The sequence below is a fragment of the Phodopus roborovskii genome, unplaced genomic scaffold (assembly GCF_943737965.1).
Source record: "Phodopus roborovskii unplaced genomic scaffold, PHOROB, whole genome shotgun sequence".
Taxonomy (NCBI): domain Eukaryota; kingdom Metazoa; phylum Chordata; class Mammalia; order Rodentia; family Cricetidae; genus Phodopus; species Phodopus roborovskii.
The window spans coordinates 1,793,616-1,857,060 of NW_026126439.1; the positions used below are offsets into that span (position 1 = coordinate 1,793,616).

Genomic DNA, 63,445 nt, shown 5'->3' on the forward strand with positions numbered 1-63,445 from the left:
AAACTCTTCAGGTTGGACTTCCACTTCTAGCACCTTCTGTAGAGCTGTATTTGTAAATAGATTCCACTTAAATTTGGTTTTATCGTGTAATATCTTTTTTCTCTCAATCTATTGTGATTGGAAGTTTTGCAGGGTACAGTAGTCTAAGCTGTCACCTGTGGTATCTTAGAATTTATAGAACATCAGTCCAAGCCCAACTGGCTTTTAGAGTCTTCACTGAGAAGTCAGGTGTTATTCTAATGAATCTGCCTTAAGTTATTTAGTCATTTTTCCCTTACAGATTTTAATATTCATTATTTGTTCTGTACATTAGTGTTTTGATTATTATGTGTGGAGAATTTCTTTTCTAGACAGTCTATTTGGTATTCTATATTATTCTTCTACCTTGATAGGCACATCCTTATTTAGGTTAGGGATATTTTCTTCTATGATTTTGCTGAAAATATTTTCTGTGCCTTTGACCTGAGTTTCTTCTCCTTCTTCTATTCCTATTATTCTTAGATTTGGTCTTTTCATAGTGTCCCAGATTTCCTGGATGTTTTGTGACTGTATTTTTTTTTTTTTTAGGTTTAACATTTTTCTTTGATGGAAGTAACTCAGTTCTGCTATCTTGTCTTCAATGCCTGAGTTTCTCTCTTCTTTCTCTTGTATTCTGTTGGTGAAGTCGCTCTGTGTTTCCTATTTGAGTTCCTAAATTTTTTCACTTCCAGTTTCCTTCAGTTTGAGTTTTCTTTAGTTAGTCTATTTCCACTTTTATATCTTGAACTTTTTTCTTCATTTTATTCCACTATTAGTTAATGTTTTCATAGATTTCATTAATGGAGTTATTTATATCCTCTTTAAAAACTGCTAACATATTCACAATAACTATTTTTAAGTCCTCATATTTTGCTTCTGCTATATTGCATTTCTCAGGGAATAGTGTAGCAGGGTTGCAGGGCACTACTGGAAATGTCTTGTCCAGGCACTTATTGTGTTTTTATGCTGGTGGTTAGGCATCTGGGTTTGGGATGACTATAATTCTAGGTGCTGATAGTTGGTCTTGTCTTTTCTGGGTGTGTGTTCTGTTCCTTGGTTTCTGTTGCCCTCTTTGGTTCTTAGAAGAATGTGGTGTCTGTCAGTTGCCTGGTAGGGAATTCTTCTGACATCCTGCCAGGGGTGGTCACTTGGGGAGGTAGGGGGGTCTTAGGTAGAATGTCTTTCTAGGTATTAGGATCTGACACTAAAGAATAGGGATGAGCTAGAATGGGGAGGGGCTGAGAGAGTCCACAGAAAAGAGAAAATCTGGGTGTGCCACCAAGATTTTGTACACCCTTGGGGATGGGAATAGGGGACTGGAACTGGAGAACAGGAGGGAGAGAAAAGGTTGCCTACCTGGTTCCCTGTCTAACATGGTCGGCAGGTTTCCAGTAAGTGCCTCCTGGAGTTGGAAGCTGAGACAAAGGGATGGGGTGGTAGAGGAAGGCTGTAGGAACTATGAAAATTCTTAATGATGACTGGTGAAATGGCTAAGCATTTGCTGCTCTTGCAGAGCACCCAGGTTTGATTCTTGGGACCCACACGATGCCTCACAATCATTCCTACTCCAGTTCCAAGGAATCAGACACCCTCTTCTGATCTCCTTGGGCACCATATGCAGTCAGAACACTCGTGCACATAAAATAAAATTAATCTAGAAAACAACAGGGTCTCTACCCAGGCTAGCCTTTGACTTGCTATTTATGTGGTGTTGTACATGCTAAGCAAGCATTCTACTGACTGAGCCTACAATGAGAAAATTTGAGAAAAGAATTATTTTAAATAGTGACTTCTTTAGTCGAAGTTTTTTAGTTTTATCTGAGGCCAAATCACCACCAAAAAGAATCTTCTCTTATGCCAGCTCATGGCTATGTAGTTACTTAGGATGGAAAAGCCAAGAACCGGGATGCGGAATTGAATAAAGTCTCTTTGAAAAGAACTTGTTGGCTAATAACCACTGGGAGAAAGACAGTTTGCCTCTCTCAGGGGTGAGTCCCTTTTTGGTTGTCCAAAACAAAGTGGTCAGTCTTGAAACTGTGCACACAGAAACAACAAAAACAGACTCAGCAAGGGGTGTGTGTGTGTGTGTGTGGGTGGGTGTGTGTGTGTGCGCATTCGTGCGCGAATAAATGTATATATATGTAACAATAATAAGAGAAAAAGAAGTTATTGAGAGTGGGGAGACATGGGAAGGGTTCAAGGGAAAGTAGCTATGAGGGGCTGGAGGGAGGAAACAGAGAAGGGACGATGATAAAATTCTATTTCAATTTTTTTCTGTTTATTGAATATAGACTCTTTTTCTCACACAATATATGCTGATCATAGTTTCCCCTCCCTCTACTTCTCCCAGTTCCTGTGGAACCACCCCTGATGGGAGATGTCATTCTGTAAATATGTTTCTCGTATTGGTTAATGAATAAAGCCCTGTTGTCCAATAGGAAAATGAGATAGGCGGGACTAGGAGACAAGGAGGATTTGGGGAGAGGTAGGAGACGATTCAAGATGTAAGATAGCACCACATGGAAACACTAGATTAATAGAAATGGGTTAATATTTAAGACAGAGTTAGCCAATAAGAAACACTAGTAACAGGCCAACAGCTTCATATCTAATACAGTGTCTATGTGTGTTATTTGGGGCTGACACAGCTCTGGGACCAGGCTGGCGGGAAAACTGCTCGTACTACACCCCCTTTCTGTCTTTTATTATTATTATTATTAATATTATTATTATTATTATTATTTTAAAGATTTATTTATTGATTATGTATTCAGTGTTCTGCTTGCAGGCCAGAAGAGGGCACCAGAACTCATTATAGATGGATGTGAGCCACCATGTGGTTCCTGAGAATTGCACTTAGAACCCCTGGAAGAGCAGCTGGTGCTGTTAACCTCTGAGCCATCTCTCCAGTCCCGTCCCACCCCCCGTTCTGTCTTTCATTAGAAAAGAGCAGGCTTCTAAGAGATAACAACCAGACATGACAAAATAAAATACAATAAGATGAAGCAACAACTATCATATTGTACTGGGACACGACAACCAAACAGGAGGGAAAAAGTCCTAAGAGCCAGCACACGAGTCAGAGATCCACTGGTTCACACTAAGCCAAAAGCTGGAACATGTATTGCAGGGGGCCTGCTGCAGACCCTGTGCTTGCTGCTTCAGTCTCTGTGAGTTCATATGCACCTTGCTTGGCTGAGTCAGGGGGCCTTTGTTCTCCTGGTGTCCTCCATTCCCTCTGACTTGTCCAATCTTTCTGCATCTTCTTCCATGGTATTCCTTGAGCTCTGAGGGGAGGGATTTGATAAGAGACCTCCCATTTAGACTTTCTAAGTACTATCTGGCCATGGGTCTCTGCATCTGTTCCCATCTGTTGCCGGAGGAAGCCTCTCCAATAATGACTGAATAGAGCACTGATCTATGAATATAGTGGGATATCATTAGGAGTCATCTTACTGATACTAGGTTTTATCCTAGGTCTCTGAGCTGTTTAGTCTTTGTTTTTGTTTGTTTAAAAAAGGAAGAAAATAAAAAGAATACCTCATTGCCACAAATGTCTTTATTTGATGACCACATACTGACTGCTTTGCCCTCTTCCTATTATTTTATGTTCACAGTAATCCTACCAGTAAATGGAATTTCCAAGACTTCTGTGGGTGAGAAATCCAAGGATCAAGGCATTATACAGCTTGCCCAGAGTCGTGGCTGTTCCTACGTGGTAGATCTGGGATTCGAACCCAGTGACTCTTCAGCGTCTAATGTTGTCTAGTTCATGGGTGGTTTTCATTAGCATGAAACTAATGAAAGTCAACATTGGTTAATAAAACAAAAACACTGCTGATGTTTCACCACAAGGCAGCAAAACACACACTAGTCAGCTGCCCACTCTGGAGCTGCTGTGAGGCCCTTGTTAGTAGCCAAGCACACAGCTGAAGGGTGAGCAAGCTGAAGGGCAGGCCACTAGCACAGACAGAACCTCGTGGAGCGCCTGCGCCACCTGCTGCATGCAGCCAGCAAGTTGCTCCGGTCCTACTCAAGCAATAACCAACAGGGAGTTATCATGCCTTTCTCCTGATGCAGCCAGGCCCAGGTCCCTGCACGAGGTCAAGGGGCATAGGAGTTTCTTGCTGACATCTAGGACAGGGCCTGGGGCTTAGTGGGCTCCACCTCCAATCATCTGAGAGCAGGATTCCCAGTCCCCCTTCAACAGAGCAGAGAACCCAGGTGGCCTCTGGCCCCATAGTTTCTTCCACATGCTCAAGAGGCCCAGCCCAGTGGACAGCAAAGGGAGGCTGATGGAGCCAGAGCTCCAGACACACAGGATCTACTCCTCCTGGGCTAGGGCCTTTCTGTTCCTTCTGACCCACAAGCAAGCCTCTGCTCCTTGCCCTGGAATAAGAGAGGACATCAAAATTCCCAGGGCCAGGCCTCTCGTGTGAGGAACATTTGGAGGTTTTAACCCTGAGGTTCAGAAGAGCCCGCTGGAGCAGGAATGATATCCCGAGCACCGTGGCCGGACTCCTCTCCTATGCCTCCTGCTCAGGGATAGCAGAGATCTTGACGGAGTGAGTCAGGCTTTACCTACCCTTTGTCCTTTGTTAATATTGCTAAAGGGAACGGCTGTCTTCTGTGAAGATGCCTCTGGGTAGCACAGGCTGCTTTGAAGGGGACTATGGGGAGATGCCATGCCCCCATGCCCAGCCATCATGACTCATTCATTGCTTTCAGCTCAGCATGCGGTTGCCCTCAACTTGCCTTCTAACGTGTTCCCAGGGACATTTGAGGCTCAGTCACCGCATTTAAGGAAATGCTCTGTGGGGCTACAGGAGGCCCCTTGGCAGGTGAGGCTTCATTCATGTTGGGCAAGTATTCTACCACTGAGCTACAGCCCCAGACCAGCATTCTGCTGTCTGGTTGCCATTTCCTCTGCCTCCTACCCTAACTTGTGAGCTCCAGCAGAGGGGGACCAATAGGCCTTACTGCCAGAATTGATGACCAGCACAAAGGGAGCGCCAGGACTGTGGATTTGGAACCTCTAAAGTTCAAACTCCTGCCAAGCCCAGTAGAGCCTCGTCCCAAAGAGACTGGTTTCTATTGCTCTAATATGGTGTCTTAGAAATTTGTCTGCAATAGTACTGTAATCGGGCATCCAGAAAGGAAATCCAGCCACCGGGTGACCAGCACAGACTGACTGGCCTGACTGGTGATGATCCCCTGAAGATTCCCTGGTTTTGAGTGCTTGTAGTAAGGATGTCCTTGTAATGTATAGAATTTCCCTTCTCTCCCTTGTCACAAGTTTTTAAAACCTCACAGCTTGTATAGTGTAATCACTTGGGATCTACTTTTAACTTGTACTGTAACTCCTTCATACCATAAACTGAAAAGAGCATAAATAAATAACCATCACACATGGGATTAATTTTTGTCCCCGTCTCCCCATCCTCCCACCCCATTCCCAGGGCTCATCAGAATGCATGGACAGTCTCCTTCAGTGGAGGCCATCTCCCTTTCTGGATTGGATTCCCGTCTCTTTCTATAAATGCAGATACTGCTCTGGAATTCCTCCTACCATCAACTGAAAAGCAAACTGCCTACATACTGAACAGTTTAGCAGGTCACCCTGGTTTCTGCAAACTGGAGGTTCATAACAATGAGAAGTTTGCTGGAGGATTTTTGGTTGCTCATGGTGACAACTTTCCAAACTACGAGAATTCAGTCTTCTACCGTCTTCATGCTCAGCATCGATGGTAGTTGTTCTTGTTTATGTTCACCCACATCTTGGAGTGGACTTGGGGTTAATATACATGGTGAATGCACATCTCTTTGAATAATGCTCCCTCCACTGGCAGACAGGCAGGCAGGCAGGCAGGGTGAGTGCTCTGCTGAGAGTTACTATGTTACTCAGCTTTGAGCTACCATAGGAAATACTGAGAGATGGAGTTTGTTTTAGCTATTTCAGAGGTGGAGGGCATGGCTGTTTGGGAGGTCCTGTTGTCTGGGAGGCAGTAGCATTTAGTACACTTAACAGGAAGGAACCAAAGTCCCAGTGTTTCCTTCCAGCTCGTACCCAGCCCCTGCCAATGACCAGACTTCCCTCCACAAGGCCCCACTGGCCAATAATGCCAGTAGGGACAAACCTTTGATACATGTGTTGGGATTGGTATCCAAATCAAAGCAATTATCTTAGAGTTTAAAATCATTTGGTAAAGCTAGCCCAGAGACAACAGGGCTCCTGTAACCCCAAACCACTAACAGCTGTCAGAAGGGAGAAAAACAGCTTAGAAGGGTGGCAGTCTCACATTTTAGTCTCCCTAATGTGCACCCCTGTCTACTAGCAACGATGTTCTTTTCCCTTGAAAGTCTTGTCTTTAATGGTAGGTTTTTTTTTTTTTCTAATGTATCAATCCCAGTTCCCTCTCCCTCCTGCCCTCCCTCTTTCCTTCTCTCCCACCCTCCCATGCCCACCAGCCCTCCCATCCCATCCCCCCTCCTCCACATGTAGGGTGATACCTTCCAGGAGGGGTCATTCAAATCTGTAAAGTCATTTGGAGTAGGGACTAGACCCTCCCTCCTGCCTCTAGGTTAAGGGAGTATCCCTCCATGGGGGATGTGCCCCCCAAAGTCCTTTTGTGCACCAGGGATACATCCTGATTCCACTGTCAGAGGTCCCTTAGACTGCTCAGGCCTTCTGAGACCCATGTTCAGGGGATCTGAGTCAGTCCTAATGGTAGGTTCTTATTATGAGGAGTGGGATCATTGGGAAAGGAGGAGACATTTTATATAACAACTTCCCCCTGAGAAAAACTGGTAGAATGCTTACCTAATGGAGACGAAGCCCGAGGTTGGAATTCCAGCCCCACATAGACTTAGCATAGTGGCCCACTCAGGAGGTGGATCAAAAGTTAGAGGTCAGCCTGGGCTATATAGGGTATTCAGGGTCAGCCTGGGTTATATGAGACCCTATCTCAAAAAGCAAAATCTTTTAACTGTGGTCTACAACACCAAGGTCCCCTCAATGCATCCATCCCAAAGGGACTTAATGTGCATGAATTTTAAAGAACCTTCCTCCACTGGATTCCTGTTAGCACAGAAACTTCCCCACAGATTTATGGGGGTTCCTCCACTTTGGGAATATGGGGAAAGGGGGAAACATGAATGCTCCATTGAAGAGACAGCATCCAACACTGAGTCATAAACAAGTGGGTGTCTGATTCTTATGCCTTCTCAAATGTGTGAACCAGTGGGTCTTTGATTCTCATGCCTTCTCTTGGGCTCTTTTCCTTCTGTTGGTTTGCTTTGTCCAACTTTATTTTTTTTTTTTTAAGATTTATTTTGTATACGGTGTTCTATCTGCATGCTTGCCCTTATGCCAGAAGAGGCTACCAGATCTCATTACAGATGGTTGTGAGCCACCATGTAGTTGCTAGGAATTAAACTCATGACCTCTGGAAGAGCAACCAAGCTCTTAACCCCTGAGCCATCTCTCCAGCCCCACCTTGTCCAACTTTGATGTGATCATTTTTAACTTATATTTTATTATGTTATCTCTTAAAGCCTGTTCTTTTCTAATGAAAGATGGAAAGGAGTTGTGGACCCAGATGGGAAGGGAGGTGGTGAGGAACTAGGTAGAGGGACAGGAAAGTGTTAACTAGGATATAGTGTATGAGAAAAGAATCTATTGTCAAAGGGGAGAGACCTGACTTCCATCACACACCACCTGAGGCACCAGCTCCAAGATGAGACTCACCTGTCTTATGTAAACATTCCCAAGGATGAGTGACTGCTCTAACTAGCCTTCAATTCTGAAGATTTGTGTTTTAGCTTTTATTTCACATGTATGATCTATTAGTGGGAAGCGCATGTACCACAGTGCACAAAGAGATCAGAGACAACTTGTCGGAGTCTGTTCTCTCCTTCCACTGTACTGGCGCCAGACATCCAACTCAGGTTGTCAGGCTCACAAATGTGAGGATTAGACCCTGTGGCTGAAGATAACAGTCTTTGGACATGGGAACTGGGAGAATCAAACTGGTACTCCCCAAGGACCAGTTTTCCTGGTATCAGAAGGTGCCATGCAGGCTTCCAAGGGAGAAACGCAATCAGTAGTCCTACCCAGCTGTGAAAGACAAACCAGAATGATACCACCAATGATGCAATAATGGCATTATTATCTTGAGGGGTAACCAAGAGATGTCTAATTTAGACTTAAGGCCAACTCAGTAAGGGGGAATTCATAGCTGGTACTGTAAATTACGCCAAACTACCAGTGGCTATGGACCAACCTACCACTGCCACTTTCCTAAACCAATATAGTTTCTTAACTGCATTTTAAATACTTATCCCACAGGTAAGTTAGATCTCACCCACTCATCAAAGAAGTTTCTTTTTACAGTAGACAGAGGCTACTATAGAGAACCACAGCTGGTCAAAATACAGAGAATAAGTGGCTGGAGGGTGGCAAGCCCAACTAGTTCATCTACAATGCAACTCCTACACTGAAGACTCAGGAAACACCTCAGGACAGAGGAAGATTGTAAGAGTCAGAGGTCCAGGATGCCCATTCTGAGACAGTGTCATCTAAACACTGACAGGAATACAGCAGCCATGAAATCTCAATAAAATGCTTACCTACACAAGGCCTACAAAATGACAGCACTAGTCAATATGCCAACCAGAATAGGGGAAATTTCACAAGGCCCCACCCCTAGATGAACAACTATAGGGTAGCAATGGCTACTGACAAAGGGGATTCAGTCTTCTCCAGATGGTCCCTTGATAAGTTATCCATGACAATGTGGTCAGCCCTGAACATATGTACAAAACACTAAATGGGCTCAGTGGGGGGGGGCAATAATAATTATCAAAGAGATAATAAACTTGAGAGGAAGTGGGAAGACACATGAGGAGTTGAGTGAGGAAAGAGAGGTGTGGGAATAAGCAACTATAGTACCTTTGTAAGAAATTCTTTAAAAACAAATTGAAAAAGATGAAACCTTAAATATAGATTTATTGTATATGCTGACTATTAACACATTTCAAATAAAACAAGACCTTCTTTTTTTTTTTAATTAACTGTTTTCAAACAGAAGCAAAAACAAAACAGGTTCCTGGGGGTGGGCTATAGAAAATGCAGCTCCAGTCCTTTACTGTCCCTGTGGAGCACATCTTGCTTTAAAAGAACCCCCGCCCGGCCCCGGCAGCACCATGGCGGCGGCAAGAACAAGCGCCGCGAGGGGGAAAAGAAGGGAACAAAGAAGAAAGGGACCCCAAGAGGAGAGTGAAACCCGGCCAGCAAAAGAAACAAGGAAACACAGCACGAGGACCCAGGGAACCAAAACACGATGGCCCAAGGGCGAGTGGAAGTGACCCGACTACAGAAGACGAAGCATAGGAAATTCAAGCTAATTACAGAGGAGCAGGGCAAAAACGCGACAATCCAGGCAGGACTACCCGGGACAAAACAGGTTCCATGGCAAAACCCCCCCCAACCCCCCCCCCGGAATGACCCGGAAGGCAGACAAAGACGAAGGAGGTGGCAAAAATTGATTCCAGACAGCATGGAAAGACAAGAAAAGGCTGCCAGTCCATATCCCTTCATGATGTCTCGTTAGAAAATAAAAAGCTGAAGAAACCCAAGTTTGAATTGGGAAAACCAGGAGCCCAGGTGAAGGGGTAGCTGGAAAACACGGTGATGAGACAGGGCTAAAGTTGAACGGGCTGATGGTATGACCACCAGTCCAAGATCTGTTTAAAATCCAGATTTTTAATAGTGACAAATAAAAAGTTATTTGTGATGAAAGAACTTCCTCCAATGTACCCACCCATCAGCAGTTAAGTCTCCACAAAAAATAATCCCTGGAGAAACATTTGTTCACTGCTGCAAGAAGGAGTCACTAACTTATAGGAGCTGGTTAAGAACATTGCCACTCTTTCAGAGTTCCAGAGGTTAGTTTCCAGCTTGTGTGTCAGGAGATCCACATCTCTCTGTGGCTCCAGATCCAGGGCGTGACACCCTCTTCTGGTCCCTGTGGGCACCTACACAAAGTGAATATACACATCAATATAAATAAACCTGAAATGAGATCAAACGCATCAACATCTAGCTAGGAATAAGGAGTTCAAGAGCCCCACCTCCAACTGAAGAACTATAGATAGCTGACGGCTTCTGGGGGAAGGAGAGTCAGTTTATGGCTCCTGGGAGGTGGCTCACTCTCCAGTGGATAGCTTCATACGGATAGCACCAACAGGACTCAATGGGTTATTTAACAAAACAAAAAGTAACAAAAATAAATGGCATGGGGATACAAGGAGGTTAGGATACAAGGAGAGTAGATCAAGGTACATGGTATGGCTGGGTAGTAGTAGCATACACCTTTAATTCCAGCACTCAGGAGGCAGAGGCAGGCAGATCTCTTGAGTTCCAGGCCAGCCTGGTCTACATAGTGATTCCAAGACAGCAAAGGCTACACAGAAACTCTTGTCCAGGTGTGGGGGGATGATGATACACTGTATAATGTTTTCAAAGATTTAATGAAAATATTTTAAAGAAAGTCACTTAATTGGGATCCAAGTAAGACACAAGAGAAAATGAAGCAGCATGTTCTCATGCCCACCCGGCATTTAACATGCCCCAAAAACCCTCATGAGTGCAGAGCCCAGACTCAGCCTGAGTCCAGCCAGCTACCTCGAAGCCAAATGTCCTTTCCTGTTGGCTGTATATGTGTTGAATTCTAATTACCAACACATTTTTCTTTCAAATTCTAATTTTAATTTTGTTATTAGCCTATTTCAAAAGGGGGGGCGACCTATAGTCCCAGCACTTGGGGGGGGGGGTGAGGGCAGCTATAAAGCAGGAGGATCAGGAGTTCAAGATAATCCTCCCTATGTGGTGAGTTCTGGGCCATTCTGAACTACTACTGCCTGAACCACTACAGTCTGAAGACCCTGCTTCAAAAAAAAAAAAAAAAAAAAAAAGAAAAAAAAAGAAAAGAAAAATCCTTATAGGAGGCAACCATGACCAAAGTACATGGTATCCATGTATGAAAGTGTCATAACAAAACCATTACTTTTTGCAATTGAGGTTATGCTGATAAAAAGAATTAAGATACATACACGTTTTACTTTTAAGTGTTGACTTACATAATATCTTCCCAAAATGCCTAGGCCAATGGATGATTAAGAATTCTTTGTTCACATGCTGCCACCTGGTGACCAAAGTGACAAAGCTCTGAAGGCTACCACAGAAAAAGAAAACCCCTGATGATAAGCTGAAACATGAAGTTATAGCCCTGGCATTCCTAGATACGAGACACTTTGCCTGTAAATAATGGCAACAAGAGGCTTATGGGGGAACAAACCAGCTTACCAGACAGAAAACTTGCTGGTTGTATCCCAGTGTGAAAGAGAAAGTCTCTTTACTGTTTGCTTGCAACCCAACAGCTTTGTTCACCCAACAAAATCTTACTGGTGTCCTACTATTTCCAGGTAGTTCAAATCCCGTTGTGAAGATAATAGAGGACCCCGTGGGAAACGGTCCTACCCTGTAAGGTCGTGTGGCTGTGCCTCACATGGCTTCCACATGCAGCAGTCACCTTAATCTCATTCATGTAAAGATGAGTGGACTCTGTCAGCCTGTCGGGGCAAGTTCAGACAGGTTTACATCCTGGGGCCTCTTTCTACATCTCTTCTCACTCCTGGCATGCCAGAATCAGCTGCATTTGAGAATCTGACCTCCTATACATCTGGGTCCTTGAATGCAAAATTAAATTTCCAGCTGCCATGAGCTGGAGTGTCTGTGGTGTGAAAATACTGTCAGCAGTTGATAAGACTCCAGTGGATCCGCTGGCTCTTCAGACAGCCCAGAAGTGCCTCCTCTGCCCTGGGCTCCACCTCTTACCTGGAGGTGTCTCATAGCCTGCAACCAGTATTCTGAGGGTACTTTCTAGTCAGGCATGGTAGCACATGACTATAATCCAGAACTTAGGAGGCTAAGACAGTTGGGTCTTGAAAGTCTGTGCTACATGAGTTCCAGGCCAGCCTTAGCTACATAGTAAGGCCTACGTAAGTGCTGTCTCTACCTTTCTGCCCCATGTGACAAGTAGGCTTTGCACATGCTTCTACCCCCACAATATTCTGCCTCACTACAGAGCCCAGAACTTTGAAACCATCCATATGAGGCAGCTGTCATTTTGAGTCTGTCTGGTTTTGTTTTACAGGATGATCTCCAGGATATCTGTCTTCCTGCAAAGGACAAGATTTCCTTCTTAGTTATGGCTTAAATGATGCTCTATTGTACACCTCCAAAATGTGAATGCCCAGGTACCCAATGAAACCTGAGACAGTCAGGCAACCCTGCAGCACTGTGTGATTGGGAATTATTCAAGAGCTGGAAACTGAGGCCTGGGAATCAAACAACCTGTTATTCAGTGACAGAATCCTAACTGTTGCACACTCAAATGCTTTCCTTGAAGAGCATTCAGCATGTTGACACCAGGAACTAGTGTATATGAGCTGGGTAAAAGCAGAGCTTCCAGCTGACATGAATGTGAGGTTAACTAACCCATTACCAACGTCCAAAAGGAAAAGAACAATCTAGAAGCAGGTGATAGACATGAGCATTTCTGCAAAAGGGAACAGTGTGTGACACTGACAATGTGTGTGTGTGTTTTCACTCAGAAAACACTTAATTTTAATTAAATACAGTCAATGTCTATCTAATCCTTGTACATTTTGGGTTTTTTTTTTTTTTTTTTTTTTTTGGTTTTTTTTTTTGGTGTTGTTGTTTTGTTTTGTTTTTTGTTTTTTTTTTTTTGTTTTGGTTTTTTTTGTTTTGTTTTGTTTTGTTTTTTGGTTTTGGTGGTATACTTTAACCTCACAATACCCTGGAGGCACAGAATGGCAGATCTTTGCAAGTTCAAGGACAGCCTAGTCCACATAGTGAGTTCCAGGATAGCTAGGGCTACATCCAGAGTTCAGAATGTCTTTCTCCCCGTATGATAACAGCCTATTTGGGAGAAGAGTATTAGGAGATAAATATACCTAAATACTTTGTGTTCTTTTTTTGGTTCCTCCAAGTCATTATTTACATTTTTTCCTCTAGGAGATCTAATTTTTTAAGGTATTAATTATGTATGAATGTGCATGTGTGCATCTGGGTTTGTGCACCGGGTGCAGCACCCATGGAAGTCAGAAGAGGGTGTCAGATCCCCTGGAGCTATGGGTGGTTGTGAACTGCCAGATGTGAGTGATGGGAACAAAACTTCAGGTCCTCTAGAAGAGCAGCGCACACTCTTAACCATTAAGTCATTTCTCCAGCCCTAAAAAAAAAATCTATTTTGGGCAGAATGAAGAATGTAGGCATGGTCACCTCATTCTTCAAATGTCCATCATTACAGCTGACATTCTTACTGTCTGGTACAGCCCCTCCTTGCAGTCTCTAATCAAACATTCAACTGTCTTGCAACATCTGTTTTTCCAAGGCACATTGGGGAAAACTTTATCTGAAGTTTGCTGTATGTTCTGTAATTCTCAAGAGCAGTGGCTGAAGCCACAGTAAAACCTCTGTCTGAAGCTGAGAGTACACACTGCCCCAGCTGCCCTCAGCACAGACTGTACTGTTAACACTGTGCCAAAGGTATCACTGTCCTGGCGTGGTCACTCATCTCTCTGTGCAGATGACTGCCACACATTTTGACCTAGACACTCAGCCTAATATAGTAGACTGAAAGCCTCCTCACAGAGGGAAGAAGATTATCGTAGAGCAGATTAAAGGCAGAGAACTAGACCCTCTAGAACCTCAGCTACCCTGATGAAAAGATACTAAATGGTCTGGGGGGAGGAGTAGGGTAGGAACAAAATACATCACTAGCCCTCTGCTTCTACATCTTGCATTTGAGTCTCAAGCTGGCTTTGTTTCCCCATCATTAGTCAGGCCTGACATGGCCCTGGTAAAGTGCTCACGCATGCCCCAGCTTCCATCACCAGAGAATACACCCATATAAACCCAAATTCCCAAGTCCCGAACTAACCAGTCACCCTATGTGTGCCCGCTCAAGAATAAATAAGCGTTGCTTTGAAAAGCTGCATATTTTAGTTCAGGACTGCATGGGGCACGCAGTGCAGACAACACTGGCACTGCACTCAGTCCCGGGGAGAGTGTCACCCGCCTCAGTGCTTCCTGAGGTGCTCTTTCAGCTGCGGGATGGAAGGCAGCAGCTGCTGACACTTGTGGCAACGGAGAGGCAGCTTCAAGAGTTCAGAAGTCCCATCTTTAACAGTCACTCCGCCAACTTCCTGAACCATCTTGATCACAGCTGCAAGCAAGAAGTAAAGTTCAGAACCCAGCTACTCTGCACAGCCAATAAGATGCTAAGAAGAAGGCTAAAACATAACTCTATTAACGTATCTGCTATCCTAAGGCCTTAGACTGAGAAAATGCACTTGACCAGACTCTCCTTCAGGACACACTCCATGTACCAAACATGGGCTTATCATCACGCTTTTCCCAGGTGGCTCTTTGCAAAATGGCAGCTGCCCCATTAACACCACAGTAGTACTGGTTACATAGAAAAACATCTGGGAAATGCTTACATCCCATATATACACAGTACTCATAAGCACCACTAACAGGAGAGAGCCCCAAACTCCTGCACAACTCCTTCCTGCCAGAGATGAAGAACTATTGAGATCCTCTCATCCAAGAACTCTGTTAGCACTTGGACATAAATTTCCCCCCCCCCCCAAAGCCTCATGCATTGCAAGTGTGGTCTCCAGATATTGATACTATTTGGAAAGTTGGTAGAAACTTTAGGAGGTGGGACCTAGCTGGAGAAGAGGTCACCGGAGATACCCTTGAAGCTGTGTTTTGTTCGAAGTCCCTTCCTGGGCCCTCTCTCCTCTTTCTCTCTCAATCTCTGGCTACCAATAAGTAGGCAGCTTTGCTCCCTGCCACCCTCTCTGTCAGTGTTCTCCCTCACCATAGGCCAGCAACAGAGCCACAGATTCACCCTCTTACAGGTATCCTGTCAGTGACAAACAGCAGAGGCTGGCTAGCACAGGCCCCAGCAACTCTCACATTCAGAACCAGCTCCCACACATCTTCCCAGAGAAGAGTCTAACCCAGCTGATGGGAACACATGGCATACTGGGCGGCATTAATGCCTCTGCCATCAAAATGAAACACTTTTGAGCCCAACATAACGGCTGACTGGGTCCTTCCAGGATGCTCACAGCAAAGTAGTAATCCTATTACAGTGAAATATCCTTGTTCATTCTAGGAGTGCCTGTTTTACAGAGATCACTACTGTATATGGGTCATTTGAGGCCAGGTAAAACATCTAAGAAAATAAAATGAGTTTTAAAAAGAAGAATAACACTATTTACCTTGTGATTCCATAAAGTATTCTGTATTGAAAGAATTCCAGTGTTTTTTGTTTTTAAGGCAAGGAGAATCAAAATCCTGGCTGATCACATGAAGGTGTACATGGCTAGTTGAAAGTTGAAAAATTGAGTATTAGAAACTATGGTTTAATCAAAATGACACAAGTTAAAGTATAGGTGCATAAAGTTATGATGCTGCACTCATTAAATGTAATATACCCATTCATTTAGTTGAAAAAAGATAAGTACTTGGGAGACAACATACATAGGGAACAAAGTGCTAGATACGTCTGCTGGCTGGTTTTATGTCAACCTGACACAAGCTGAAGTCATCTGAGAGGATGCAACCTCAATTAAGAAAATGTCTCCAGCCAGATGGTAGTAGCACATGTCTTTAATCCCAGCAGTCAGGAGGCAGAGGCAGGCAGAATCTATGTGAGTTTGAGGCCAGCCTGGTCTACAGAGCGAGTTCCAGGACTACATGGAGAAACCCTGTCTTGAAAAACAAAAGCAAAAACAAGAAAGGAAGGAAAGAAGGGAGGAAGAAGGAAGGAAGGAAGGAAGGAAAAAAATGACTCCTTAAGATCAGGCTGTATGAAAGCCTATGGGGCATTTTTAAATTATTGATTGATAGAAGAGGGCCCAGCCCAGCCCATTGTGTGGGGCCACCCCTGGGCTGGTTGTCCTGAGTTCCATAAAAAGCAAGCCTTGAGGAGCAAGTCAATAAGCAACATCCCTCCATGGCCTCTGCATCAGCTCCTGCCTCCAGGTTCCTGTACTGTTTGAGTTCCTGCCCTGACTTCCTTTGATGAAGAACAACAATATGGAAGTGTAAGCCAAATAAACCCTTTCCTCAGTCATGGTGCTTCCTCACAGCAACAGTAACCCTAATTGAGACACCATGCAAGCACAAAGACCTAAATGTAATCTTCAGCCCTCCGGTGAAAAGGCCAGGCACAGCAACGCACACTCTCCTAACACTGAGGAGACAGCTTGCTGGCCAGCCAAGCTAGCCAAATCAGCAAGCTCCAGGTTCAGTGAGTGCCCATGTCTCAAAAATTAAGGTGAAGGCTAGGTATGGTGGTACATACCTTTAATCTCAGTACTCTGAAGGAAAAGACAGCAGGGTCTCTGTGAGCTCCAGGGAAACTTGGTTTGCATAGCAAATTCCAGGCCAGCCAGAGCTACACAGTGAGACTTTGTTTCAATAAATAAATAAATAAGGGCTTCACACACACACAAATATTTAGTGCTTAGTAAGTACTCAATCAAACCTAGAACTGGGAATTTAGTAGTGAAAAAATTTAGAAAAGGACTCTGAGTCTAGAATAATGGCATTCTAACGAAGAAAGACAAATAGGCAAGAAAAATCCAAATCACTAAAGGTACCAGGCATGCTGGCACATGCCTTAATTTCAAGCTCTTGGGAAGTTGAAGTAGGATTCTAAATTCAAAGCCAGCCTGAGTTACACAGTGAAACCTGTCTCCAAAAAAAAAAAAAAAAAAAAAAAAAAGAATAACTAGTTGGAAAAGGGGATCAGTGGAAGTAGGAAGGGGCAAGAACAACAGTATATACATACATGAAAATGCCATAATGAAACCTATTATATATAATTAACTAATATAACTAATATATAATATAACTAATAAGAGAAAGAAATTAAAGGGAGGAAGGAAGAAAAGGGGAAGAAGACAGAAGTTGAGCTGCAGAAGAGGCTGCAGCTAGTTAATAGCGCCCAGAGAAGGCCTCTGCCAGGTAAAGCGAGAGCAGAGGCAATTGTATCTCAAAGTGTAAAGGCCAAATCCAAACTCCTGGGGCAAGAGGTAGCTTCGTGCAAACATGGATTACAAAGAAGGTGACATGGCCACAGTATATAACCAGAAATACTAGAGCCCAGGAGGAGGAATTCAGCAGGAGCCAGATCATAATGGGCCTAAAGGCCCATTATGTTTTATACTGGCTGCTTTAGGGAGCTACTGAGGAGTTTAAGCAAAAGACAATTTCCCACTTGTACCTTTAAAAGAGCACTCTGGCTGTTGGGAAAAGGGGATGGAGGGCATGTAAGATAGGGCATGGGGAGACCTGCTACAAGGCAACTGCAATAGTCAATGACAAAAACCAACACAGCTTACACTAGAGCTGGGATGTAAGAGAGATGACAAGACACAGCCCAATTTTAGTCAAGTTTTGGAAGAAAGCCAACAAGATTTACTAACTTTCTGGGTGCAATTTTGGGCAGTGCTACTTGCTGAGATGGAGAAAGGTACAGGGAAAGAACGTGCAGTTCAACCAGAGTTGATCAGGCTGAGCCGATGGCTCTGTTGATAATGTGCTTGTACTGCAAGCATGAGAAACTGAGGTTTGAGCCCTAGAACCCACATTTTAAAAAAACATGGTCATGAACACAGGTGAATTCCTAGGGTTGGCTGGCCAGCCTAGACTAATCAGCAAGTCCCAGGCCATTGAGAGTTCCTGTCTCAAAAAAAAAAAAAAAACAAGGTAGATAGATGCACCTGAGCAGGAAAGACACTTGTGGCTGACCTCTGACCTCCACATGCATGTATGCTTACACACACACACACACACACACACCAAAAAAAAAAATTTTTTTTTTTACTTTGGTAAACTAAGTAGAATGATTTTTTGTATAATTTACATTCTTTGAATTAGTAGTATTTCATTTTGAATCATTAATACTTTAAAGCTACCAGTATGTGTGAAGAAACCAAAATGGAATATAAGCAGTAATGAATAAGCAAATGAATAAAAATGGAGGGAACTCCACTGAAGATGGTGAAGAAAAATGAAAACTACTTTGGAAAACCATATTTTGGCTAGATGCCATAACACTACTGGGGGGGGGCGGGCAGGACTCTTCACAAATACTGTACTACAGCAGTAAATGTCTTTGCACAGGGTATGGGTTAGCAATTCTATAGCTATATTATACATATGCTAGGACTGAACACATAAGTGAACTCATAATGAATGACATCCAGTTTCTCACTGGTAGAGAAAGAAGGCACACAAAAGGGGGAAAACGAGATGCATGTTGCTTGTAGAGATGGGCTAGGAGGCATGGTACCAGCATGACCCAGAAGCTAAGCAGGGTCAAGTCTGGGAGGAGAACCAGCACTTACCCTTTCCCATTTGCATATACAAATACAAAGTCAGAGTTGGGGAGAGGGCTTAGGATGTGTGTGTGTTATTTTCTGCTCTACCACTGAGACAATGTAGAAATGAAGACACCCTAAAGTCAACTACTTCCCTCATTATGGAAACCTGGTATCTAGGCCTCATTGGGGATGATGAACCTGAGGTACCTTATAGGAACAGAAAATAAACCTTAAAAACTGTTAGGGCATGGAGAGACAAAGAAGCCAACAGGAGCTTTCAGTGACCAAAGATGAAACAATTTAAGCCTCAAAAAATTAATGATAAAAATTAAAATACTGAAGTAGAATTAACCGAATATCCATGAGATGAGCCTACACTTGAAACAAAGGAGAAAGCACAGCTTCCACACTCAACAGTCCAGTTCATACATTAGGCAGAGAAGCACAAAACCATCCCTGGGAAAAGAGCATAGTAATCAAATTGCCAGCAAGTACCATCAACAGAGCTCAGTCTGGTGCATCAAATTAGTAATCCCAAAACTAGGGAAACTGAGGCAGGATGACAACTCTGAGTTCAAAGTCAGCCTAAGCAAAACAGCAAGTTCCAGGTGGACCTGGATACAGAGTGAAGCCTGTCTCAAACAAAATAAAACTAAGATAAAAATCTACCAACAGATAATAAAATGATTAGTCTAAATTTGAGCAATAAGGTTGTAATAGTCTTAAAATAGTCATCAGTTAAAAAGGAAAAACAGTAACTGAGTGAAAAACCTTGGCAGGCAACCCCTCAACAAAATGACCAAGATAACACCATAGGACACAAGTCACCTCAACACCACACACCTCTGACTGATGAGAACACCACAGACATCACGATACACCCAAATAGAAAGAGATCTCCCTGCCAGGCATGAGCCTCACACCTAAGGCCAGCACTCATGAATTGAAGATAAGCCTGGCCATGTGATGAGTTCAGAGCCAGCCTGAGCCTCAAAGAAACCCAGCCTCAAAAATACAAGAAAAGACAGAGACGTTCTACAGTCAGTACCCATCAACGGTATCAAGGGCAGGACCTCAGACTGGAGGCTAAGGACAAAAAGTAAATGTTACATTAATCCTGAAGCAGGAAAAGAACATTTTAGCAAAAGCAGCTGAAATTCAAACAAGCGTAGCATTTAAGCAGTGGTGGTATTATAGCATGTATTTGCTTTGCTTCACATTTTACATTTTTTAATTTTCTAAATTAAAAATATTGCTTATAGTAGGAAATTTTATTTCCTTTGTTGTTAGGTTTTTTTTTTTTTTTTTTTTTTTAGGAAAGTGTTTCACATTTATTTAAAAATTCCATCATTAGTTGAGACAGTGCTTATCTAGCCTGCATGAAGTACTGGGTTGATCCCCAGCATTACATAAACCAGGCATAGTGGTCCATGCCTATAATCCCAACATATGGGAGATAGAGACAGGAGGATCAGGAATTCATGGTCAACCTTGGCTACAAATAAGTAAATAAAGAAAGATAAAAATAGAGAAACAAAAACATGCTTAATGACAATGAACTATGCTAAGGGCTGCAGAGATGGCTCAGCAGCTAAGAGCATCAGCTACTCCTCCAGTGGGCCCAGGGGCAATGCCCAACACCGACATGGCAGTTACAACATCTATAACTATAGTTCCTAGGGATCCCAGGCTCTCTACCAGCCTCTATGGGCACCAAGCACACACATGGTACACGACTATGTATGTAAGCAAAACAGCCATACACATAAAATAAAAATAAATCTCAAAAAAAATTGTCAGTGGTTAGCCAGGAACAATAGTAAACACCTGTAGCCCCAGCCTCAGGAAGCTGATGTGAAAAGTTCAAGACTGCCAGGCAGTGATAGCACACACCTTTAAGCCCAATGCTCACAAGGCACAAGTAGGTGGATCTCTGGGTCCAAGGCCAGCCTGGTCTACAGAGTGAGTTCCAGGACAGCCAAGCTACACAAAAACCCTGTCTCAAAAAACAAAACAAAACAAACAAAACAACTGTCTCAAAATAGTAAAAAAAATAAAATAAAAAGATTTTCAAATGTAAATTTTGTTATTTTAGTGTAGTTTTTTAAAAGCTGGGACTGAGGGTATATACCTCAGAGGTGCAGTCCACACATTATCTTATTGCTTGGACCAAATAACTTGAATGAATTTGTCCTACATGCACACTGTGAGGGAAAAAATAATCATTCTGCTCCAAATCCTTCTGCAAATTAAGCCAACAAAGAGCAAACCCACACTTTCTCCTCATTTTATTTGAAATTGTGCACATTCTAAGCTTATAGGTGTATGATGTTTTGTTTCCTTTAGAGCAATAGTCCTTAGTCATTTAGGAGTTATAGATAACTCCAAGAATTCTAACAAGCCCCTGACAAGTCCTCATCTACTTCATCTAAGTTTGCATGTTAGAAGCTCACATTTTGAGCTGGGCATTGGTGGCACACGCCTTTAATCCCAGCACTCAGGAGGCAGAAGTAGGTGGATCTCTGTGAGTTTGAGTGCAGCCTGGTCTACAGAGTGAGTTCCAGGACATGCTCCAAAGCTACACAGAGAAACCTTGTCTAGAAGAGGAAAGGGAAAAAAAAGCTTACATTTTGAGAGAAATTAAAAACTTCAAGGGACTGAATTACAGGCAGAAGCAGGAACTTGGGCTCACAGGCAAGTCAGGCAGGTGCAAGATTCAGCCTACCTGCTCGGAAGCAATCCACCTTCCCTGGGCCTAGAGACTACTCTCAAGTTCATGCTGATCACATGGGCCAAAATGAAGAGCACCATCCCACCCCAATGCTTACCTCATGCTGGGAATGGCATGGTAACCCAACCGGAAGCTCAGTTTGCTGGATCCAGCGAAATCTGCAATCACCTTTTCCCCTACAGTGTGCATATGTTTGAGAAGTTCAAGGTGTTCACTGGTCACAGCCTTCAGACTGGAAATGGAGGCCCATGGTAAGACCAGCCAATGGTAACGGGCCTTGGGATATTTATCCTTAATCACCACTACCAGATCATCTTTGTAAACCTAGCAGGGAGCACATAGAAAGGAAAGAGATGTCAGCTGAGGATCTTTGTGCATGTGCTATCATACTCATTCGGTCACTGAAACACAAAACCTTGTGCAAAAAATGTTAAGACTTGAGAGCATCTTACACCAGTCACATTACACGGTGAGGAGTCAAAGCCTGTGTTTTCAAACACCACACTACGTAGGACACAGAGAAGATACACAGTACTAAAAAGTTCTCAAGGCCTCATGTTAAATATCCACAGGTAGAGTTCAGCCACAGCCTCTCTAACACAGACTGGGCTGCATGTGTGTGGATTTCAAGAAGCCCTACCTGAAGCAGACCTCAGAGGCTTCTCCAAGGATGGTGCTTGATTTCTGACATGAAGCCAGTTGTTACAATAGTTACCACACATTATCTGATGATCCCCTCAAAGGGAGCATGCTCAGCTTAGCACTATTTCTTTTTTTAATGTTTACTACTTATTGGAGGAAATCACAGGACAAGTTAAGGAGTTTGTTCTCTCCTTCTACCGTGTTGATTCCAAGGATCGAACTCAAGTCATCAGCCTTGGCAGCAAGCAACCTTACCCACTAAGCCATCCTGCTGGTCCAGTTTCTCTTAACAGAAGACAATATGTTCATCTGAAGACCTCCAGTCACTACTTTTAATTTTTTTTTTTTATAAAACCACTTTATTGTAACAAACTCACAAATAAAAACCACCACACAGCTAGACAAACACTTGCCCATAACCAAATGCTATACATCTCATTAACTTTATATGGCTAGAATGGCTATTCTGTGGAGCTTCACTTGGGGTTTAACACTTTCATTATCAATTACAATTTTATGCATTTACCTGCCACAAAAAAAAAAAAAGAAAAAGAAAAAGAAAAACTAAGACAGAGTTCAAACTAGAGAAACAATTAGTTTATATGTTCTTTCATGATTCATGTGTCCATCAACAGATGAATGGATAATGAAAGTGTGCTATACATACAAGACGGAGTAATATTTAGGAAATCAGAGACTGGGTATGGAGTTTGAGGACAGCCTGGTCTACATAGCAAGTTTTAGGTGACTCTGGTTAAGAGCACTGGCTTCTAGAGGTTCACAGTGATCCTGTAACTCCAGTCCCAGGGGTTTTTCCTTCTTCTGGCCTCCTCAGGCACCAGACAGACATGCAGACAAAACACCCTACACATTAAATAAACCAATAAAAATGTTTTTGAAAAATGCAATCACAAAATCTATAGGAAAATGGATGGACTTAGAAATTATATTAAGGTAACCCAAATTCAGAAAGAAAAAACCCCACTGTGCTTCATCTGTGGCTCCTAGCCTATAGTGTATGCATGGATATGTGGAAACAGCACTAAGTGTGAGTATGACACGAAGGACAGAATGTAGGCAAAAGGAAGAACCTAGAGACTACTTAACACGAATGTGGAAGCCACTTGTCCTCACAGAAAGTCCAGTAAATCAGAGTCCACTAAAAAGAAATTACATCCTTTGGGTTCATTTATAATTACCAATTCTGTAGAATGGCCATGTACAACATAGCAGACATTTAAAAATTACAAAATTTTATTCTGACCTGCATTTTGGGGTCTTTCATAGAAATCTTCAAGCCTTGAATCCAGTGGCCCAGTGATCCCTAAATAAAAAAGAACGTAAATATATATGCCAGTAATTAAGTGTAACTAATACTGCATGACAGCCAAGCCCAAATAAAACATGGAAATAATGTCAGATTTTGAGAATTAAACTTCCTTTACTTCAGTCTATTGCCCTTAGGACCACAAGCCTCTGTGTTGTCTTCCTATATTTATAACTGGGGTAAGGACGGAGGCCTATTGTGGAACAATGCTCTGTGTGCAAGGACTGTGGTCCAAACAAGAGCAGCTACCATTACCTGGACAAGACTGGGCCAAATAACATTCCCTTGTTGGGGGACAGGGAGGGCTCATGAAAGGGCACATGAGGCCCCTCCTCTCCCAAAGGATACACAAGCAGCTAACAGCTGTTGGAGAGGGAGACTCCTCTTTGATGGGGCAGCAACCCATAAACTGCCTCTAAGTAACCACGATTAAACTCGCTAGTTCACCAAGTTAGACATCTACTCACATCTCCCCAGGAAACGTTCCATAAAGCCTAAGCTGCCAAAGTATAAATCAGCCTTCTTTGCCCTCTCACACTCCAGCTGCAGCCTAGCCAAGTTTCTATTTTGACATTAACATGTGAACTACATATCTATGTAGTTTACATAACAGGTAAACAATCAAATGACCCATTTTAGGGTTCAACGTTAACTACACTACATGGGAAGTACAGGAAACCCCTAGTAACTATGTGAGAATGGATGAAGTCTTGAATGCATGTATGTTGTTGACATGACCAGCCATGTCAAGGACCTCAGTGCCTAGACCCACAGAAATGGCAAAGCCTTCCCAGGGTGAGGCCCCAAGGGATGGCAAAGCCTTCCTCTGATCCTAGTACCACTGTTTACAAATGGCTGGACAGTATATGCAGAAACTATCAGCCTCAGCTTCCTCCTTCCAGATGTTTACAGACTGAGACACCTGCCTCCTCGACTCAGATTTAAAATAACCAGGCTGAGCTTCTGGGCTGCTGTTGACGGTCCATCCACTAAAGAGCACAGATCACCTAATCCCAGCTTTTCTGTGTGTCTGTTTGTCCTTTCTTCATTCCCTTGCTGCCGCAGTTAGGTCAATCCCTAAGTTTACTGACTGCCCTGTCTTCCCTCAAGTAGTTTACACCAGAAATTTAATAGAAAAGCATATAAAGAGACATTCACCAAGTGATTTTCAGGCCCCAAACAAGTGACTCTTTCATCATGGTTAACAACCCTCATGATTAATACCACCTCCTGTGTCTGAGCTTTATAGTGTACAAAACAATTAAGCAGTCATTATCTCGCATTTCATCTCCACATCATCTATCAATCACACTATTCTCACCTCTTTGGTGACTCCATCCTTGCCCTTCTTAGGAGGCACAGAGCACTGGCTGGGACTGCTCCCAGGGGCTAGCTCTGCCCCAGACTCAGCCTCCTGAGCAGTATCCTCCTCCTCACCATCACAGTCTGACCTCTTTCTCTTCCTTTGTGTTTCTAGGTCAGGACTCTTTGCTACTTCCTCAAACTCTACAATGTATGGATAAAGTTCATTCACCATGTGGAGAACCTGGCCAGGCTGCAGCTTCATCTCGTGGTCCTTCCCAATGATGACTGAGTCAATGCTGGTGGGATTGACCCCCACCTGTGGATACACAATCACAATGTAAGTACAGCAGCGAAAATGCCATCAGTGATAGAGATATTGCTGTATTAACCACTTACTGCAGTCACCCACCTACAGTTCACTAGCTAGCACAGTCTAAAGCAACAGCATAAGAAAACTATCAAGTAATAAACGGAAATCCCAGTCACAAACACACATACCTGCTTTACTCTGACATAGCCTTTGTTACACTCTGCTTTCAACTGTACTGAAAGACATAAGAAAACATTAAACCCAGATGCAACCAGAACCAAGGTACTCTGTTTTCCCTAAAGGACAACAAAGCCTGACTGCTACAGGCAGCCCACAGATGAGTCTGATCTGCATGTGCCTGGATCTACAAATCCTACCAACTTCTAACAGCTTCAGACCCATCCAGAAAATGTCCATCAGTGAGCTGAGCACGGTGGCACATGCCTGTAACCCCAGACTTAAGAAGTGGAGTCAAGATCAGGAGTTCAAGGCCAGCCTTTACTGCATAGCCAGTGTATGAAGTCAGTCTTGAATATGTAACAACTTAACCCCCATTTCTCACCCCAAAAAACAATTTATATTAATGCATGTACTCCCTTAGCTACTGATGAAAACCTGGACAGAGGGGACTCTGGATAGATGACTCACTGGCTAAGAGTACTTACTGTTGCTTTTTCCAGAGATTTTGAGTTTGGTTCCCTGCACCCCCATTGGACAGCTCATTAGCAACTTTGACCCCAGTTCCAGGGGACTCTGATGCCTCTGGCCTCCAAAGGGAATTGCATTTAAATACACCCACACAGAGACACACATATAATTTTAAAAATAATAAAAATAAATCTTATAAGCAAATAAATGCTCAATGCCTTTCTCTTTTTTGCAACTAACTGTAGTGGTGCACACCTTTAAATCCCAGCATTTAAGAGGCAGAGGCAGGTGGATCTCTGGGAGTTCAAGGCCAGCCTGGTCCATATAGTGAGTTCCAGGACAGCCAAGGTTACATAGTGAGACCCTGTCTCAAACAAATAGAAATAAAAAACTTTGAGGCAGCTTTCATGAATCCCTGCAGCCTCCTGTGACAGAACCCCTAGCCAGCTCAGGATTACCCCTACACTTGCTGCTGTGAGGAGGAGACAGACAGAAGCAGCAGTAGTTTGATACTCCAGCACACTTGAACTAACTCACACAAGAAAGTCCATACTCACTGCTAAGGCCCCAACTCTGAATCCAGAACCTTAGTGTTCTGTGGTCACACTGCAGGCAGGCAGGGGTGAGCATGCCCACAGTTTACAGGAAAATGTGTGTGTGTGTGTGTGTGTGTGTGTGTGTGTGTGTGTGTGTGTGTATGCGTGCGTGCGTGCATGTACACACACCTGTGTACATGTGCATGTTCAGCTTTTCCCTTAAAACTTATGAAGGACAAGATGTCACAGTCTTACAAAGATCTACCCTCTGTGTTAGGCAGTACATAAAGGTTGGCACCATCCCCATTGCATCTCAGACACAGTTTCAGCTTGGAGATTCCACAATTTGTCTTGCTGTTCAATGCATAACCCCTGGGCAAAGCAGGGTCCAAGACTCAATCCTGCCGCTCCAAGGTAACAGGATAACAGCCACCTATTCCCATACCTTACCTAAACCTGCCTTAAGTGTTACTAAGTAGTGAAGGCATAATCCAGTATGAACCAGCCCTGGTGTTAGCTAGAAGAACACAATTTATGAGCCTTATTTGGGAATATAATAGGTTTTCCAGCAAGAACACTAGGAAATGTGTATCACTGGTTATCATTATCCCCCATAACTAAACACAGTCATTCCCATCTTCCTATGACCAGTTAGTTACCTTGTTGTCGGGAACATTTCTTATCTGTGATCTTGGTCTCTGGGCTTCGACCAATCACAACTGCTTCCAAATGGGGAAGTTTGATTCGCTGATGCTGGCAGTCCTGTCTCACCAACCAGCACACCCGCTTCATCGCTCTAAAACAAAAGAGGATCACTGGAGAACAAATCACCCAGGCCACGCCCAGCCTCACCACAACACACCACACACATGACTGTGAGGGTGTTCACAGAGGCAGCTGACTTCACCTTCCTAGTCTCAACTTCCTCACCTATAAAGCTGTGATAATGACAGGGCTCAGGATGATGAGTGAGATAATGCAGGTAAACATTTACCTCTGCCAAACATGCTAAGCATTCAAATATTTGTTACACATCTGTTGATCTCCTGTGCTGGGCATTAGGTTACATGCAGAAGGTCCCTCAGAAGTGAGTAAAAGACTGTTCCTGTAACTTGAGGAGCTTGAAGTAGGATATATGAGCAGTCATTTCATACACTAGTTACTGTAATATGATCTAAGCACTGTAAGAGAGTAACCAAATGTGACATTAGCCCAGTGATAGGACTGACCCTTGAGAGTATTAAAAAGGTTTCATGAAGGATATGTATACAGGGTTTGGGGTTGGGAAGGAGTGTGTCTGTCAGAGAACCAAGAATTAAACAATGAAGATGTAGACCAAGAGAGATGGTTGAGCATTAAAAGCACTCACAGCTCTTCAAGAGGGCTCACACTTGGTTCCCAGCACACACACATCACAGTTCACGACCATGTGTAATTCCAAATCTAGGGGATCTAACATCCTCTTCTGACATCCAGGGGCACTACACACATGGTGCACTTAAATATATACAAGTAAAACACTCATACACACAAATCTCAAAGAAAACAAAGTTCTTCAGATGTCTGGTATCTTTATATTTATCCTCTCTCCTCTCTTCTCTCCCCACCCCCCTTTTGTTGGGAGGGAAAGGATGTTGAAGCCAGGGCTTTGCACATGCTAGACAAGTATTGCTCCACTAAACTACATTCCTAGTCCTTTAATCCTTACTTTATTTGAAAGAGAGCATGTCTATGTATGCATGTGCTTATCAGTATGTGAACCACATGCATGCAATACCTGCAGAAGCCAAAATGACATGAGAAATCCCCTTAACTAGAGCACAAGCCATTGTGAGCCACTATATAGGTATAAATGCACTAGCTGCTAAGTCATCTCTCTAGCACTTTCTTATCTTTTTTCTTTTTCATTTTAGTCAGGGTCTCACTTCAGCACTGGCTAGCCAGGCACTTGCTGTGTATATGATCTGCTGGCCTCTGTCTCCTACTATCAAGTTTCAAGCTAGCCACGACTGCATAGGGAGATCCTGCTCAAAAACAGGAGGAGGAAGACACATCCAGAAGAGACACTTATCTTCTGGTGCCATTTGGAAAATATCAAAGGAGTGAAGAGAGGTATCAAACAAAAGATTTCTAATCTAGCCAGACATGGTACATGACTTTACCCCAGCACTAAGGAAGCAAAGACAGGTAGATCTCTGTGAGGTCTAGGCCAAGCATGTAATGGCTACATGAGACTCTGTCTCAAAAAGTGGGGGAGGGTCCTAATTTGGAAGATGCCACTAGATGAAATGAAGAATTTATAGGAAGATACTATTTAGAAATGGAGGTGAAAAATCTGGAGACACAGTTCAAAGGTTAAAAGCACATGCTGCTCTTGGACAGACACCAAGTTTGATTCTTTGCTCCCAAGTCAAGCAGCTTACAAGTGGCTCCAGGGGATCTGACACTTGTGGCCTCTATGAGCACCTGGATTCACCATCTACCCACCCCCTCCCCTGACACACACATAATTAAAAATAATAAAAATAATTTTTTCTTTTAAAAAAAAAAAAAGACAAAGAAGGAGCAACTTCATATTGGTTCCCTTGGTGTGGGGTGGTGAGTTTCGGCTTTGTATGTTTGCTTGTTTGGGAGGGGTGCTGCCTTTTGTGAGAGAGAGGTGGGGGTGTGTATACTGGGAACCAAACTCAGGGCCCTGCCCTTCCTAAACAGGCAGTCTGCCACTGAGCTCCGTGAATTTTACATCAGAGTACAATTAGCTGACATGGCTTGTGGAAGCTCCACGGACTTCAGTCAGAATGGACTGACTGAATGTACTTAACAGGCATCGGCATGTCACAGAAGCTGAAACAAAGAAAAAGGATGAGGTGACCCAGGAAGGCAGAAGACAGAGTCAGGACAAGACGAGAACTAGGTCTTCAGGGTGTCTCTCTAGCCTCTAGAGCAGTGCTTCTCAACCTAATACTGTGACCCTTTAATACAGTTCCTCATGCTGGATAACCCCCAATCATACAATTATTTTTGTTGCTACTTCATAACTGTAAGTTTGCTGTTATGAATGGTAATGTAAATATCTGATATACAGGATATCTGATATGTGACCCCTGTGAAAGTGTCCTTCAAATCCCAAAGGGGTCGTGATCCACAGGTTGAGAACTGCTGCTCTAGAACCATCAATGCTCAAGCTTCTAACACCTGGAGGAAATCTTGCCTCTTCCCAAATTGTACACATGCCCTTTGCCCAAGTGCTATATTCAGAAACACAGAAAACCATATTCTCAAAAATAAGAATATTACCATCTGCAAAGACAAGACAGGGCAAGGCAGAATGAGCTAGAGGTACACAATCTCAGGAATTGATTATTGGTAGCACCTGCAGGCCAAAGAGGTTCAAAGTTCTCTGTCAGTCAGGAAAGGTTTCCAAAACCACCCAGTCAGAGAAGGCCAGGAGCCCAGGCAACTGAGTAGTCAGGATTTCACAAGGAAGAAGGCAGCCTGGGCCACACCAGGGATGCTGCCTCAAGAGTCACCCAAAAAGAGGACAAAAATTAATGAGAAGCTGGGCTTCAACATAATGGGCAGCAGACAATGGCATCTGTTTGTACTTGCTACAAAGTGAAGGATGGGCAGGCAATAGACAGAGAAGTGAAGCATGTCCTCACTGGGCACTGAGAAACAAGCCATATGATTGACTACTTCCTCTGACAAAGAAGCCATCAAACAGTGCAGCTTCTGAGTAGGAACAGAGAAGGTCCAATAGACAGCTAGAAACATGACAAGACAATGGAAATAGCCCTCCCTTCTACCACAAACATACACACATTTTATTCCCTGGAGTTCTTAAGTGATGATGTTCCAGTGCACTACACCCCCTGGAAAGCTGATGCAGTGACAGCACAATGCTCACACAATAAGCCTTAAAACAGTCGGTTGGCCCATTTGGCCCTAACTCATAGAAAATGACTTCAGAACACAGCCAGACCCTCCAGTAAAATTCCATAAACTGTAAGCATCATGCCCACTTTAGCACTGTATCCCCATGTTTATTACTTGGCATATAGCAAGGCTACAATAAATCAGCAAGCTTACAATAAATGTTTGCAGATAACTGATCAGATGACAATCCTTTATTTCTCAGAGTTCCTCTTGGCTTCCTTGATACAGAGTCTCACTATGCAGCTCTGGCTGGCCTACAACTTGCTATATAGGCTAGAACTGTTTTAAACTCACAGAGATCCACCTGCCTCTGCCTCCCAAGTGCTGAGATTAAAGGTATACACCACCACACCCGTGGATTCCTCTTCTTAAAGTACAATTCCCCAAAAGAGGAGCAGCTCATTCTACCATTCCATCCACTTCTGCAACGGTCTATTTGCTAAGTATACCACCACTATCGTATACCATTCCCTGATTAATTCTGATTCTTAGGGAACCCAAATGACCTGAAGATGACATGAGGCCAGAAATCTATCTGGAAACACTGCTAACACAAGAATTTTCTGGAGTATACCCTGACCATAAATAAATTAGCTACAGCTGACAACTGAGCTTCTGGGATGCCACTAGCACAACTAGGAACTGGACTTTATTGTTGTTGTTGTTTTGTTTTGTTGTTTTGTTTTATTTTTCGAGAGGCAGAGTTTCTCTGTGTAGCCCTGGCTGTCCTGGAACTAGCTCTGTAGACCAGGCTGGCCTTGAACTCACAGAGATTCACCTTCTCTGCCTCCCACTGCCTCCTGAGTGCTGGGATTAAAGGTGTGCACCATCAGTGCCCAACTGGATTTACTTTAGACTTTGTTCTCAAGTTATATAACCACAAGTGGTTGTGGACCACTAACGTCCAACACAGACTTAATTTAAGACTCTGAACTTCTAATTGCTCAAAGGTTACTCATTTCACAGAACTGACCCCACTGACCAACCTCTCTCCTCTCCCTGCTTTACCTCCCAGACACACAGGCATCCTTACCCGAACACACATCCTTCAAGAATAACATGCTGCAGCCTGACTCCTGAGTAAGGTATTCTAAACATGATATTCTGGTATTGACTTATCCTCCTCTCCTAAAAAAAAAAAAAAAAAAAAAAAAAAAAAAAAAAACCTAAATCTTAGTCAGATTTCAGGTCCAGTCTCCTCCCTAAGGCCAATGGAGTTGTCATCTTTCTTGCACATCTTACTGGATATAGTACAATAACTTTCACAGTTCTGATAGCCTTGGGAACAGACTCCCTACTACCTTCCCCTTCAAGAAACATGGAAAAGAGGTCCCTGGAGAACACTGCTGTGGGCAAGTGGTTTTATGTCCCAGGGTCCCAGGTGTTCAGCATAACTTATTAAGAGCACACTACATAGTAGGCCCTGTGCTAAATGTCTCATTTACATGGTTTTCACTTTCAATCTATGGAAAATTAAGGCTTAGACAAACAAGTACCATGTCAAGCAACAAAGACACTGTATGCCAGAGTTAGGATTTGAACTCTTTCCAAAAATTAGGTTCTTAACCACTACATGTTTCGGGGCTCACTCATTCAATCAATCAAGATTATTTCATGCTATTCTAGAACTGGCAACCAATGGTGGATATGTATGTTCTTCATTCAAAAACCTCACAGAAGACCCTGAAAAATTATAATCGGTGTGGTATGTCTTGCTTGTAGAGAGGTATAATGGAAACACAAACCTTTAATATCATGTGACAGAAGGTTTCCTGAAGATGGTATAAGCACAGTCTTGTAGACTTGAATAATTTGGCAGAAACAGGCAATCTAATTGAGAAATAAGAACCAGAAAATGTAATTAGGAAGACAAGTCTTAGGCAATGGGAACAACAAGGGCAAACATACAGAGACACGGCACACTGTGCACAGGGAAGCTAAAGCTCAAGGCAGATAAGGGACTAGAGACCTCAACAAGGTCCACATGATGCAGAGTTCCGGTGACTTGCTGACAAGCTGAAAATTTTCAAGTTTCAATAGAGTTTGTAATTCAGTAGACAACAAAAGTTGTTTGAAAGAACAAATATGTTAGCAGACAAATTGTGAATGACCAAGCAGAAACTGAGCAAAGATTTCCTTACCAAGATCACCATGGGAAGAAGTATAAAAACCAAATATGCACTGCTTCCCCCACATGAGAAATTCTGTATAAAGATTTCTATGCAAAGGGCTGTAATCTCAGTACCCAGGAGACACAAGCAGGGGAACCAGAAGTTTGAGGTCAGACTAATCTACACACTGAAAAAGAAAATTTACCAAGGCCCAGCGGCACAGGCTTGTATCTCATCGCTGGGAAGGGGAGACAGGAGGCTCAGAAATTTGAGGCCAGTTGGGCTAAATGAGCCCTAGTCTCAAATTAAGTGGGGAGAGAAGGGCTGTAAGAAATCCCCAATATATGTCAAATTCTCAAAAGTAATTCCCCATCAATTCCAAACGGACGGAACTTGAAATACCCCTGCTTTGTTGACCCACAGTCTCCACACTGTTTGAGAAAGGCCTGGCTGCTTCCGGCATTCCTGAGGACACTGCCGGAACACCTCAAAGTACTCCAGGAAGGCGTTCTGGGCAAAAACACTTTCCTGACAAGCTCCACAGCCGGGTTGGCATGGCCAACTAAGTACAGGAGTCCAGTGGGGGGTGCGGGAGGGGCAGTGGAACAACGGGGCGGAGACTAACACTCCTCCTGAAACACGCCCACCGGAGAAGCGCGAAAGGGTGGAGCCTGGCCCGTCCAAAAGGAAGCCTCGAACTAGACACGCAAGGGCCGCCGCTCCGGGTTAGCAGCCCAGGCCGAACGCCCCTGCCGGCTTCTAACCCAACCAGCAGAGGAAGCAGGCAGACCACGAGCTCACCTCGACTGAAGACACCCACAAACCCGTTCAGCACTCCACTGCGCCTCGACGCTTCCGGTGCTGAAAGATGACGTCATAAAACGGCTGCCTAGCAACCAGTGATGATTCCTCTGTGTCTTCGAGAATTAGCTGAATCGGTCTCTTGCCCGATACCCAGGTGGTTCCTACCAGCTAGTTGTTCCCCATGAGGAGAGCTTTGCCTTCTCTGAGGCATCTATCTGGCTATCACTGCCTTCCAGTCTCAGAATCGGGAGAGATTTCAGGCAGCAATCTCCTGTGGTTTATGTACGCAGTTGTGTCGTCTCTTGACACTTCCTCTGGAAGCTTGCTACATTTTAAGACCATCTTTGACAGGGAAGGAGAGAACGAGGTTGGAGGTAGTGAGACAAAACTCATTCTGTAACCCAAGCTGGCCTTGAACTCGCCAAAATCCTCCTGCCTTAGCCTCCCCGGTGCTGGGATTGCAGGTGTGAGCCACCAAACCAGCCTTGAGGACTTCGTTTAAACTGCAGGCTGGACTGCCTTACCACCCACGTTCAAATTACACTTTTCTTTCTCCCTTTAAGGAGAAGACTTAAGAGAGAGACAGGGAAGCCTGCTAAGATTTTTTTTTTTAATACTGTCTTCACTAAATGATCTGAGGGCAATCAGAAAAGCAGGAGGTTGGGATGACATATTTGTACAGATTTTTATAGTAATTCCAGGACGTTCCCTAAAAGTCTTAAATTGTAAATCACCAAAGACATCTTGGCAGATGAAAGAATTCCTATCTCATGAGTAAAACCGGAGTGTAGAATCTTAAACACAATAGAAACTGAACCTTAAGGAGTACCCCCCCTTTTTTTTTTTTTTTTTTTTTTTTTTTTTTGGTTTGGTTTTTTAAACAATGTCTCACTGTTTACCCAAGAGTGGCCTCAAACTCAAGATCCTTGCCTCTACCTCTGAAATGCTGAAGTCACCGGCCTTCACTGCCACGTTCAGCAAGGAGCACTCTGTTTCTTAATCAAAATGAGTTACTATTTCCATCTTGGAAAGGCAGACTCCACTATCTGATGGAGCTGACAAAACAGGATAGGAGGATGTTCCAGGGAGCAAAGGAGATGCTTTTGTCAGAGGAGAACATACAGATGTATATTAGGATCAGAGCAGAAAGGGAGGAAGCTGTATAAGCCTTAAGGCTGAGAATGTGGTTCACAACTGCTTAAGATACCAAGGCACCTAGGTGGCCTGACAGTTTGAGTTTCTCTCAGGATTACGCCTCTTAGCCAAGGCTTCTACCCAGCTGTGTCTCTTACAGCTGAAAGATGAACTGGATCACTTGTACAAAATTGGACAAGGTTTTCATAGCCAGCATATTAGATCTAACCCATTGTCTACAGTGCACTGACCAGAAAAACAAGGCTGTTTGGAACAATGCATGGCTAAGGGCATGGCATGCACTTAAGACATTCACTGGTTTCACATTGTTAGGGAACTAAGCGCCATAAATTTTTCAACTTCTCGATGAATCAAACAACTACTAGTTTCTACCTCCCTAAAGCCCTACTAATCTGCTCTTAGCCTCCATGGGGTTGACAATTCTGGAAAATATCATGTAAGTGAAATCATATAGCATTTGTCTTTTGTAACTGATTTCATTTCGCTTGGTGTCAAGTTTCATCTATACTGTAGCTCATGTCAAAACTTCCTTTTTAAAGTTAAAGTTTTTCTTTGAATTTTTATTTATTTTGAGTAGTCTTTCCTTTATAATTTATTTTTGTGTGCATGGGTGTTTTTCATGCACATATGTCTGTGCACCATGTGTGTGCCTTGTGCCTGGTACCTGGGGAGCTCAGCAGAAGGCAGATCCCTGGACTGCAGTTACAGGAGGTTGTGAGCTACCATATATGTTGGGAATAAAACCAGAATCTTCTGGGGGACTAACTAGTGTTCCTACTGCTGAGCCATCTCTCCAGCCCCATATTATTCTTTCTTAGTTGCCCTCCCCCCAGCCCCCATCTCCATATTTTTAAAGACTGGGTCAGGCTGGCCTTAAAAGCTGACCTTGAATTCCTGATCCTTCTGCTTCAGTTTCCTTTTAGTTTTGTCTTGCTTTTGAGACAGGATCTCACTATGTTGCTCTGGCTGTCCTGAAATTCTTTATCTAGACCAGGCTGGCTTCGAACTCACAAATTAAATTCTGTCTCCCAAGTGTTGGAATTAAAAGTATGCACACCATACCCAATTTTGCTTTCAGTTTTCCAAGTGCTGGGATTATAGACATGTTTGACTATTGATCTATTGATGGATATCTTTTGGTTGCTCTTGCCTTTTGGCTATTGTGAATAATGCTATGTTTATGCATATGGATGTTCAAAACATCAAGATCTGCCTTCAGTTACTTTGCAAAGTGGGCTTGTTGGGTCACGTGGCACGTGTGGGCACGTGTGTGTTAGTGTGTCCTAGTGGATCACGCTCCACCTGCCTTTTGTTTTCTTTTTCTCTCTTTTTTTTTTGTTTTCTTTTTGTTTTTTTTTTTTTGTTGTTGTTGTTTTTTGTTGGTTTGTTTGTTGCTTGTTTTTCAAGACAGGGTTTCTCTGTAGTTTTGGAGCCTGTCCTGGAACTAGCTCTTATAGACCAGACTGGTCTCAAACTCACAGAGATCCACCTGTCTCAGCCTCCCAAGTGCTGGTATTAAAGTGCATGACAACTGCCAGCATCCACCTTAATTTTTAAGATAGAATCTCTCACTGAACCTGGAGCTCACAGGTTAGGTTAAATGAGCCCATGAGCTGCACAATGTTCTTATCTGCCTCCCCAGCACTGGGATTATAGGCACAAGCTACTACCCTGGCCTCTTTTACATGTGTCCTGGTGCCTCTGGGACAAGCCTTTTACCAACTGAGCCATCTTCCCAGCCCTGGTCATTTTATTTTTAATACTTTGAAAACTTCCATGGTGCTTTCCATAGCAGCTGCATGGTTTTACATTCCCATATTGGTGCCCAGGCACTATTTGTCTAATGCTTGCCAAAGCTTGTTATTTGTGGCTGTTTTCATTGTTGAAAGCAGTTGCCCTCACCCACAGCTGGGTAATGTCTCAGTGTGGTTTTGATTTACAATTCCCTGATAATTAGCAATGTTGCTCTTTTTATATGATTATTTTCCATCTGTGTATCTTTGAAGAAATGTCCAACGCTTTTGATCATCTTAAAATCAAGCTAATATTTGTGTCATATTGTAGGAACTTTGGGGGCTTGATGATAGAGCTCAGGGGTAGAGCATTTGCTAAGAATATGTGAGGTCTTAGTTAAGTCACAGCATCTCTCTCTCTCTCTCTCTCTCTCTCACACACACACACACACACAATGTAGGACTTTTTACATACTCTAGATGTTACCCTCTGATTAAATTGGCCAGTGCTTCTTCCCATTTTTCAGGTTGCCTTTTCAGGGTGTTAACTGTAACATTAGATGCACAGGAACTTTTTATTTTGTGTCTAACTTACCTGCCTGTAATCTTGCTGCCTCTGCCTTTGGTGTCAAGTCTAAGAAACCATTGCCAAATGTGCCATGAACTCCGGAGCTTTAGATAGTATGTTAGGTCTTTGGTTCATTTTGTGTTTGTTTTTTAGACTGTATAAAGCAGAAGTCCAGCTGCATCTTTTCCTCTGTTTATCTGTTTTCTCAACACCATTTACTGAAAAAAAACTATTCTTTCCCCTTGGTGTGTCATCCTTGTTGAAAATGCGCTTGATCAGGTGTGTAAAGACTTATTTCTGGGGTTTCTGATCTGTCTCCTTTGTATAACTGTGTCTGTGTGCTTGCTCCAGAATCACAGTTTTAAATACTACAGCTTTGTGATGGTGTTTGAAATCAGGAAATGTGAGAATCACCAGCTTTGTTCTTGTTCAAACTGTTTTGTCTGTTCTACTCTGGATTTTGCTGTTTTAGTCAAACAGTCTGAAATGAAAATCAGTTTTGCGGTTTCTTGAAAACAATAAATCTAGCAAATTCTGGTGATGAACAACTAGAATAATTAACATGCTCTCTGGGCTAGCACTGCCTGCATCCAGCCAGTTGACACACTGTCTGTTTCCATGAGAAATAAAGATCATCTTTAAGACTTTGGAAGACTGCCAAGACTCTTGGTCTAAGAAAAACAGTACTTCAGTTAGAGGCTGTGGTCCACTGGCCCACAGACTTGCTCCAAAGGAAAGAAAAGAGTTACGAGAGTGTTGGGCTGGAAAACTGTATTTTGTTTTGGTACTGGGGAGGTTATGCTTAGATTCCCCAGAGAAACAGGATTAGGAGGACAGTCAAGAAAGACCTGTCTCTTGCTAAGTGTAACCATATATGCCTGTTACACCAGGATGCAGCATTGTGAGTTCAAGGCCAGATATGGGCTACATAGGGAAAGCCCAGCCTGAGCTACAGAGTGAAACAATGGCTCAAGCAAGAAGTGGGCAGAGCTTGGGGTGTAGCTCAGTGATAGAATGCTGCCAAATATGCTATGTTCAAGGCCTGGGGGCCAGAGGATAAGGAGGAGAGAACAAGAGTACAATACCTACAAAGATCCTATGTCAGGGCTCTTAGCCACAACAGAAACCCAAGGGCTCTGAAAGTACCATGGAGTTTTTAGTGGAAAGCAAATGGTCAGCTCTGAGCAAGGATCTGACATCAGATGACTTAGGAACTGTATGTGGGCTCATCATTCAGTAAACACATTAAAACTAGAAAGGGGCTGAGGAGATGGCAAAGCAAGTGAAGTACTTGTCCTGTAAGCATGCAGACAGAGCCTGGGTCCCAAGAGCACGTGAAAGAAAGCCTGGTGATTGTGGCAGCCCACCTGTAATTCCAGTGGGCAGGATCCTCAAAGAAAACTAACTAGCAGGACAAACTATATCAGCAAGCTCTGGGCTCAATGGAGAGACCTTCCTCACTCTGTTTATAAGGCACTGAAGTCACTGAGGTCAATGTAGACATGTGAACATGAATACATACATACATACATTCATACGTGCGCGTGTGTGTGTGTGTGTGTGTGTGTGTGCGCGCGCACACACACACACACACACTACACACCTCTGGAGAGTCAGCTTGCTTTCTATTACTGCAATAAACAATGTGACCAAAAGCAACTTTAGGAGAAAATGGTTTATTTCAACCTTTAGCTATTGGTCCACCATGAAGGGCAGGAACTCAAGGTTGGAATCTAGAGGTAGGAGTTGAAGCAAGACTAGGGGAAGGCTACTTACCGGCTTGCTCAGCTACCTTTCTTATACAACCAGGACATCAAATCATCAAAATTACCTAGTAGTAATGGCCCAAACCCTACTGAAACAAATGTAGGTGCATGTTTCATACATCCAAAACAGCTGTGTAAGAGATGTGGCATCTCCTGCAAGCTTCCTCTGACTTCAGTAATGAAAATGCAGATGAACATCTCCTTTTCTCAGATGGAACATGTTGAAGCCTATAGAATGCTGTCTCCCAGAGGTTACCCTGCCATCCAGAGATGGCACCTGCACATTTACCCACCTGTACACCCTCCTTCCCCATTTCAGTCTCATTTTTCTCCCCTTTCGGCATGTCTTGGCATCATCTCCAAACTACTGATGCTCAAATTCTCACATGAAGATCTGCTTGTGGAAAAGACCACCTGAGATGCTCCTCCTGACCAGTCTCTAATGGTGTCACTTTATCTTTCTAGATAATGACTCCTGCTGCTTCCCAGCTATTTTATGCCATGACACAAAGATTAAAATATAACATTTGTAGAACACACTGTGTGTGGTGTGGTAGTGCATGCTTGTAACCCTGCACTTGGAAACTGGAGGCAGGAGGATTGAGAGCTCAAGAACAGCATAGGCTACATGAGATCCTGCCTTAAAGATTAAAAATAGAGGGGTGAGGTGAACGTGATTAGTCCCAGCACTTGGGAGGCAGCAGAGGCAGGAGGATCTCGGTGATTTCAAAGGCAGCCTGGTCTACAGAGCAAGCTCCAGGATAGCCAGGACTACACAGAGAAACCCTGCCTTGAAAAAAAAACAAAACAAAAAACTGGAGTAAGTTTAAGGGGATTTGGGGAATCCTCTGAGGAACTTCAGTGAAATGTCATTATAATGGTACTGTCTTTTTAAATAATACTTTAGAGGCTGGATATATTTCAGTGGCACAGATCTTCCCTAGCACATACAAGGCCCCATGTTTCCCTTGCCCCAATAAATAGATACCTAGCAAACTAATATTAACTTTGTCAAATAGCAAAATATTTAAGTTGTATGAGAAACTTATTTTGGAGCAGATGCTCTTTGTGACTTTGGTTTCCTGCTGAAGTAGTGACAGGATTTATGGCTAGTTTAGTGATAATATTTTCATATCTGTACTTGGCACACCAGAGGAGAATTTCTGTCCTATAAACATGGTGTACCCATAATTTGTACCCTACAATTTCCCTTAAAATACTCCACCTACCATTTATACTTTGTCTTCAACTCCTGCTTCTAGAACTGGTGAACTTCTCCTGATATGCTCATATCATGGCTTACTGCTCTGAAGGACCTAATTTCTAAAGAGTGGAACAAAGTCACTGTAACCCAAGTGCCCACATTCATTCCACTGGCAGACATTGTTAAAACTTTTTACCAGTGTGTGTGTGTGCGTAGGACACCTTTGGAAGTCAGTTCTTACTCTTCGCCATGTGGGTTCTGGGAGTTTAGTTCAGGTGGTCAGGCACAAAGAAAAAATTATAACACTTATACAGCACAATGCAAGGCACGCTGAGCCATCTTGCTGGCCCTGTTAGAACTTATTTCAATTCAGTAATGTTTATTTGTGTAAATTATAGATGCTGTTGTTTGTATCAGAATTTCTCATAAACATTAAGAAAGACACAAATAAGGAAAGCAGAAGACACTGAAATTCTCTTTGACTCAACCCATCTGCCTTCACTAGCTCTGTTGACCTCAAACTCCTGAATTCCTGCACATGAACAACAAAAGAAAAATAAATGCCAGGATTTTATCTTCATTTTTCTTTTTGCTAAGGATCAAACCCAGGGCCATGTGAATAATAGTCAACCACTTTGCCATAGAGTTTGGATAGTTTAAAGATAAGGGCGCTACAATACGTGTTTGGAGAGAGATATACATTTCTTATGAAATGATTAGCCTTTCTCCCTCTGTCAGTTTCCTTCTTGTTTAGGTCTATTGATTCTCACCCTTGTATATTTCCCCTCCCACATTGATGAGATTGGCTTTGACCAATGGAGTATTAGCAAGCATGGTGGAGCTATGCTTTGACAAGAACTTAAATTTAGTGGCTAGTGTGACTATTCTCTGGTGGCATTTCTGTTCATGACCCTCTTGCCATGCTATGAGGATCTCAAATCAGGCTTGTAGGAAGCCAAGGCTCAGCTGAACTTACTGCTAACAGCCTGTACACACGCCCTATCCCAGACAGAGCCATCATCCTAGCAGTCACAAGGAACTACAGTAGGCTGCCCCTGCTGAGCCCTGCCCTCAGTGCAGAATTTCAAGCAACTAAGCATCTCTTAATATCACAATTTTGGGAGGCAATGTGTTAAACGGTATTAAATAATCAGAGCATAAAACTGCATTAAACAAAGAGAAAAGCTGTGTGTTTCTACTGTTTTCTGGGCTTAAAGCTGAAATGTCTGAAGTTTGAATCAAGACTCACCCTCCTGAAAATGAAAATTGCCTTAGATACGTGTATAAATGTCAGCTTAACCAGCCACAGTGGCCCACACCTGTAATCCCAACACGTAGGAGGCAGAGATAAGAGAATTCAAGGCCAAAGTGGCTTATGTAACTAGTACCAGGCCAGACAAGGCTACAGGGAGAGCCTTTCCATAATTAAATAAATAAAGTCCATTTATGTCTGTGCCTCCACATCTGTAAACTCATGAGGGAAAGAATTGAATCTGTGGTGGTCATCATTGTTTTCTGACCTAGAAAAACATTTTAATACATTGGCTGATGGTAGGGGTGAATAGAACGAGTACATGCTTGGGAAAAACTGTTAGTAAATCAGTACTGATTTACTAGTTCTATCATTTCCTTTGCCTGAATGAGATAATTATCTATTTTAGGTGTGTGGGTGTTTTGCCTGCATGTATATCTGTGCACCATGTGAATGCAATGCCCAAAAAGGCCAAAAGAAAGAGTGTGATCCTCTGGAACTAGAATTATGGACTTGAGAGCCACCACGTGGGTGTGAGAACCCAACCCAGGTCCTCAGGAAGAGGTTCCAGTGCTCTTAACTGCTGAGCCATCTCTAAGCCTCCAAGATGATAATCTTTGCAACTGTTATCATTATTATCAGATGTAATGTTTACAATATAGAGACATTTTTCTAAGGACTTTATACATGTAGTCATGGGTCTCTTAACAACAGGCATATGCCCTAGCAGATACATCAGTAGGTGATTTTGTCATTGTGAAAAATTATAAGGTATACTTGGATAAACTAAAATGACCACAACAATGTGATCTATGGAAGCACTGCCCTTAACTAAAACATCATTATATAATAAATGGCTTCCTTAATTCATTTAGTCCTCATAATAATCCAGTTAGCTTGGCGTTATTAGTGTTCCCTGCTGCAGATGAGTATAAGGCACAGAAAGTATAAGGAACTTGCTTCTGGCAGATCTCAGATGCAAGCACAGGGAATCAGCTCCCAGAATCTATATAAACCAGGCTGGCTTCAAACTTGCAATTCTTTTTCCTTGGTCTCCCAAATACTGGGATTAGAGGCGTGTACCACTATACCAGACCTCTAGAACACATGCATACTCCTCTAAGAATCCATATCTCCTTAACCACTGCTCTGCCTTTCCTATTCTCTTGTACTGGATCTGGCAGTGCCCTTGCTGCTGAGGAAGAAAAAGGTAATAGAAATAGGAAGGGACAGCAGAATCTTTTTCATTATGACAGTGACATTATGGCATCATCATGTTAAGAGAGGTTGAAAACTCGGTGACTAAAGGAAGACGAGAGTTGGGACAAGAATGGGTGACAGTCACCAGGAAGAAAGAGTTACATGGGCCCTATCCCTCAACCTCTAACTGTAGTGGCTGAATTAATGGTGTAACTCCAGCCTGGAGCGTTAGCCATGCCCACTCTCCAGGAAGGTCCATAAAATACTCTGAGTCTGTAACAGCTGGCCTCCTGAGCTCTTTCTATGCAATGGCCAATGGCAGTACTTCCTGATGGTCAGCACAGAAATCGGTAACAAAGGCCAACTTGGTACTGCTACCCTTCCTTCCTCTGTGCTGAGAGACTGCTTGGATGCAGGGGCCAGCCACACAGGGTCATCATGAACTGATGTCTCAGTTGGATAAGTACGATACTTTTCATCACTCTCACCACAAGCAAATGTATACACAAACTCTCTTGTTTTCAGTTCTCCATTTAAAGAAGATAGAGAAAATAAGTATTAAATATTAGAATAAGATGAACTTTGTAGCATATATCTATAATCCCAGCACTAGAGAAGCAGATACAGGAGGATTGCCACAACTGTGAGGCCAGCCTGGGCTACATAGCAAGTTCCAGGCTGGCCAACTAAGGATACACTGTATTCTAGTGCATAGCCAACTAAGAATACGTAGTATTCTAGTACAGTTTCTCTGTTGCTATGATTAAAAACAAATATTGATGGATGCTGGGCTCCATGCTGCACATTCTTAACCCCAGAGCTCGGGAAACAGAGGCAGGCATATCTTTGTGACTTCCAGCCCAGCCAGAGCTAAAACCATGTTTCAATGAACAGGACAGTGACCAAAAGCAACTTGGGGAAGGAAAGAGTTTATTTGGCTTACAAGTTACAGTCCATCATTGAAGAAAGTCAGAACTTAAGACAGAAACCTCAAGTCAGAACTGAACCAGAGACCACAGAGGAATGCTGTGTACTGGTTTTTGCTATCTTTCCTATGTAGCCCAGGCCTATCCACCTAAAAATGGTATCACACACAGTGGAATGGGACCTTCCTACACCAATCAGCAATCAAGGAAATGCCTCAAAGATACAGACACAGGCCAGTTTGATCTAGGGAACTCCTCAGTTGAGTTTCCCTCTTCCCAAGTGACTGTAGGTTTGTGTCAAGTTGACAGCTGAAGCTATGACATATAGCAAAATCCTGTTCCAACACTGCTTCAAAAAGAGGGGTGGTGAGGTTTGAGGCAAAACAGTTCATATCTGCATCAGAGTTTGTGTGCACAAAAAGAACCTAGATGGAAAAAATTAAAAGACATCTAGTAGCAAAGTGAGGTAGAGAATTAAATAACTACATAAATGTGCATGTAAATAAAATACTATCCCAAGTGATTTAAAGAGGTGATGCTGAAGTCAGGCATTGGTGGCACACACCTTTAATCCCAGCACTCTGGAGGCAGAGGCAGGAGGATCTCTGTGAGTTCGAGGACAGCCTGTCTACAGAGCTAATTCCAGAACAGTCTCCAAAGCAATACAAACAAATAAAACAAAACAAAACAAAAAAAAAAAAAAAAGAGGCAATGCTGGCTGGCATAATAGCATATGCCTGTAATCCCAGTTCTCGGGAAAAGATGATTTTGATCTTGAGGCCAATGTAGCCAATAGAAAGACATTCCTCAAAAACTATAGTGTGGCTGGAGCAGACAGCTATTCTGGCCTCCTCGGGAAGCAGGCAAGCATGTGGTACATAGACATGCAGGCAGGCAAAACATTTGTACACATTAAATAAATAAATCTTAAATATCTAATATAAAGGTAAAATCAAAACTATAAAGTGCTAGGAATGTAGCTCAGTGATAGAATGCTTGTCTGGTACATACAAAGCTCTGTTCAACCCCAAGGGGGGAAAAATGACAAATGGAATTTATGAGTTTAGATTATCCAGATGAGACGATATTTAAAAAAAAAAATTTTTTTTTTTTGTTCCTTTTCTTCTTTGCAGGATGGGATGCAAAAGACTAAACTCAGAGCTTTGTGCTTGCCAGACACATACAATGCCCTATATCTTGGGGCTGGTGAAATTGCTCAGTGGTTACAAACACTGGCTGTTTTCCAGTGGAGCAGGCTCAATTCCTATCACAGTCATCTTTAACTCTAGTTCCAGGGGATCCACCATCCTCTTCTAGTGAACATGTGTCTTATTTTGCTTCTGTTTCTATATGATAAAACACTGAACAAAGCAACTTGGGGAGGAAAGGTTTAACAGGTTAGTCCATCCTGAAGGGAAGTAGTCAGGGCAGGAACTGACACAGAGGCTGTGAGGAGATGTGGCTTGCTCATTTGCTCTTCATAACTTACACAGTCTGTTATATATATATATATATATATATATATATATATATATATGTATATATATATATATATATATATATATATCATCCAGGACCATCAGGATAAACCCAGGGGTGGGACCAGCCACAGTGAGGGGACCCTCCCAAATTAATCATTCATCAATCTAGGTTTCCCAGACTTGCATACAGGCCAATCTTATGGAAGCACTCAGAAGATGCCCTCTTCATTCCTAGATACATCTGGGTTTGTGTCACATTGACAAAAACCAGCCAGCATACCTAGCTTTCTTATATAGCCCAGGCCCACTGGGCCAGATATGGTATTTCCCAGTTATCTGGGCCCTCCTGAATCAATTAGCAATTAAGAAAAATATCCCACAGACATGCCCTCAGGCCAATGTGATCGACGCAATTCTTCACTTGAGGTTCCCTTTTCCCAGGTGTGTCAAGTTGACCACAAACTCACCAGGAATGTGCAAATGAGTGGGTGCTCTGAAGACAGCAAAGGCAATGTGTGTGTCCTCTTCTGTGGCTTTGCACTTCGGTTTTTGTTTTGTTTGTTTGTTTTTCCAGACAGGGTTTCTCTGTGTAGCCCTGGCTGTTCTGGAACTAGCTCTATAGACCAGGCTGGTCTTGAACTCACAGAGATATGCCTCCCAAATGCTGGGATTAAAGGCATGCACCACCAACACCTGGCTTGCACTTCAGTTTTTAAATAGGACCTCTCATGGAGCATCCTGATTTGCCTGAGCTGGCTGGTCAGGGAGCTCCTGGATCCCAGTCTCTGCCCCTACTCTGCAATGCTGCCATTTCAGACACAAACTACCATACCCGATTTTTCCTTTTCATTTTTGGGACAGGGTCTCACTATGTATCCCTAGTTAACCTGGAACTCAGAGAGATCTGCCTGCCTCTGCCCAACAATCCCTGCCCCTCCCTGCCCAGTTCTGAGATTAAAGGCAGGAGCTACAGATCCTCATGTATACAGAGCAAGTTCTCTCCCGCAGTGAACCATCTCTCTACCCTGTTGTTTTATGTCTGAGATATGCTATTGTTATGTAACCCAGGCTAGCCATGAACTCATGATTCTTCTGTCTTGGCCTACTTTCCCTAATGCCACCACCACATTCATTCAGAACTTAAGGTTTTTTTTCTCTCTTTTACATTTGTGCTTGTGCGTCTGTGTGGACTGTGGCTTTCATATAGAGGTCAGAGGACAACTTGTGAGAGTCTTCAAATTGTTGGGCTCCAGTAATAATCCTGTCATAACCTTCAGAGTAGTTAGGACTTTAGGTACACATTCTGCTACCACATCTGACAGCCTTTAAACAACCAAAGCTAACACCCGAAGGTGTGAGAAAGTGAAAGGATGGGAAGTGAGCGTGCTTATCGCTTTTTCTAAATGGTAAAGTACTTCTATCTGTGAGGCTTTAACCTGTTCTTGAAATCCTCTATGTGAAATAATTTTTACTTACTAAGATCCTTTCTTAAGGAGGAAGACCAAGAAGGCCACAAGACAGACCACCTTCCTAAACTATGCCTGTGCCAAAGAGCTGGAACTGGGCATATCCAAGGCCTTACGACATTTCTACCCAAATCACACTCTACAACTACCCAGTGCTCATCTGAGATTATGGGGACATACCCCATATGCTCATCTGCTCTCAGGAATGCTGAACCCCAGCTTGGAGTGGCTAAGGAACCTGTGAACACTGCCTGAAGAAGGCTCTCTTTCTCTCTAGTTCCAGAGCCCTCCCCAGAAAGAAAGAAAGGAAGGAAGGAAGGAAGGAAGGAAGGAAGGAAGGAAGGAAGGAAGGAAGGGAAGGAAGGAAGGAAGACATGATTCCAAAATAGGTAGGAGAAACATTGGGGAGTTCAAAGCCATCCTGAGCTACACACCAGATTCAAGACTGAGGTTAACCTGGAACACACAAGGCTCTGTCCCAAAAAAGTAAAAGAGAAAAAACAAGAAGACAGGGTAGGAGTAACACATTCAAAGTCCATGCTGCTTGAAAACACTATAGACAAATGTTTCAGCAAATATTCTCTCTCACCCCATTGGCAAACAGGCAGTTACACTACCTACCAAGCCAGACTTGAAGGCTGAGGATATTCTGTAAAGCAGAATGAATTAAGAATACAGCTGTGCAGGGTGGTGGTGGTGCATGCCTTTAATCCCAGGACTCAGGAGGCAGAGGCCATCAGATCTCTGAGTTCAAGGCCAGCCTGGCCTACAGAGCACGTTCCAGGACAGGCTCCAAAGCTACAGAGAAAACCTGTCTCAAAGGGGGAAAAAAAAAAAATAGCGCTGCAATGGGAGGAGACTGAACACAGGGCCAGGTATAGTGGCTCACACCTACAACCTTAGCATTTGGGAGGTTGAAGCAGGAGCAGTGCCCTAAATTCTAGGCCAGCCTGAGCCCCAGAGTAAGACAGAAGTGTGGCATTATGTTTTGTTTTTGTTTTCTTAATTTTATATGTATGTGTGCTGTGTCTGGGCAAAAGAAAAAAAAAACTTCAAATTAAGACAACTTCAAATAAGATATTAATTTCTCACATACACCCCAGACACAGTCTCAAATATCCCAAGTAGCCTCCAGCTTTCTATATAGCCTCAGTTGGTCTTGAGCTCCTGATCTTTCCCCTTAAGCCTCCAAAATTCTGGGCTTACAGGTAGAAACCAAGCCATTTGGTTGTAAATTTTCACTTGTAAAGCTGGTAAAGTTTAATAGAACAACAACAAGAGAGCAAAACAGAATCACTTGTATTTTCCAGACCCATGCACACGATGGTGGAAGCAGTACAAGCCAACATAAAGTTATTATAACTCTCATTTTGCTCTTGCACTGACTCAGCAGTTTCAGCTGTAGGTGCCTGTCCTAAAGAAATATTTGCAACCAAATGTGATGGCACACACATGGGCCTATAATTCCAGCTCTTTTTTCAGGCTGACAGGATTACTGCTCTGAAGATATAACTTATTACTTGATGTGATACTTGAGAGGGTAACACATAAGAGGAGAAAAATCATGTTTTTCAGCCAAAACAAAACACGTAGTAAAAGTTTGTAAGGGAAGCAGTGTAGCTTTAGTGACTGAAATAGTTCAATGAAAGCATTAAGACTGAAGAGGCAAACAGCACAAGGTTGACACTCCAAAACCTTAGCTCATTAAGACACACCAAGAGGTAAAGAAGTCTCCAGATAGGTTTGAAAACAGCCCTTACAGCTCCCTTAGCTCTGGCTATATCCAATTACCTATGATTTTCTTAAGACACTGAAGTGACAGTTTAGCACTGAAGACCTGAGGTACCTATGGAAAGGTAGTAGGAGAGAACTTCAATGCTCCATGTCACACACACACACACACACACACACACACACACACACACACACACACAGGTGAATATTTAAAGCATCACATTCCACACCTAGGCTTCCAGTGCTTTCTTTGTCTGTTAAGAAATGTGCTAAACTGCTCCTTGTACAAGTGCTGAGCTATATTTTGTCATTTCTCTTGTAATTTGTTTTGTTCAACTTCCAGCAAAAGTGTAAGCAGGAGGCTCAGTGGTTAAGAGCACGTATTACTGCCTGGAGGCTGGGAAGTTCAGTTTGAGACCAGCTTTGGCTACAAAGAGTACTTACTAGGCTAGACTGGGCAAGACCCTTTCTCAAAAACAAAGTCAACGATGGTAGAGAGATGACTTATCAGTTAAAAGCACTTGTTGCTCTTGCAAAGGCCCCAGGTTTAGTTTCTAGCACCTACTGGGTGATTCACAACTGCCTGGATCCAACTCCCTATCTTGCCTGACCTCCAGGCTCTAGGCATGCATGCGGTGCATAATACGCATATAAACAAAACATTCATTCACATACAGCAAATATAAAAATTAAAAAGCCAAACAAAATATATGAGTCTATGTATAAAAGTTATCTGAACAGTCATAGACTCCATGCTTCTGACTTCCTTGGGCACCTACACAGACACATACACACGACTGAAAAATCTTTATAAAATATGTAAACTGTACAAACTTTATAAAATATGTATACTGTACTTTTCCAAGCTTGCACTTTCAGCTGCTTTGATATGTCTATTGGGTTACTGAATAAGAAAAAAAAAAAAAAAACACACTCCATTTCTCATTCTGTCCTTTGAAAGCCAACTACAGACTTTGATTCGTTGGTCAGAAAATTAAAACAATTAGCTAACGAAATTAATTTTTTTGTTGCTACTCTGCATCCAAACGTAATGGAAGATTGACTAGAAAAGAATCCACTGCCTTCAGTTTGCATAAAGCATTCCCTGTTTGCTTCAGTCCCAGGTTCCCTGGGCCTCAGGCTTTGAAGCCAGAAGGAAATGAAGCCTGGGCTCGCCAGAAAGCTCTCACAGAAGTAAGTGCACTTGGGTGAAACCACCAGATCCAAAGCCTGCAAGGTTGGTCTGGCGACTAGGCCCGCCTTGCTCAGCATTTCTTGCCCGCAGGGCTCAGAGCTAAGGGGCTGCAGAAAATAGGCTCCGGGTGGGGTTCGGCTTGGGTTCCCGCAGATCCCCTTCGGCAAAGGGCCTGCGGCATAGTTCCGAGTGTAGGGAGCCAGAGCAGCTGGGCTCCAGGACATGACCTCTGCACTTCAAGACTTCCGCACTCTGCGGCGTCGCAGTAAAGAAAAGCCTCTAGTAGATTCCACGAGCCTTGGGAACCGGGGCTTGAGTCCACCCCCACAAGGCCTTTGGGCTCAGCCACTCCCCGCCCTAGGGCCCCCGCGCCCCCGCGCCGTTGCCCGGGTAACCGAGGGGCGGCGGCAGCGGCGTGAGGCGGGACTTCCGGCAAGTGACGCGCCCCGGCTCGGCTACAAAAGAGGTCGGCTGCGGCGGGCCGGGCGGAACTTTCCAGAACGCTCGGTGGGAGGTGGAGGAGCAGCGTCTGCCCCAACTGCGTTGTGCTACGCTCCTCTTTCCGCTCTCCGGCACCGGCCCGCTCACCGGTGAGTCTCGGCCCTCGGGCCTTCCTCGGTCGCGACGTGCGGCCTTGGCTCCAGATGGCCGAAGGGAGCCGCAGCCGGAGGCCGTTGGCCTCGCGTGGGCGGGGGCTGCGGGCTCCCTGAACCGGACTCGGTCTTCGGAAGGCCGCCGGGATGCTCGGGGCCCTCCCCGCCCGCCACGAGGAGGCCCGAGGCCCGAGCCGACTCGGCGTCCGCATCACACTCGTGTCGGTGCGCACCCCTTTCGCCCTGCCGCCCGCGCCGGGTGGGCAGCGCTGCGCACGCGCGGACCGAGGCAGGGGTGAGGGGCTGCGGGAGGAGCCGGGCGGAGGCTGCGGCTTGTGCTTCTCCTGGCTCTCCTCCCTCTCTTTGTTGAGGTCCGGCCTTCCCCCTCCGCCTTTTCGATCCGGGTGGGAGGGAGAAAGGAAGGAAACCTTAACGGTCGGCGCCAGGTGCCGGGGAAACCCAGAGGGCGACTCTGCTTCGTGGGCCCTGAGGGACGAAAGGGGTAAGCGGCGAGCAGGATCAGGATGGCGCCGGGGCCCGGGGCACCTGCACCCTGGATCTGGTCTCGTAAGCCACTCCTCCACTCCCGGGAGTCCAGTGTCTTTCCGGCGAGTGTAGGGCCTTTAGCAGATGTACGAAGGCTGTGGTTACATACTGACCAGTGGACAGCCTACCAGTGCTCCTTTGGGTTACTAGCACAACATCTGGGGAAAGGAAACCGGAAGGAGCCTGATCACACATGTGTTAGTGCGGGAGAGTAAGAGCCAGCTGCTAGAGAGGCTTTCAAATTCCCTGCAATTATGTTTAGTCTGTTAGGATTTGCAGCCGAATCATATGATGATAGCTTTAATAGATAACAGATTGCTCTAGTTCTGGTAGTTTGCTAAAAACTACCGGTTAAAAGCCGGTCATGGTAGTGCACACCTTTAACCTAACCCCCGCGCTCAGGAGGCAGGTGGCGCTTCTGCACACAGCAAAAGCTGGTTTAAAATTTCCTCATTTTTCTGATTTCAGGCTGTAAAAAATGGTGAAAGAAACCACTTACTATGATGTTTTGGGGTCAAACCCAATGCCACCCAGGAAGAACTGAAGAAGGCATATAGAAAATTAGCCTTGAAGTACCACCCTGATAAGAATCCAAATGAAGGAGAAAAGGCAAGTACATTCTCATCAAACAGCTTAGCAGTGTTGCCATTTGTGTGTATTTCTGCTGGTGCCTGAAAGTCAAGGTTGTAATACAGTGCTGTGTGACAGTTATTTCTAATGGGATTTCTTTTTCTGAAACAGTTTAAACAGATTTCTCAAGCTTATGAAGTTCTTGCTGATTCCAAAAAAAGGGAATTATATGATAAAGGAGGAGAACAGGCCATTAAAGAGGGTGGAGCAGGTGGTGGTTTTGGCTCACCCATGGATATCTTTGACATGTTCTTTGGAGGAGGAGGAAGGATGCAAAGAGAACGGAGAGGTAAGAAAAAGTTCAGCTTATCTGCAGCAGAATAAAGTAGCTGCTACTGAAAGACTGAATTTACTTACATTCAGTGCTTGTTTATGTGGTGGGATGATGTTAAACTGTCCATGACTGCCTCTGATTACTGGTGTCATTTATAATGGAGATTTTTGTGTAATCAAAATAGCTAAGCCAATCTAGTGGGTGTCTCCCATCCACAGCTTGCCAGGCAGTAAGGTAACAGCATGGCAACCTGGCCTTTCAAGCCCTTACACATCTTGGGTGATATTCCTTGTCTCTAGAACACAGTGGCAAGTGCAGTGTCCTTTTTCAGTTAAAGATGAGTTGGATTGAGAAAAACTGAAACTTAGCAAGCTTGTGTAGCAAACCAAGACTGAAAACCAACTAGTTGCCTCCAGATAACCTACTGCCTATTTAATCTTTAGCTTGCTATCTCTATAGGCATTTAACATTTTAACAAAAAAGTTGTCTGTGGGCTAGGCAGACTTCTTTGGAAGAAAGCATTGGAGGTCAAAGTAGTACTTCATTCTCAAAATAGTTTTTTTATACAAACAGATGGGTAGGCACAGTTCTAGAACAGATGGGCAGGCCATTAAATTTCACTTTGCCCTTAAAGGTTAGGAAGACTTGAGAAATTGTTTACTGTGTTTTTATAAGAATTTACTGGAAGTGAATGCTGTGGGCTCGGTGGTTAAGAATACTGCACTATTTGCAGAAGATCCAGATTTCATTCCCCGCACGCACATTGTATGGCTCATTACTGCCTGTAACTCCAGCTGAAGGGCATCTGATAACTTCTTCCAACCTCTGGACTTTCACATAAACGTGTACACAAAAATTAAAATTAAAAAAAAAATCTGTAACAATTACCTTGTGTTGTGAACAATAAGGATGGTGTGAGCTACTAATTCTTTTGGCTTAGTTTAATTTGAGGGTTTGTGTTGCTGCTGCTTTGTAAAGTATACTTGGTCAGTTTCCAGAAGCTTTTTTTTTTTTTTCCTTCCCCCTCCTCTATACAAAGTTAAGAAATGTGCAACTTTCAACTTAGGAGAACCTGCTTACATGTTCTCTTTATGATACTAGAAACCCAAAGAAGAAGTTAGAAACAAAAGGATATGACACTTAACATCTTACTTAAAAGAGTAAATGTTCCTTTAGATATGGTAGCCAGAAAGGATTGAAACTATTGCTAGCCATCAGGCAGTGCTGTTGGTGGATAAAGTCCTAGTGGAAGGATCACTAGCTAGGAACTTATTAACCATAGAGAAGTGATTTTATTTCCATAGCCTGGTTGTCCTTATGTGATCTCAACCACCTCCTTCTTGTTGCCATAGATAAATTAATTATACATGGCATTCCTTTGTAGTCACTAACCAGATGTGGGTCTTTAAATTAAGATTAACTTAAGGTGTGTTCAGGGGATTCTCTCCAGCTGTGGTAGCCACACACTTAAAATTGTGACTAGTAGTTGCTATATTGAACACATAAAATATGTCCATTGTTAAAGTTCTGTTCTCTTACAAAAGGCATAAGAAATTTACCATTTAAAACAACCAGTGCTAGCCTAGCAGTAAAAAACTATCTAAACAGAAGTAGGAATTGCTATTTCAGTAGTGTCTCAATATTGGCTTCTCCAGCCAATCTTGATTAGAAAGAATGTACTGTTTGGGTGAAGTAACATGTTGCTTAATACCTAGTAAGTGAAACCTTTAAAAGGATACATGCTTTATATTATTGTGAAATGTGCCTAAACATTGAGTGAATTTTAAGGATAGTATTAGCCTTTGCATTTCTGAGAGGGCCACTTCTGGGTCCTTAGGTAGATGAACTCCTGATGTAGATTGCTTTATCAATGATTAGATCAGTTTGAGAGTTGAATGGTGGAATGAATGTTGTATATGGGTGTAGCTCAACAGATGTACAGTATGAGACTGGTCTTTGATTATTCTTTTCCATTTTTATAATGCCTTCAACAAACGTTTTTAATGAGCAGCATTTTGTTCCAGGTAAAAATGTTGTGCATCAGCTGTCAGTGACCTTAGAAGACTTGTATAATGGTGCAACGAGAAAATTAGCTCTGCAAAAGAATGTGATTTGTGACAAATGTGAAGGTAAGGGTTCTTACTGTTTGGATTGTTTGTTCATGGTTTTTGAGATAAGGTCTTTATAGATTAGGCTGGCCTTGGACTTGTGCCCTGCTTCACTCGACCTGGTATTACACCAGGCGCTCATGCCTAATTTTCTGGATAGATAGATAGATAAAATTGATGCTACATACACTAAAAGGAGCTGAATAAACCTTCCCAGAAAAGCTCATAATGGCTTTGTTGTTACATTTTCATGCATGTATATAAATACGCTTTCATCGTTGCTCTCCTGTTCAGCTCCCACTAAACCCTCCTGTTCCTTGATGCTCCTCTGTATGTCTCTGTTTTGATGGCCCAGTGAGTCCCCTTAGAGTTGCTTACAGGAATGTGGGTGAGGAATTGTTTACAAAAGGATGGGCACCTTAACCTTACTCAGTTGCTATATCACAGAAGAAAATGTCTCTCTAGGGTTGAGGCCTTGACATTAGCTTGACAAGGTTTTGATGGGCCAAATCTGTATAGATCCTAAGTAGACTTTTTTTTTTTTTTTTTTGAATACATTGTGTTTGCATGTACGTGTTGCTGCGTTTTGTCTGTGTGGTTGGTTAGGCTTAGTGAGACCAGCACAACCTTGTCTCAAGGTAGAAATGTGCTGAGGGCACATGAAGATTGTAGTGCAGGCAGTCTTGGCGTTACTGCCTGCCTCACTCACTGCTCCCTTTAAGTGTTCTCTCAAGAAAGTGAAATAACTGCAGAGATATCTGCTTGTAGAGATCTTCAGTGTTAGGACTGCCTACTTGGAGCTCTAACTGCAAAGGCAGCACACTACTCCCCCACCTGTCCCCACCCCACGGGTGTTTGCCTGCCTGAATGCCTGAATGCCTATCTCTCTTGTACTGCTTCATGCAGTACCTATGGAAGCCAAAAGGCATTGTATCTCCTGGAACTAGAGTTAGAGAGGGATGTAAGCCACCATGTGGGTGTTTGGGATCAAATCCAGGTCACCTGGAAGAGCAGCCAGTGCTCTTAATGAGTCATCTCACTAGGCCCTGCCTTCCCTTCCCACTCCTTTGTTTCTACCAGAATCCTAGGAATATATACTCTTTGGCATTCTCATGTCTAAAAGATGTCATTTCTTCACACCCCTTACTAAAACAATTGCTTGCTGACTTCCACTGTTGAACCATTTCTAAACTAACTCAAAGGGCAAGATTTCCCACCCTCTTTGACACTGCTGAGATTTATAGCTTGCTTGCCTTGTATTTTCTTATTTTGCTTTTTGTTTAAAAACTCATGATTTTGAAATGGCTCTAAAGAGAGTCTGAATTGTATAATTTAAGGCAGCAGCCCTTGAAAATCCTAAGGCGTTTTAGATTCTGTCTATTGCAAACTTCATACACAACTTTTTTTTGAAACTCTTTAGGCCGAGGTGGTAAGAAAGGAGCAGTGGAGTGCTGTCCCAACTGTCGGGGGACCGGCATGCAAATAAGGATTCATCAGATTGGACCAGGAATGGTTCAGCAAATTCAGTCAGTGTGCATGGAATGCCAGGGTCATGGAGAACGCATCAGTCCTAAAGACAGATGTAAAAGCTGCAATGGGAGAAAGATAGTTCGAGAGAAGAAGATTTTAGAAGTTCATATTGATAAAGGTGAGTTCCTTATTCTGATAGTTTTATTCATATTGTATAATGTACTTTGGTAATTTTCCCTCCATCCCTCATTGTCTTCTGTAGCAATTCCCCTTATCATGTGGTGGTAGGGTTGTTAAAGAACATTTTACCCAAAATCAGTTTTCTGAAATGTAATTATCCTGCCTTTAAAAGTTTATACTGTGCACATTCTTAGGAATTAAGGAATAACATAAATGGATGTGTGTGTGAGGTGAGGAATAGGCTAGGCTGGTTAAAACATAGATTGCTGGCTTTTTACATGTTCGGGGTTAACATTCCTGTGAAACCTAGTTTAACACATCTTTAAAGAATATTGTGCATATCTCCGGTCCTTTTTTTAACTGATTCTTCAGCTTTAAAATTTTTCTTTATTGAGATGGGCATTTTTCTGTGTTGCTGAGGCTGGCCTCAAATCTTTTGACCAGGTAACTTGTTTCTTGTTTATTTTGAGATAGAGACTTCTGTATGTATGGGCACCATTAACTCTTGGTCCTCCTGCTTCCATCTCCCAAGTATTGGGACTACATCTGGGTAGTACAGTTAATCTACATTCGAATTAAGAAAAGAGTACAATTAAAATGGGTTTTGGGCCTGGGCAGTGGTGGCACATGCCTTAATTTCAGCACTCAGGAAGCAGAGGCAGACAGATCTGTCTGAGCTCATGGGCAGCCAGGGTTATAAAGAGAAACCCTATCTTCAAAGAAAACAAAATAGTTTTTACTTGATGGGTGTTGGGTGGTTCATGCCTTTTAATCAGGAGGCAGAGACAGATGGATCTCTGTGAGTTCGAGGCCAGCCTGGTCTACAGAGCTACTTCCAGGACAGCCTCCAAAGCAATACAGAGAAACTCTGTTTCAAAAACAAACAAAAAAATTAGTTTTTCCTGATATTTTTATGGATTCTTTGGAGATTTCGAATTACATACCCCTATCACATTCACTTCCCAGTCCTTTCCTGTCTGTTCCCTCCAAGCAAAAGTAAGTTCAATATGGATTCAAACTCTCCATGGCCTTCCCTAGTTCTTCCCCTTCTGCACCCCTGCTGGAGGCCATCTTTTATATAGAGTGACTCTTCATCTTATCATGGTTTTAAGATTTCTTTTCAATACTTCTTATTTAGGTTCTTACTATTGGGGTAGGGGGTAGAGGTTGTCACAGGAGTTTTCCACATTCCTTTCTTAACCGTGCCTTTCACTGCCAATGTAGCTTATTTGCTCTTTGGGGACATGGGCTTCCACGTGGTTTGTGGTGTTAGCACAGACTATTAATGGAGCTTCTGGTTACAGTAGGCCTGAGGACCCAGACAAGGCCCTCTGATGCAGCTGGGATCATGTACATTAACATAGCTTCAGGTTGTAGCCCAGCCTTCAGTAGCAAGATGGGCCACTGTTTTTATGTTTGTTTTTTTAACATTTTTGTTCTTTTTCTAATTTTTATTTCATGTGTATTAGCATTTTACCTATATAAGATGTTGGATCCCTAGGAACTGGAGTTACAGACAGTTGAGATGCCACATGGATGCTGGAAATTGAACCATTCTTAACCACTGAGCCATCTCTTCAGTCCCAGTTTTTAACCTCTTTCAATAAGGTTTCAGTACGTAGCCCAGGCTGCTTCTGCCTCCCTAGTGCTGGGGTAATGCCTGCCTCCTTCCCCCAAACATGGTCCCTGGGCTCACTGATAATATAATAAGCATGAGGACCTAAGTTAAATTCCCAGCACCAAAGAGTTTCCATGCTAGGTGTGGTCATATACTAGTCTGTACACTCCTGCCGTGGAGGTCTAGGGGATGAATACAGCATCACTGGGGCTTGTGGTCTGGCTAACTCCAGGTTCAGTGAGATAGAAGGATGCTGGCCTCCATAAACATGTATACATGGGTACAGCACACCAAAAGAAAAGAAACAGTTAAAACTTTATTAAACTATGTGGGGCAGAATTAGAAGCAGGTAGGAATCTCAGTAATTGCACACCCTTTAAAAAATACTTGCTGTATTGGAAAATACTCAGTATTTTGTATATAGACCACTAAAATAGTATCCAATAGTAAACCACCTTTTGGGGAAGCTTTAAGACTAGCTGTCTTGGAACATATTCTGTAGACCAGGCTGGCCTTGAACTCAGATCTGTCTGACTCCCATGTACTGGGATTAAAAGCCATCACCACTTGGCTAATACCTTTTTTTTTTTTTTTTTTTAAAGCAAGTCTAGGCTAGTAGCAACCAAACCCAGGGTCTTTGCATGTACTGGGTAGTAACTTACTACAGAACTACCTATTGCAAAAGATGCCTTTTTACTTTAATTTTTGAGCACAGTGAACATAGATAGACAGAAGATGAGAACTTAGAGTGGAATTAAGGATTTTTAAGTAAACATAGTTTTCTTTTGAGAAATACTGCTGGTACAGCAAAAAGGCAGTTGACACTGCTGCTTAATTTAATGGTAGTACTTACAGATTGTTACACAATAGAAACAATTAACTGTTAGTGATTATAGTGTTTGCCGGTGCCAGTTTGGTTCCAGCATGGGCATTTTTAATCCTCGCTAGCTTGAATGAAATGTTTCTTTGGGAAAGTTGAGGCTTAGGATGGATATGCAGCTAAGCAGATAGTATTTGAGATTAGCAGGCCTGATTCTTGTAGAGAGTTGTATCATCTACTGTTTGATAGCCTGCTTGCTTCAGTGCCAAAAGAGACTGGATTAAGTAATTAAGTAGTCCTTTTAAGTCATTTCTGTGGTATTTGCCATCCACAGAGACATGATGCTTAAAAAAAAAAAATCTGTATTTGTGCATGCAGATGCTGGTCTGCATATAGAGGTCAGAAGGACATCTTGCAGGAGTTGTACTGAGGATTGAACCCAAGGCCTCAGCATATGGCACACCACTGAATTACATTCTCAGCCCACATCTGTATTTTAGTAGATATTATGATCTTGATCTTCATGTCCAGTATCAGTAAAAGTACAAAATCAATCTTTATGTAGGCATGAAAGATGGTCAGAAGATAACATTCCATGGTGAAGGAGACCAAGAACCAGGACTGGAGCCAGGAGATATTATCATTGTGTTAGACCAGAAGGACCATGCTGTTTTTACACGGTAAAGACTTAATCTCAAAACTGACTTCTTGCATGTTTGTTTGAGTTCTAATTTAAGTAACCTAGGTGTGTATGATATGCTGTAATATATTCATTCAATAAAAGCTCATTAGCTCTGTTGCAGTTGTAAATGGCTGGAAAATAGAATCAAGATTTTAGCTTTTTGTTTTACAAGTAAGTTGTTGACTAGATGTTTTATGTGGCTGGAGAAAATTCAAATAACTTACACCAATTTCCTGTCCTTGGTTCATGCTGAGTTTATGTGTAAATGTCCAAACACACTCCCTAAGAAACTACAGATTGATTCTGTTAAGTATACGTACATGTTCAAGTCTGCTGTACTGAATTTGTATCTTGAAGCATAAGATTTCCAAACTCAACTCTAACCCACCTCCAAGTTGAGTTTGGGACACTGTGTGGTAGCAACTTGTTTAGGAAAAGATATTTCACAGGTGCATATTCTGTGTTGGAAAAGAGATGTACTTAATACATGTCCCTTGAAAATAATCATAATTGGCCTAAATAATCAAGGGTCCAGCCCTGGTCTGTTTCGATTTACACTGATTCCTGTGTTCCAAACATGTGTTGGCTTCCTTTAGTCTCAATGGTTTTGTCTTTCTCTCCCATCTTAAGAAACCAGATTTAGCCAGCAATGGTGGTGCACACCTTTAATCCCAGATCTCTGAGTTCAGGACAGTCAGAGCTTTATTTTTACACAGAAAAAACCCTGACTCAAAAAACCAGGGGTAGGGAGATTGATTTAAAATTGTTTTAAGATGAAAGCCGATCTAATCTTCCTGCCATTTGCCTTCTACCTCTCACATGCTTGAAATATAGGCAGGCAGGCCTACACCACTATGCCCAGCTCTGTGGTTGGATTTTATAGCTTATTCAGCAACTAGCTAGGCAATTCCAAATAATTTTCTAATCTCAACTTTCAAGTTGTTTTGTTTCCAAATGGAAAAGTTGCTCACTGTGGTGTGTATGATCATTTGGTGCTTTGAAATATGTAACTGTGCCTTATATTTGTATTGCTATATAGACGAGGAGAAGACCTTTTCATGTGTATGGACATACAGCTGGTTGAAGCATTGTGCGGCTTCCAAAAGCCAATATCCACTCTTGACAACCGAACCATAGTCATCACTTCTCATCCAGGTATACCTAGAGGAGCCTATTTTCATGTTGTACTTCTAAGGGAAAAGTGTCCTTTCCTTGGTTATGTCCTTCCTAGGACTGAAATGAAGTTACAGGGAAGGCATGGATGAATGCTGGTTAGCATGGATGAATGCTGGTTACTTCTTGGAAAAGCCATAAATGAAGGCAACAGGGTTATTGGTTTTCTCTTGGGGGTGGGGTGGGGAGGAGGTTGTTTTGCCTTATGCAAATGTTGATCATACTTAAGAACAAATTTGACTTCAATGTCTTTAGGTCAGATTGTTAAGCATGGAGATATAAAATGTGTGCTAAATGAAGGTATGCCAATATATCGTCGGCCATATGAAAAAGGACGTCTAATCATTGAATTTAAGGTAAGCTATAATGTTCAAGAATATTTGAGACTAGTTAGCTTAGTAAAATCTAATATAGACCTAGCAAATGCGCTTACTCTCTTTGTCCAGGAAGAATTGGAAAACCAGGTGACTTGGTGGGGTTTGCTGGCTGGCTCAGTCTTTCTTCTTGGTACTATAACAGTCAACTTCTGTTAGCACCTGGCCTGGGTGGTATGCCCCTATAATCTAGCACTTGAGAGAGGTGGGTAAAGAGTAAATCATCTGTCCAGACGGTGATGGTGCAAACCTTTAATTCCAGCGCTCAAGGTCAGCCTAGTCTACAAGGCAAATTCTAGGACATCCAGGGCTACACAGAGAAAACTGTCTGGGAAAAAAAAAGTTTTTTTAAGAAAAATAATAATGGTTCTAAGCCAGAGTTGCAATGTGCACCTTAAAAAAAAAAAAAAAAAAAAAAAAAAAAAGAGTAATTACATGTTTTTCTGGGGAAAATAGTTCAAACTTAACTGCATTTTATTTTTTGCAGGTAAACTTTCCTGAAAATGGCTTTCTGTCTCCTGATAAGCTCTCCTTGCTGGAAAAACTCCTTCCTGAAAGGAAGGAAGTGGAGGAGACTGATGAAATGGATCAGGTAGAACTGGTGGACTTTGACCCAAATCAGGAAAGACGGCGTCATTATAATGGAGAAGCATATGAGGATGACGAACATCACCCCAGAGGTGGTGTTCAGTGTCAGACCTCTTAATGGGCCAGTTCCTCTGTCATTCTGTATGCAGTAGTGAATGTGGGAAGGACTGTAACCATAATATGCTCACTACTTGGCTATTGTTTTGTTTTAATATTCAACTATAGTAGTGTTTTAAAAGTTAAATGAAGAATAAACAAATATAAAAGATCTGACTTTGCCCTGTATGTATGATGACTTCAATGTGCAAGATGAAGTTTAATAATACTTGTAAAAAACTACTTTAAAAAGTTCCCTGGCATCTGGTAGGCCATATCTTGTGTATCTGATAATAGCTGTGTACATTAGATTGACATGCTAGGTATGTGTTGTGACCCTTAATTGTTAAGCTATGGAATTAAAATTCTGTATTTAATGGTAATCGGAAAAAACAATTAGTAGTGACTTGTTGGTCTGTCTAGTTGTATGAAGTGGACTAATTGTAATGCCTCTGCATTGTATTGCCTCAGCCATTACTAGAAGGTGGCATAATACATAATTTTGCCTGTTATTAGTGATAGAAATGATACATTCCTAAAGAAGTTTATCATAAGCTATTGCTTAAGGGCTTGCTCTTCTAGATCGCATTCCCTTCTGCTGTGCCATCTTTAAAAAGTGTATGTATATACATACATACATATACACGCACATACACATAGAAAACATGGTCCCCTTTTCAAACCATGATAAGCCCTTGGGTAGTGACTTCCAAAGCCCAAGGCATTTACAAATTAAAATGAAGAGACCTTGTATGTGGAGAAGTGATTTGCATGTGTAATCCAAGAAGGGCATTTCTTAGGTCTGTTACAGGCTTGCTATTTGACTTAGGCTCCAACGTAACTGCAATTTAATGTTGGTAGTATAGCAAATTTTGAATAGCTTTGTTGTATGTTTTAAAGTCACATGTTCACATGCTTAAATCTGGGTATCAGAATTTAAGCAGTTACTGAAATGTATGACTGTCTCCTAATATACTGATTCCAAAGTGTTTCCAATGTGTCACTGCAGACCTTTTTTTCCCTCAGTTCAAAGCTGTGGTTTTTAGGGTGTAATTTGATTATTACTTTGTACAAATGATTAATATATATGATAGGGAATAAAAGTATAGGTGTGAGCCCAAGTCAGAAAACAGGAACCGTAACCACCTGGGTGAGAGAGTATGTGAACTTCATACCAGCACAATCTGTACCTGGGTTTGCCTCATCTTTTGTAATCAGAATTTTAAAATACTCCAATCTGGAAGTTTTCTTCATGGGAGGGGGGATGTGAACATTTGAATTAAAAAAGTAAAATACCAGGGGTGAGAAGAAAAAAGTCTCAATGGTTAGCACTGACCCAATCAGTTCTCAGCACCCACATAGCAGCTCATTGGTCTGCAACTCAAAAGTCTCTGGTTCAGACACCCACTTCAAGCACTAGGTCACAGACATACATTGAAACAAAACTCAATTTTGGCAGGGCAGAAGCAGACAGTCTGAGTTCAAGGCCTGGTCTACAGAGTGAGTTCCAGGACAGCCAAGACCATACAGAGAAACCCTATCTCCAAAATAAAAACAATTTGGCCAAGTATGGTAACACAAGCTTTAATTCCAGCACTGAGGAGTAAAAGGCATGTGCATCTGAGTTCAAAGCCAGCTTGTTCTACAGCCAGGGCTACTCAGGGAAACCCTGTCTCAAACCTAAAAGCTTGGCATAGAAAAAGGCTCCCAAGTGTTTCTTTGGTTTTCAATGTTGGCTGTGAATAGAACTGCCTAGGAAAGAACCCTGTTGAGATTTGGGTACAGCTGGGTTGTGTGTAGCAGCCTAAACATGAAGATTGTGCAGCAGAGGTTGAAGACTCAATGGGAATAGAGCCAGGTGTCATGGCACATGTTCCAACATTTAGGAGGCTGAGGGTAGAGTACAGCCTGGGATTTGCATTGGGTTCAAAGCCAGTCTGCTATCAAGCCGTATACTCACTGGTGGTGATCTGGTTTTAGAAGTTCTCCATGGTTAGGAATTATAGTTCAGGGAGGTGAGTGAACCTGTGAAAGCATAAACTGACGTGCATGTGGACTTGACAAGCACTGAGACAACAGTTCAAGGCCAGCTACTAGTCTACAAGCAAGTTCATGACTACCAGAGCTACACAGAAACCCTGTCTGAAATTAAAAAAAAAACTTGGCAAGTTCAATGTCAGGCTTTGCTATTGAGCTTTGTTTTTTGAAACAGGGTTCCTTTGTGTGTAGTCCTAGCTTTTCTGGAACCAGGCTGGCCTTGAACTATCAAGTGATCTCCCTCCCAAGGGATGGATTAAAGGCATGCATCACTATATCCTGCTTACTATTGAACATTTTAAACAAAAACCAGGAAAGCATGCCCCCTTGAACATACTATACTTGAAGCTTTTCAGATGTGGGGATGCTAACAACGTTTACAGAAGAGCTGTGGTATCTGTCATGCTTTTTAAGATGGGACCTCTGGAAAGAGTAAAAGTGAAAACACCTACTTGAAAATGCTGTATGAATACACATGCTGGATGCATCTAAGTGCCAGTTTGTGTAGGACTGGAATGGGACCTGATGAGAATGTTTTTCAAACAACCTATTGGGTGAATAAAACGTGAAAGCAGTCTGGAGTCTAACTGCTTGTGCTTTCTATTCATTACCACGGTCAGTCACACAAGGTAAATGTTTAAGATTCAGAAACCAGCAGTGAAGAAAACTACACCTAAAAATTACACTGTTGGCATGTCTTTAAAAAAAAAAAAAAAAATCACCCTGAAATGTGGCTCAGATGACTGCCAATTAAGTAGGAAACAGAACATTTTTTTCTAAACCACTGATGGAATTTAACACCAGGATTGTCTGGTAGACCACACCAAAAACTGCCTCCCTGGTACCTGACTTAATTTTCATAAGTCCCAGACATTGAGCTTCCACCACTATAGTCCCACCACTATAGGGCCCTAAACCTCTGGCTAGGTGTGTTGCAAAGTTAAAAATAGTGGAAACACCAGATGTCAGTCTTTTGAGCAGGTCCTATCCTGTACCTCCACATTTAAGTTTTGTTGACTGAAATGTTTTCTTTAGCTAATTGATAGGTATTGTTACAAGAGACTTAAATCTCAGGTCCTTTTCCTATTTTTTTTTTTCCAGAACAGTACATTTTCAGTGCCAACTCATCCTCCATAGAAACAAATGAGCCCAAACTTCAAATCCCATAAACCACCATGTAACTAGTTCACCCAAATATGAAAACTACATTCCCTGAAGCAGGCCTGAACATGAAAGGCAGAGCTCAGAAAGAAAAGGCTGACAACATGATTTTGTGTCACCAGGGCTTTTTCGTGTTAGTCTATCCTACACTGTCCCAGGAAATGAATACCAGCAAGGGTCATATTCCCTCTCCCCATATGAGCACTTATGGCAAAGTCTTCAGAAAAGCTTTAAGTTTATTAAAATCTTTTTTTTTTTTTTTTTTTTTTTTAAAAAACCACCACTACTGAATATGGCATAGTGACTTATTTACACATTTTATGCTAGGACATGGGTTTTAATTAGCATTTGAAATAAGTTTTTCTTTTAGAAATAAGTCTTTTGGCAGAAGATTAATGAAAACATTAAATGAATGCCCCAGTTAGAAGCAGATAAACTAAAGCCTTTAAAATGCTTTAAATGGTGGGAAGGAGGGGAGGAAGAAGGAACTGGGACTGACATGAAAAACAAGCTTGTTTCAAATTTAAATTAAAAAGAAAGAAATCTATTTCA

The 63,445-nt window shown here is 42.7% G+C and overlaps 2 protein-coding genes across 2 annotated transcripts; one reads left to right on the top strand and one right to left on the bottom strand.

Annotated features, from left to right (window-relative positions):
• Positions 1-14,084: 14,084 nt before the first annotated feature.
• Positions 14,085-31,754, bottom strand: Aptx (aprataxin). The gene is made up of 8 exons (XM_051187538.1): positions 31,694-31,754; positions 26,672-26,808; positions 25,017-25,063; positions 24,535-24,834; positions 23,151-23,210; positions 21,342-21,568; positions 15,400-15,503; positions 14,085-14,330 (listed from the first exon to the last, which is right to left on the bottom strand). Exons 2-8 carry the CDS (start codon positions 26,802-26,804, stop codon positions 14,185-14,187), a joined length of 1,017 nt encoding a protein of 338 aa, XP_051043495.1. The 5' UTR covers positions 26,805-26,808; positions 31,694-31,754; the 3' UTR covers positions 14,085-14,184.
• An 18,399-nt stretch (positions 31,755-50,153) lies between these two features.
• Dnaja1 (DnaJ heat shock protein family (Hsp40) member A1) lies at positions 50,154-60,686 on the top strand. The gene is given in 9 exon segments (XM_051187540.1): positions 50,154-50,188; positions 50,191-50,291; positions 50,424-50,601; positions 52,611-52,715; positions 54,115-54,342; positions 57,348-57,462; positions 58,504-58,619; positions 58,893-58,993; positions 59,499-60,686. Coding segments are annotated over 9 exon segments (1,191 nt in total). The 5' UTR covers positions 50,154-50,160; the 3' UTR covers positions 59,718-60,686.
• Positions 60,687-63,445: the final 2,759 nt, after the last annotated feature.

Coding starts and splice junctions, on each gene's coding strand:
- Aptx (XM_051187538.1), bottom strand. CDS start 26,804: ATGAAGCGGGTGTGCTGGTTGGTGAGACAGGACTGCCAGCATCAGCGA. Junction 25,064..26,671: donor GAAATGTTCCCGACAACAAG/GTAACTAACTGG, acceptor TATGTCTTTCAG/TACAGTTGAAAGCAGAGTGT. Junction 15,504..21,341: donor CATGCCATTCCCAGCATGAG/GTAAGCATTGGG, acceptor ACTTTCAACTAG/CCATGTACACCTTCATGTGA.